General features: G+C 33.0%; 3 protein-coding genes and 1 long non-coding RNA gene across 4 annotated transcripts; all 4 read right to left on the reverse strand.

Annotated features, from left to right (window-relative positions):
* Window positions 1-5,196: 5,196 nt before the first annotated feature.
* On the reverse strand, window positions 5,197-17,296 carry LOC123659520. Its single transcript, XR_006744027.1, has 2 exons — window positions 17,253-17,296; window positions 5,197-5,580 (listed from the first exon to the last, which is right to left on the reverse strand). It is a non-coding gene; the product is annotated as an uncharacterized LOC123659520 (long non-coding RNA).
* A 297-nt stretch (window positions 17,297-17,593) lies between these two features.
* Window positions 17,594-19,630, reverse strand: LOC123659410 (ubiquitin carboxyl-terminal hydrolase 10-like). Its single transcript, XM_045594626.1, has 5 exons — window positions 19,495-19,630; window positions 18,956-19,154; window positions 18,600-18,813; window positions 17,993-18,205; window positions 17,594-17,872 (listed from the first exon to the last, which is right to left on the reverse strand). The coding sequence occupies exons 1-5, from the start codon at window positions 19,628-19,630 to the stop codon at window positions 17,594-17,596; spliced, it is 1,041 nt and encodes a 346-aa protein (XP_045450582.1).
* A 15,574-nt stretch (window positions 19,631-35,204) lies between these two features.
* LOC123659736 (ubiquitin carboxyl-terminal hydrolase 10-A-like) lies at window positions 35,205-35,616 on the reverse strand. The gene is made up of 2 exons (XM_045594917.1): window positions 35,486-35,616; window positions 35,205-35,331 (listed from the first exon to the last, which is right to left on the reverse strand). Exons 1-2 carry the CDS (start codon window positions 35,614-35,616, stop codon window positions 35,205-35,207), a joined length of 258 nt encoding a protein of 85 aa, XP_045450873.1.
* Window positions 35,617-38,199: 2,583 nt separating this feature from the next.
* On the reverse strand, window positions 38,200-41,299 carry LOC123659412 (ubiquitin carboxyl-terminal hydrolase 10-like). The gene is made up of 7 exons (XM_045594627.1): window positions 41,104-41,299; window positions 40,634-40,832; window positions 40,278-40,491; window positions 39,659-39,871; window positions 39,331-39,538; window positions 38,822-38,954; window positions 38,200-38,573 (listed from the first exon to the last, which is right to left on the reverse strand). The coding sequence occupies exons 1-7, from the start codon at window positions 41,297-41,299 to the stop codon at window positions 38,447-38,449; spliced, it is 1,290 nt and encodes a 429-aa protein (XP_045450583.1). The 3' UTR covers window positions 38,200-38,446.
* Window positions 41,300-63,142: the final 21,843 nt, after the last annotated feature.

The raw sequence follows: 63,142 nt of genomic DNA on the forward strand, positions 1-63,142 counted from the left end.
CGATTGGTTTTGAAACTTGAAGAGAAAGCTAAAGAGAAGGTTTTAAGGATTTCGAAGGAATAATTCTTCTGCCGTGTGATCCTATGCCATCTGAATCTTTTCCTTAATAAATGTAAGCATAATCATATTTTAGCATCGTAAGACAACAATAACTTTTATTATACATTGTAATTTTTCGTGTCTAAATATTTGTGCCTGCTGGGAATCGAATCAAGGATCCTTCAGTTGTAAGCAGGTATTCTACTTCGATGCCGAATGATTAGTTAATGTACAAAAATGAGATTTATATGCATTTTGATCTCGAAATATCATTAGATGTATAGATAAATGAGGTGATGTCTAATGGACACTAAGCCATATAGATGGTTTGATGTGCTGAGGTTGCGTACCACAGACACCACGGAATTAATACGGTCTTGTTGATACAGTATTTTTTACTATACTTCCGTCTCTGCGCCAACCATATCTCGTAACACCAGATATAAGGTGTAAGCTAAATCATACTGCTTCTTAGTAGTGTTGTGTTCCTGGTGTTCTGTCGGGGGGATTTGTGTCTTACGAATTAATACTCAAAAACATAGGTACACCGTTTTACCTTAGACACATTTGATATTGCTACTGTCCTGTATACTGTTCGTTTCCATGAAATTTGTTTGTATTAAGCGATAAAAATTGCAGTAAAACGACTTGTTCTTTGTTGTCGCATTTATCTTTAACTATTCTACTTTTAACAATCATTTTTATTATTGTTATTTTTTGTTTTGTAATTCGGTACTACAAACTAAACTTTCTTGATACGATGACAGGCTTCGTTGAAAAGTAAGAAGCTTTTAATACATTTAGCTACGCATGATTAACGTGAAGAGATGAGGCTTTCGATTTAGTCAAAATGTCGTAGTCGTAAAATTGTAATCTTCTGTTGAGACTAAGATAATTGTGTTTGCTTGCAAACGAAAAAATTGACAAGTAAATACGCATTATCAAAGATTACTCCAAAAGTTGTAATCAAATCTCGATGAAATTTGAATGTGACCACATGATAAACATCGGCATTCGACTAAATTAAAAATTATCAAAATCGGTAGAGTCAGTAAAAAGTTATGTGGATTTTCGAGTTTCCTTCAATTTCTCTGGGATTCCATCATCAGATCCTGGTTTCCTTATCATGGTACCACACTAGAGATATCTCCTGTCCAACAAAAAAAGAATTATCAAAATCGGTTCATGAACGACGAAGTTATGTCCGAACATACATGAAAAAAATATATACATACGGTCGAATTGAGTAACCTCCTCCTTTTTTGAAGTTGGTTGAAAAGAACGATTTTTTTATTATTATTTAGATTGTATCTACTGATCATCGACTCAACAGCCCAGTCAAATAAACGAAAAAATAAAACATCTTTGAGAATGCTTATTCAACTAAACTAACCAATTTTTACATTTATTGAGTATTGTAAAATGTAAAATATTTGGAAATCGACACTGCAACATCAGTAAAATAACAATATGCTCTTCAATTTGTCGGTTTCGTGACTGCGTCACCTGAGTTTTACAGTTAGGTTGGCTATTTATATCTTATTTACCATTGACTTTACAACATTTTTTTTTTAAATGAATTGTCCCTTTTTGTTTCACTTTCTTATATTATTGTTTTATTTTTTGTACCAGAATGTATTGCAAAGTGAAATTTTTCAAGTTATTGTTGCTACAAGAACCGGTTCCGATAACAATCAATGAAGTCTTAAGAGCCATTTCACAATTTTACGCTCTGCAAGTTTAGGTAAATTTGGTCGCATCGCGCGAATCGTACGAGCCGCGCGATCTTTGTGCTAGTAAGTCATAGATCAAGTAAAAAAAAGTAGATAATGCGCGGCCTTTGTTGTTACTGAAGCCACAAAACTCGGCTCCTTCAATTCGGCTCATTTTCGTTAGTATCTCACGGGGCCTCGTACAGTAACTTTGCCTTCAAAATGCCGTTCTTATGTAATTAAATGGTGCAAAAACAATACCAAAGTGAATAAAAAGTCTGAAGAAATATCGTTTCACACGTAAGTACATACAAAACTTTATATTTCTTATTATTCCAAAATAATATTGAGGTTATTCGGAACTTATAATTTCGATGTCCCGAAATGACGTACCGAGGGAGTGTTACCAGTAATTTTTATTTTCATTAGCCCAAAATGCGGGTAAGTAAATTTTAGGCAATCATAGAAAAATAATTAAGTAGAAAGTGGACAACATTATTGTTTTTTTTTTATCGTGTGATTTTTATGTTTTTCGTAAATTGAAGTCAAGTTAAAAAGGAATTTTTAACTCGTTTGTTTCTGTTTAAATTTGTGAATTAACTACTCATATTTTACTACTAAATATCATGGTTTTAGCTTTCCAACGAATATTTTAATAGGAGATGAATGGGTAGCTGCTTTACGACTGAGCCGAAATGAACTACAACGACAGCCATCCTCAATGGTTTGTTCAAACCATTTTGATAAAGCTGACATGTACGGTACAAAACGTGGACTTCGCAGAGTACCATCAAGTACTGAGATACTGCTACTTACTACTACGTATTTTAATGTTATATTTTTTGTTCTAGGGCCTACCGGATGAGTCTAAATCAGTCCTTAACCAAGATTCAATCTTTGATACACTTAGAAAACATAAACTAAGAGAGATGTTAAAAAAACAGGAACATAGTTTAAAAAAAAATGTAAAAATAAAATCAATTTATTACAGCAAAGAGTTAGACGTCTTTAAAGCAGGAACTTGCCCCTCAGAGGAATCATCAATTACTTAAAAACGCAAGTTTTCATTGACACAGATTTATATAATTAAATAAATCAAAACACGGCTACAATAGATTTATGTAATAATTTGAATCGAAAAAAGGAGTAAATATATTTAAAACTATAAACAGGTTTTTATTTCCACATACCCATTTTACCTATATTAAATTAATTGTTGAATAAAAATTTTAGGGACTTTTTTAAAAAGTGTCAACACTTCACTCACTCACACATCTTTAAAAAAGTGGCTTCACTTTTCTATTCTAGGTGCGTTATCTATTTTTTTTTTACTTTATCTATGTAGTAAGTATAGTGTGACAACCAAAAGACCATCTTGATCATTTTCTAATGTACAATAAAAATTAATAACTATGGTATAAAATGTTTTTTACATAATTAATTTGTTAAAAATTTCAAGTATGTTATATAACAACAGTCAATAAATTTAAAATAAAAATAAAAAATCAATTTTATGAAACAATTTTTCTTTAAATTGATTTAGTTTTTGCAGTTTACGAATGAATCTAATATTTACGATATGAATAAAATAGTATTTTATGACATTGACACCGACAAAAATATTAATTAACAAATAACAAGACAAACAGATTGAAATGCCTATTTGTATTGATAGTGTGAGAAAAGAAAATTAGATTATACATTTGTTTACAGAAATTATCATTATATTATTTTACAGTCATTTTCGTAATATGTTTATTTTATTTATATTTTATTATGAAAGTATCAAATGCGTTTTATCCGCTATAACAACAGGCGCTTGGCGCGTGTGAGCAAAAGAGACGGCTGCGCAGAATTTGGCGTGGACCTTACCTCTAAGAGTGTTATCGCTCGACTGATTTACTGGGCTTGATGCGTGGTAATATATACTATCTTTTTATTATTTAATATAAAATGTATTAAAAATAATTACATCTTTTAATTATTTTTTTTGTATTCCTTAATGATGTAAGTTTACTTTGATGAAGATAGTTCGTTAAAATTTCTTAGTTTACTAAGAGAAATATTGTTTTTAAAATTGTACTTATTTGGAAAATATTGGTAACTTTAAATTTTTTTTATCGTTTAATAGAGATGCAAATGGAATAAAAATCTATGATAGTGCGCAACAAAATTATATTCCACATGTTATGATGTTTTTTAAAAATGGTTTCAACGTAGAGGTTATTGAAAAGTAGGACTTCAAAGTATACATTGCGACCGTTTACCCAGGAAGGAGGCTGATGAAAAGGTTAATAATTTTATACACATAATATAAATCAAAATTCTGATCCGACTATGGACTACAACAAAGGTTGCTTTATTATATTTCAAGAATATAAATTACATTATTGCATCCAACACTGAGATTAACGACGTCTTAATATTACAATTTCGCGGATTATTACCGATTTTTGTGAAATGGCTCTTAATACCTGGGTATTAGCGAGGTTTATGAGATAGTCTTAACAAAGTAAATTTTCACTTTTAAAATTGACGATAATTCTGTTTACTCTGTTCTGTTACTTGAATCCTTTTAGGAATTATACCAGACAACAAGCTCTTGTTTCACATTCAGATCATATGTCTATATATACGTGAAGCACAAACTGTATACCCTTTTTACGAAAATTGCGTGAACTGAAGAGTATGAAATTTCGCACACTTAATGTCCTCTCAAACGTCTCATGTCGATAGCGTGTAGGCAGTGTCCTCATACACTTCTTCTTTTATAGCTCCTTTGTATTTGATCAAACATAAAAATATTATTTTCTCTACTAATTTTCAACGACTTAATGAAGCAAGGTGGTGAATTTGTCGCGTGGTCCCATTCAAAACTGATCGAGACGTGACGTAAAGTACTCGTGTTTACGGATACGGATACGGATAATACGTATTTCGTTGTCTATTTTTTCGACTACCGCCGTGGTATTACTGGTAGATATAAATTGAAGTCGATTTTATTCGGCTGTGAGTAACCAAAACTATGCAGCTTAAGAGACTACCTACTGTGTAAGTAGTGTCGGTTTCGATGCTCAATTTGGTCACGGGTTTTTCTAAAATAGTTTCTGTATATTTTTAAAATAGAAACAAAATGGAAAATTCAGATAACGTCAAAATTTTATTATTAAATCAGAGTTCATCAATATCAGAGGGTAGTGTGAAATTAACTATCCATATATGTAGAAATAATGTCCTTCTTTTACTTCAATAGCGGGCGTTCCGGCCTATCAAATTGGCGCACATAAAGTACGTATCTAGTACTTAAGTAAAGTAGTAGTTACGTATATAAAGTTACCTAACTTAGGAGTAGATGACCGTGTGTACACGTTACAGACTATTTATCAAATATATTAATATTGTTTATTAAAAATAATGAAAAATATGTGACAATAAAAGATATTGTTATTTATAAAACATTTATCTTAAATTTACAATATTTATTTACACTAAATTTACACAACAATTTCATCAATAAAAAACAGAAATAATCTTACATGACTAAACAGATATGGTAAAAGGTACTTAATATTAGATAAAATTTTAGTAAATTTGTTGTTATAACAAGTCTTTGACACACAGCACAGTCAACTTTATACACTACTATTTACACTCACTTTCAAGGTCACTACAGTTAGTTTCTCTCGGACACACGTACACCGGTTAGCCGGGAGGCCGATGTGGTAGAAGTGTATCATGCCGGCGATACATTAAAATATACGGCATTCGTGGTGCCGTCGCCTTCAATACCTTTGCAAGAGTCACTTGCGTCACTATTGCATCATCGAACCTGAAATTGTAATTAACTAGCTGTGCCCGCGGCTTCGCCCGCGTTGAAATTAGTGTGTCACAAAGTTTTCCCGGCAAACTTCCAGTGAAACTCTCATCAAAATCGGCTTACCCGTTCCGTAAACCTTCTTTTTGCCAATGGTAGACCCCTTTCTCCAATGGTGAAACTGCGTGAAAATCTGTTCAGTAAGTTTTGAGCGAATCAATCGCATACACTTTTGGGGACTTTGTTTTATAATACACTAACTGTTGCCCGCGACTACGTCCGCGTGGTTATGAAGATATGCATTACTATTAACATGTTTAACGCAAATTATTTTTTTATTTCAGTCACTTGAAATGCTTATCAAACTGAGTAACTTTTTAAAAGGCACAATTTAGTATAATTTAATAGTTATTTTTATAAAACCTCTGTATACACCACATTTTTAGTTTTATTTTCAGGCTGTATATGTTTCATACAAACTATCAACCCCAATTAAACCCCCTTAGAGGTGGAATATCGTAAAATCCGTTCTTAGCGGACTTCTGCTAACTATAATCTACCTCCCTGCCAAATTTTATCTTTGTCCAACCTGGATAGATATACCATCCAGCGGTTTTTGAGTTCTCGTGATGAGTGAGTTAGTGACCTTTCTCTTTTATATATATATACATTACGATGCATTTTTCGGACACCTCCTCACCATCTATAGAGCATATATTTTAAATTTCAAGTCTCTTACTTCAAAAATATAAGACTTTCATACAAACTTCCGACCCCCGCTTTATACCCTTACGGGTCGATTTTCGTAAAATCAGTTCTTAGCGGATGTCTAAGCCCTATAAAGAACCAACCTACTAAATTTTAAGTTTGTAGCTGTTATAGTTTCGGAGGTTTCGTGATGAGTGAGTCAACCTACCATCCCCCGTTTTAACTCCAAAAGAGAGTTGATTTCTAAAGATACATTATTTGGTCACCTTTCTACAATCTATAGAGCATACATTTTAAATTTCAAGTCTCTTACTTCAAAAACATAGGACTTTCATACAAACTTCCAACCCCCGTTTTACCCCCTTAGGGGTCGAGTTTTGTAAAACCCGTTCTTATCGAATGTCTATGCCCTATAAGGAGCCTATCTGTGAATTTCAAGTTTGTAGGTTTTATAGTTTCGGATATTCGGGATGAGTGAGTAAACCTACCATCCCCCGTTTTAACCCCAAAAGGGAGTTGATTTCTAAAGATTCATTATTTGGACACCTTCTCATCATCTATAAGGTATACATTTTAAATTTCAAGTCTCTTACTTCAAAAACATGGGACTTTCACACAAACTTCCAACCCCCGTTTTACCCCTTTAAGGATCGAATTTTGTAAAATTCGTTCTTAGCGGATGTCTACGCCCTATAAGAAGCTTTTCTGCCAAATTTCAAGTTTATAGCTGTTATAGTTTCGGAGATTTCGTGATCAATGAGCCAACCTACTATCCCCCGTTTTAACCCCAAAAAGGGGTTGATTTCTAAAGATACATAATTTGGACACCTTTTCACCATCTATAGAGCATACATTTTAAATTTCAAGTCTCAACTTCAAAAACATAGGACTTTCATACAAACTTGCAACCCCCGTTTTACACCCTTAGGGGTCGAGTTTCGTAAAATCCGTTCTTAGCGGATGCCTACGCTCTATAAGGAATCTACCTGCCAAATTTCAAGTTTCTAGGTGTTATAGTTTCGGAGATTTCGTGATGAATGACCTTTCGCGTTTATATATATTATAGACTAGCTGTGCCCGCGGCTTCGCCCGCGTTGAAATCAGAGTGTCACAAAGTTTTCCCGGCAAACTTCCAGTGAAACTCTTATCAAATCGGCTTAGCCGTTACGTAAACCTTCCTCTTAAACCGAATGAAAATCCGTTCAGTAGATTTTGAGGGAATCTATCACATACACTTTTGGAGACTTTGTTTTATAATAACCTAACTGTTGCCCGCGACTACATCCGCATGGTTATAAAGATATGCATTAAGATGTTTAACGCAAATTATTGTTTTATTTCAGTTACTTGAAATGCTTATCACACTGAGTAACTTTTCAAAAGGCACAATTTAGTATAATATAATAGTTGTTTTTATAAAACCTCTCTATACACCACATTCTTAATTTTATTTTCAGGCAGCAGTATAAATAACCTATCAGGTGAACTTATATGTTTCATACAAACTATCAACCCCAATTAAGCCCCTTAGCGGTGGAATATCGCAAAATTCGTTCTTAGCGGACGTTTACTAACTGTAATCTACCTCCCTGCCAAATTTCATCTTTGTCCATCCTGGATGGATGAACCCTCCAGCGGTTTTTGAGTTCTCGTGATGAGTGAGTCAGTGACCTTTCTCTTTTATATATATAGATTACGATGCATTATTTGGACACCATCTCATCATCTATAGAGCACACATTTTACATTTCAAGTCTCTTACTTCAAAAATATAGAACTTTCATACAAACTTCCAACCCCCGTTTTACCCCTTTAAGGGTTGAATTTCATAAAACCAGTTCTTAGCAGATGTCTACACCCCATAAGGAAACTACCTGCCAAATTTCAAGTATGTATCTGTTATAGTTTTGGAGATTTCGTTATGAGGGAGCCAACCTACCATCCCCTGGTTTAACCCCAAAAAGGAGTTGATCTCTAAAAATACATTATTTGGACACCTTTTCACCATCTATAGAGTTTACATTTTAAATTTCAAGTCTCTTACTTCAAAAACATAGGACTTTCATTCAAACTACCAACCCCCGTTTCACCCCCTTAGGGGTCGAGTTTCGTAAAATCGGTTCTTAGCAAATGTCTACGTCTTATAAGAAACCTACCTGTCAAATTTCAAGTTTGTATCTGTTATAGTTTCGGAGATTTCGTAATGAGTGAGTCAACCTACCATCCTCCATTTTAACCCCAAAAGGGTGTTGATTTCTTAAGATACATTATTTGGATACCTTTTCACTACCTATAGAGCATACATTTTAAATTTCAAGTCTCTTACTTCAAAAACGTAGGACTTTCATACAAACTTCCAACCCCCGTTTTACCCCCTGAGGGATCGAGTTTCGTAAAATTCATTCTTAGCGGTAGTTTACGCTGTATAAGGAACCTCCTTGCTAAATTTCAAGTTTGTAGGTGTTATAGTTTCGGAGATTTCGTGATCAGTGAGTCAACCTAAGATCCCCCGTTTTAACCCCAAAAAGGGGTTGATTTCTAAATATTCATTATTTGGTCACCTTTTCACCATCTATAGAGCTTACATTTTAAATTTTAAGTCTCTTACTTCAAAAACATAGGACTTTCATACAAACTTCCAACCCCCGTTTCACCCCCTTAGGGGTCGAGTTTCGTAAAATCCGTTCTTAGCGGATGCCTATGTCTTATAAGGAGCCTACCTGCCAAATTTCAAGTTTGTAGGTGTTATAGTTTCGGAGATTTCGTGATGAGTGAGTGACCTTTCGCTTTTATATATATTATAGACTAGCTGTGCCCGCGGCTTCGCCCGCGTTGAAATCAGTGTGACACAAAGTATTTCCGGCAAACTTCCAGTGAAACTCTCATCATAATCGGCTTAGCCGTTCCATAAGCCTTCCTCTTGAAGCCCTCTCTCCATTGATGAAACCGCATGAAAATCCGTTCCGTAGATTTTGAGGGAATCGATCACATACACTTTTGGGGACTTTGTTTTATAATACACTAACTGTTGCCCGCGACTACGTGCGCGTGAAGCGCGCGTCGCGTTTAACAAAATGGTTCGTTGAATTCGTCCGAATTGTGGTATGAAATAATGTAGTAATAATGTAGTATTGTAGTGTAAATATGTTTAACTATACTGCATGCAATTCAGTTTTTAATATGGTTCTACGTAACTATATGTCACAGAGTAGCGTAACGCACGCTCCTCCGTGACTCCGTGAAGACAGGGGTAAATAAAAAGTATTCTAGTAACGTAAAGGTTGGATATTGTAAAAAATATATTTTTTTGTACTACTTATAAGTGATCAATATAAATGTTTCTTGAACCCATAGGGTTGCAACGCGGTTATTTTGCTTTAAACCGACCCTGCTGTATAAGTTTCATACAAACTATCAATCCCAATTAAACCCCCTTAGTGGTGGAATTTCGCAAAATCCGTTCTTAGCGGACGTCTATTAATTATAATCTACCTCCCTGCCCAATTTCATCTTTGTCTATCCTGGATGAATGGACCATCCAGCAGTTTATGAGTTCTCGTGATGAGTGAGTCAGTGATCTTTCTCTTTTATATATATAGATTACAATGCATTATTTGAACACCTTCTCACCATGTATAGAGCATACATTTTAAATTTCAAGTCTCTTACTTCAAAAACATAGGACTTTTATATAAACTTCCAAGCCCCGTTTTACCCTTTTAAGGGTCGAGTTTCGTAAAATTAGTTCTTAGCAGATGTCTACGCCTTATAAGAAACCTACCTGACAAATTTTAAGTTTATAACTGTTATAGTTTCGGAGATTTCGTGATGAGTGAGTCAACCTACCATCCCCCGTTTTAACCCCAAAAAGGAGTTGATTTCTAAAGATACATTATTTGGATACCTTTTTACTATCTATACATACATTTTAAATTTCAAATCTCTTACTTCAAAAACATAGGACTTTCATACAAAGTTCCAACCCCCGTTTTACCCCTTTAAGGGTCGAGTTACGTTAAATCAGTTCTTAGAATATGACTACGCTTTATATGGAACCTACCTGCCAAATGCCAAATTTGTAGCTGTTATAGTTTCGGAGATTTCGTGATGAGTGGGTCAACGTAACATCCCCCGTTTTAACCCCAAAAGGGAGTTGATTTCTAAGAAACATTATTTGGGCACCTTGTTACCATCTATAGAGCATACATTTTAAATTTCAAGTCTCTTACTTCAAAAACATGGGACTTTCATACAAACTTCCAACCCCCATTTTACCCCCTTAGGGGTTGAGTTTCGTAAAATCCGTTCTTAGCGGATGTCTACTTCCTATAAGGAGCCTACCTGCCAAATTTCAAGTTTGTGGGTGTTATAGTTTCGGAGATTTCGTGATGAATGACCTTTCGCGTTTATATATATTACTAGCTGTGCCCGCGGCTTCGCCCGCGTTGAAATCGGTGTGACACAAAGTTTTCCCGGCAAACTTCCAGTGAAACTCTCATCATAATCGGCTTAGCCGTTCTATAAGCCTTCCTCTTGAAGCCCTCTCTCCATTGATGAAACCGCATAAAAATCCGTTCCGTAGATTTTGAGGGAATCGATCACATACATTTTTGGCGACTTTGTTTTATAATACACTAACTGTTGCCCACGACTACGTCCGCGTGGTTATGAAGATATGCATTACTATTAAGATGCTTAACGCAAATTATTTTTTTATTTCAGTCACTTGAAATGCTTATCACTCTGAGTAATTTTTTCACAGGCACAATTTAGTATAATTTAATAGTTATTTTTATAAAAACTCTCTATACACCACATTTTTAGTTTTATTTTCAGGCTGCAGTATGAATAACCTATCAGGCGAACTTGTTGCTACTGTATATGTTTCATACAAACTATTAACCCCAATTAAACCCCCTTAGCGATGGAATATCGCAAAATCCGTTCTTAGCGGACGTCTACTAACTATAATCTACCTCCCTGCCAAATTTCATCTTTGTCCATCTTGGATGGATGGACCATCCAGCGGTTTTTGAGTTCTCGTGATGTCAATCACCTTTCTCTTTTATATATATATAGATTACGATATATTATTTGGACACTTCCTCGCCATCTATAGAGCATACATTTTAAATTTCAAGTCTCTTACCTTAATAACATATGACTTTCATATAAACTTCCAACCCCCGTTTTATCCCCTTATGGATCGAGTTTCGTAAAATCCGTTCTCAGCGGATGTTTACGCCCTATAAGGAACCTATCTGCAAAATTTCAAGTTTGTAGCTGTTATAGTTTCAGAGATTTCGTGATGAGTGAGTCAACCTACCATTACCCCATTTTAACCCCAAAAGGGAGTTGATTTCTAAAGATACATTATTTGAACACCTTCTCAACATCTATAGAGCATACATTTTAAATTTCAAGTCTCTTACTTCAAAAACATAGGACTTTCATACAAACTTCCAACCCCCGTTTTATCACCTTAGGGGTCGAGTTTCATAAAATCCGTTCTTAGCAAATGTATATGCCCTATAAGGAACCTACTTGCCAATTTTCAAATTTGTAGCTGTTATAGTTTCGGAGATTTCGTGATGAGTGAGTCAACCTACCATCCCCCGTTTTAACCCCAAAAAGGGGTTGATTTCTAAAGATACATTGTTTGTACACCTCCTCACCATCTATGGAGCATACATTTTAAATTTCAAGTCGTTTACTTCAAAAACATAGGACTTTCATACAAACTTCCAACCCCCGTTTTACCCCCTTAGGGGTCGATTTTCGTAAAATTCGTTCTTAGCGGATGTTTACGCTCTATAAGGAGCTTTCCTGCCAAATTTCAAGTTTGTAGGTGTTATAGTTTCGTAGATTTCGTGATCAGTGAGTCAACGTACCATCCCCCGTTTCAACCCCAAAAAGGGGTTGATTTCTAAAGATACATTATTTGGACACTTTCTCACCATCTATAGAGCATACATTTTAAATTTCAGGTCTCTTACTTCAAAAACATAGGACTTTCATACAAACTTCCAACCCCCGTTTTACCCCCTTAGGGGTCGAGTTTCGTAAAATCCGTTCTTAGCGGATGTCTACGTCCTATAAGGAGCCTACCTGCCAAATTTCAAGTTTGTAGGTGTTATAGTTTCGGAGATTTCGTGATGAGTGAGTGACCTTTCGCTTTTATATATATTACTAGCTGTGCCCGCGGCTTCGCCCGCGTAGGAATCAGTGTGTCACAAAGTTTTCCCGGCAAACTTCCAGTGAAACTATTATCGAAATCGGCTTAGCCGTTCCGTAAACCTTTTTCTCCAAGCCCTCTCTCCATTGGTGAAATCGCATGAAAATCCGTTCAGTAGATTTTGAAGGAATCTTTCACATATACTTTTTGGGACTTTATTTTATAATACACTAACTGTCACCTGCGACTACGTCCGCGTAGTTATGAAGATATGCATTACTATTAAGATGTTTAACGCAAATTATTTTTTTATTTCAGTCACTTGAAATGCTTATCAAACTGAGTAACTTTTCAAAAGGCACAATTTAGTATAATTTAATAGTTATTTTTATAAAACCTCTCTATACACCACATTTTTAGTTTTATTTTCAGGCTGTATATGTTTCATACAAACTATCAACCCTAATTAAACCCTCTTAGCGGAGGAATATCGCAAAATCCGTTCTTAGCGGACGTCAACTAACTATAATCTACCTCCCTGCTAAATTTCATCTTTATCCATCCTGGATGGATGGACCACCATCCAACGGTTTTGAGTTCTCGTGATGAGTGAGTCAGTGACCTTTCTCTTTTATATATATAGATTACGATGCATTATTTGGACACCTTCTCGCTATCTATAGAGCATACATTTTAAATTTCTTTTACTCCTAAAACATAGGACTTTCATACAAACTTCCAACCCCCCGTTTTACCCCCTTAGGGGTCGAGTTTCGTAAAATCCGTTCTTAGCGGATCTCTACGCCCTATAAGGAGCTTTCCTGCCAAATTTCAAGTTTGTAGGTGTTATAGTTTCGGAGATTTCGTGATCAGTGAGTCAACGTACCATCCCCCGTTTTAACCCCAAAAAGGGGTTGATTTCTAAAGATACATTATTTGAACACTTTCTCACCATGTATAGAGCATACATTTTAAATTTCAAATCTTTTACTTCAAAAACATAGGACTTTCATACAAACTTCCAACCCCCGTTTTACCCCCTTAGGGGTCGAGTTTCGTAAAATCCGTTCTTAGCGGATGTCTACGTTCTATAAGGAGCCTACCTGCCAAATTTCAAGTTTGTAGGTGTTATAGTTTCGGAGATTTCCTGATCATTGAGTCAACCTACCATCCCCGTTTTAACCCCAAAAAGGGGTTGATTTCTAAAGATACATTATTTGGACGCCTTCTCATTATCTATAGAGCATACATTTTAAATTTCAAGTCTTTTACTTCTAAAACATAGGACTTTCATACAAACTTCCAACCCCCCGTTTTACCCCTTTAGGGATCGAGTTTCGTAAAATCCGTTCTTAACGGATGTTTACGCCTTATAAAGAGCCTTTCTGCCAAATTTCAAGTTTGTAGGTGTTATAGTTTCAGAGATTTCGTGATCAGTGAGTCAACTTACCATCCCCCATTTTACCCCAAAAAGGGGTTGATTTCTAAAGATACATTATTTGGACGCCTTTTCATCTTCTATAGAGCATACATTTTAAATTTCAGGTCTCTTACTTCAAAAACATAGGACTTTCATACAAACTTCCAACCCCGGTTTTACCCCCTTAGGGGTCGATTTTCGTTAAATTCGTTCTTAGCGGATGTTTACGTCTTATAAGGAGCTTTCCTGACAAATTTCAAGTTTGTAGGTGTTATAGTTTCGGAGATTTCGTGATCAGTGAGTCAACCTACCATCCCCCGTTTCAACCCCAAAAAGGGGTTGATTTCTAAAGATACATTATTTGGACGCCTTTTCATCTTCTATAGAGCATACATTTTAAATTTCAGGTCTCTTACTTCAAAAACATAGGACTTTCATACAAACTTTCAACCCCAGTTTTACCCCCTTAGGGGTCGAGTTTCGTAAAATCCGTTCTTAACGGATCTCTACGCCCTATAAGGAGCTTTCCTGCCAAATTTCAAGTTTGTAGGTGTTATAGTTTCGGAGATTTCGTGATCAGTGAGTCAACGTACCATCCCCCGTTTTAACCCCAAAAAGGGGTTGATTTCTAAAGATACATTATTTGAACACTTTCTCACCATGTATAGAGCATACATTTTAAATTTCAAATCTCTTACTTCAAAAACATAGGACTTTCATACAAACTTCCAACCCCCGTTTTACCCCCTTAGGGGTCGATTTTCGTAAAATTCGTTCTTAACGGATGTTTACGTCTTATAAGGAGCTTTCCTGACAAATTTCAAGTTTGTAGGTGTTATAGTTTCGGAGATTTCGTGATCAGTGAGTCAACCTACCATCCCCCGTTTCAACCCCAAAAAGGGGTTGATTTCTAAAGATTCATTATTTGGACGCCTTTTCATCTTCTATAGAGCATACATTTTAAATTTCAGGTCTCTTACTTCAAAAACATAGGACTTTCATACAAACTTCCAACCCCCGTTTTACCCCCTTAGGGGTTGAGTTTCGTAAAATCCGTTCTTAACGGATCTTTACGCCCTATAAGGAGCTTTCCTGCCAAATTTCAAGTTTGTAGGTGTTATAGTTTCGGAGATTTCGTGATCAGTGAGTCAACGTACCATCCCCCGTTTTAACCCCAAAAAGGGGTTGATTTCTAAAGATACATTATTTGGACGCCTTCTCATTATCTATAGAGCATACATTTTAAATTTCAAGTCTTTTACTTCTAAAACATAGGACTTTCATACAAACTTCCAACCCCCCGTTTTACCCCCTTAGGGATCGAGTTTCGTAAAATCCGTTCTTAACGGATGTTTACGCCTTATAAAGAGCCTTTCTGCCAAATTTCAAGTTTGTAGGTGTTATAGTTTCAGAGATTTCGTGATCAGTGAGTCAACCTACCATCCCCCGTTTCAACCCCAAAAAGGGGTTGATTTCTAAAGATACATTATTTGGACGCCTTTTCATCTTCTATAGAGCATACATTTTAAATTTCAGGTCTCTTACTTCAAAAACATAGGACTTTCATACAAACTTCCAACCCCCGTTTTACCCCCTTAGGGGTCGATTTTCGTAAAATTCGTTCTTAGCGGATGTTTACGTCTTATAAGGAGCTTTCCTGACAAATTTCAAGTTTGTAGGTGTTATAGTTTCGGAGATTTCGTGATCAGTGAGTCAACCTACCATCCCCCGTTTCAACCCCAAAAAGGGGTTGATTTCTAAAGATTCATTATTTGGACGCCTTTTCATCTTCTATAGAGCATACATTTTAAATTTCAGGTCTCTTACTTCAAAAACATAGGACTTTCATACAAACTTCCAACCCCCGTTTTACCCCTTTAGGGGTCGAGTTTCGTAAAATCCGTTCTTAGCGGATGTCTACGTTGTATAAGGAGCCTACTTGCCAAATTTCAAGTTTGTAGGTGTTACAGTTTCGGAGATTTCGCGATCATTGAGTCAAACTACCATCCCCGTTTTAACCCCAAAAAGGGGTTGATTTCTAAAGATACATTATTTGGACGCCTTCTCATTATCTATAGAGCATACATTTTAAATTTTAAGTCTTTTACTTCTAAAACATAGGACTTTCATACAAACTTCCAACCCCCCGTTTTAACCTCTTAGGGATCGAGTTTCGTAAAATCCGTTCTTAACGGATGTTTACGCCTTATAAAGAGCCTTTCTGCCAAATTTCAAGTTTGTAGGTGTTATAGTTTCAGAGATTTCGTGATCAGTGAGTCAACCTACCATCCCCCATTTTAACCCCAAAAAGGGGTTGATTTCTAAAGGTACATTATTTGGACGCCTTTTCATCTTCTATAGAGCATACATTTTAAATTTCAGGTCTCTTACTTCAAAAACATAGGACTTTCATACAAACTTCCAACCCCCGTTTTACCCCCTTAGGGGTCGATTTTCGTAAAATTCGTTCTTAGCGGATGTTTACGTCTTATAAGGAGCTTTTCTGACAAATTTCAAGTTTGTAGGTGTTATAGTTTCGGAGATTTCGTGATCAGTGAGTCAACCTACCATCCCCCGTTTCAACCCCAAAAAGGGGTTGATTTCTAAAGATACATTATTTGGACGTCTTTTCATCTTCTATAGAGCATACATTTTAAATTTCAGGTCTCTTACTTCAAAAACATAGGACTTTCATACAAACTTCCAACCCCCGTTTTACCCCGTTAGGGGTCGAGTTTCGTAAAATCCGTTCTTAGCGGATGTTTACGTCTTATAAGGAGCCTACCTGCCAAATTTCAAGTTTGTAGGTGTTATAGTTTCGGAGATTTCGTGATCAGTGAGTCAACGTACCATCCCCCGTTTCAACCCCAAGAAGGGGTTGATTTCTAAAGATACATTATTTGGACATCTTTTCACCATCTATAGAGCATACATTTTAAATTTCAAGTCCCTTACTTCAAAAACATAGGACTTTCATACAAACTTCCAACCCCCGTTTTACCCCCTTAGGGGTCGAGTTTCGTAAAATCCGTTCTTAGCGGATGCCTACGTCTTATAAGGAGCCTACCTGCCAAATTTCAAGTTTGTAGGTGTTATAGTTTCGGAGATTTCGTGATGAGTGAGTGACCTTTCGCTTTTATATATATTATAGATTAACAATAACATTAGTAATTTCTTGTACAGCAAAAATACTCACATAAACACTTGTGTTTCTTACTCAGTATAGATTGTTCACATAGTATTTATTATACATAACGACGATAAATTTGTATCGACATTGTAATTTTTTTAAAGCGTTATATGAATCTTATAAGCGGTATGCGTAACTTCTTTAAATATGTTAACTTTACTTGGAGTTGATCAAAAAGTATATATTTATCTTACCTAATCCAACCGGCGCCACTGTGGAACGTATCCGTAATGTAGTGAGTGACCTTTGTGCTCCTTCATGATAGACCACGGCAAAAAGTTTGTACGTGCGCTGCTTGTACGTGTGCTTCGATGACATCATTTCTGTAATAGTAAAATATCATTTTAGCTTTTCTATAAGTAAATCTAATATATCATAATTACAACATTATCGAAATACACTACAATTTTATTCTCAGAATCGATTACTTTAGATTTATGTTGATTTGAAATTTATATGCCATTTAGAGCCTTTCACATCGAGGTTTTAGTTCAGTTTATTAACTAAGTTTTTGGACCTAAAACTATAAATCGAACTATTTATTAACAGGGTCAATATTATTTTCACTAGTGGTTGATTTGTAGATGACCGAGAGGTAATACGTACTTGGATGAATATTGAGGTCGACGGGAAAATCAAAATTCTTGATGATCTTCTTGGCGTGACCGTTCCCGTCAACCTGGTAGCACTTGAGATGCAGCAGCAGTACTAAAGGCAGCCGTGCAAATGAGAGCTGTTGCCAAGCACCAGGAACGCTTTCTATGGCATCCTTGGCTGCCAAGAGTTCCAAGGCGTCCTGAACTGTGTTGGAACGCTGTTGAAAGAAAAGACATTTTAATTTCACTAGTACTATTGCTACTGTGGTTCGCGGAGCGGGTCGCTAGTAATGTGTAATATGTCAAGACTAGAGATGTAGACGGGTAACGCGACTCACCTCAATGTCGAGCTGCAGGGTGAAGAAAGGCTGCACGTTATCCGTGACGTTGTGGTTCGGGGCGCGGTGCAGGCGGGTCCGCGTTAGGCCGCGAAAGATATCCGCCACCGGTGTGCGACGCACCGTACAGACAGACTGGTCTTGTGCGACGACACTATTCGATTTTTTAATGGCGTCCCGTGTAGGCTCTTCGGGCTCATTTGCTTTTATGACCTAAAAGGAAAAATTTAACGCTATGGATGGAACTCTTAAAGAAAGAAACAAATAGAAATAAATTTAATGTAACTCGTTACTGTCTTTTAATTTTATACTATTAAACGAGCAATTCTTGTATATATGTATATAGAATCTGAATCTCGGAATCGGCTAAAACGATTTTCTTATTATTATTTATATTTCACCATTATTATTTTTTAATTATTTTTTTATTTTTAATTTTTTATATTTATTTATATTTGTTATCATTGTCGGTAAAAAATACTATTCATATTTTAAAAATATGTAATTCGTATTTAAATATGATTTCCAAAAAACATGATTTACTCAAAATACAGAGCTAAGCACGGTCAGCCAGGTACTATACATTTAAACGTCTATAACTTCTTACCTCGAGCATTTCGTCATTGAGCGTATTAAGGATACAGCTCAGAAATTCTTCTGCGTCTTCCTGTCTGTTTCCCTGTGCGCCAGAAAATTGCCTCAGAGCCCTCAGCACCCGGACGCTCGCAAAGCCGTCCAGCGGCGGCCCCGTGACTGCCGTCCGCCTGTGCCCAGAACGCGAGGAACTCGCTACCATGCTATACTCCGAGCACAGTACTTTTCTGAAAATTATTGTCGTAAATTTATTATTGTTGACGCAGTCTATTCTTGCTGACAATAAAGTTGTCAGGCTATGAATCAGTTTGAAATGTTTATAAATTACTGACCAGACTGGACATGGGAGATCATAAAAATAATACTTACAGCGAATCGATTGAAGGTGTGCTCGAATTGCCGCTACGCGCTTGCGACGACGGGAGCGCTGTCAGCATGTTGTTGAAAGGCGAACAAGCGAACAGGGCTTGCAGGATAGCATTCACGTAGCAATAGTTTGAGCGATTAGTGAGGCTGCGAGGTAAGAGAGAAATAGGACGATTCTCTGACTGATAATTTGAGGGAAATTCTGAAAAATAAAATGAAGGTATGCAATTTAGTTTTGTCCGGGGTATCAAGAAAAACGTAAAAAATACTATTTTAGAACAACTACAAAATGATCAATGCTCCTGTAAAAACTGGCCCATGTCATTATAGAATAACGGAAGTTTAGAAAGTGTAAAATATCTTTCTATAATAATTTATAGTAACAGAATTTACGCGCCTATTTGTAATGTCGATATTGAATACTATAAAATATTTACAATAATTAACTCCCATTCTGTGTGAGTTGGCTTCGTCACTGTACGTAGGCAACGTGCGCTCCTGGGCTGCTGTTGGGTGACTTAAATTTGTAGAAGTGGAAGTACGATTGATAGGAGTTTTATTGCCCGTTTTAGCCTCGAACAGGCTCGCCCAGGTTTTCGTTGGTGGCGGTTGGAGGATTTCGCGTGCATTATTGCCCACCATCGTCGACCCGGTCGTAGTTGCGTAATAAATCGACATTCCTATTAACATTTAATTATTTATGATATGTTCATACGATAATAGATTTTCATAAATTAAAAATTAATTGAAATAGGAAAATGTAGAAAACAGAAAACTAGGCTCTATACCGTTTAAGTACTTTACCTCAATCGAAGCAACTATACGTTTAATTATTATTTGTTTCATTATTTGACTCTATTGGCCTATATAGCTAACCAACTTCTTAGCCTTTTATTTTAGTTAGTAAGCGTATTACTCTAGAATCATACCAGTTTTTCAAGTAAATACATTCTAATCACCACTAAATTGTAATAGGTTACGATGAAGTTGATTTTTTAACCGACTTCAAAAAATGGAGGAGGTTACTGAATTCGACCGTATATATAATGTATGTTCGGATGCTCCATAGTTTCGCAATATGTTCCAATAAAAACTTTAAAAGGAGATAAAAGGTATCCTTTTTGGTATACTAATTGTCTAATTAACATAATATGTGATAAGTTGCGTTGTCATAGGCGATGGAAAATTTATGGTCGAGTATCTACTCGACGAGTCGACTACAACATGTTCAGCTATCTGAGAAACCGTCAAAAACAACTCCAAATTGAGTGTTATGATAAATATATATTAGGTATAATCAGAATCAATCAGAATTAAAAATTAATAGGAATAGTAAATTTTTTTTGGGCTTTCATTAGGTCTAAAAGGGCTGCAGTAAATATACCTAAAGATATTTTTTTTTCAAGAATGAGTGCAGCTCCGATGCAGGCAAAATATGTCAATTTTTTAACGAACACTTTAAATCTGTCTATTCAGCGCCGCCTAACATTGCTAGTTCTTATGGGTCCCAAGGTCATAATGTGTCTTCCAAAAGTAATTTGTCGCTAGGACGTATTGAGCTTACCGTTAATATTGATATGAAATATCTCAGGCAGTTGAATATTAATAAGGGTTCAGGACCGGATGGCTTGCCACCTATTTTTTTGCAATTGTGCCACAAATCTTTAGCTTATCCGCTTCTGCTTTTGTTTTCTTTATCTTTACGATCGGGTATCATGTCTGATATTTGGAAACGATCTTACGTTGTTCCTGTGTACAAGTCTGGTAATAGGCATAATGTTGAAAATTACAGACCGATTTCAAAATTGTCTACTGTTGATAAATTGTCTGAGAAAATTGTGTATGACAATATTAATCCGAGTCTTAGGCCTTTCTTAATGAGTCAGCAGCATGGATTTGTGGACGGGAGATCAACGGAGAGTAATTTGTGCGAGTTTGTCCATCGCGTTTTTATTGCCATGGATCTGGGTTACCAGGTGGATGTCGTGTATACCGACTATTCTAAGGCATTTGATAGAGAGAGAGAGAGAGTCGGTATATATGGCGATCTACTTCGATGGCTTTCTTCCTACCTATATAACCGGAGCCAAGCAGTGACAGTGAAAGGGTGTTTCCTCTTTTGTGCCCATTTTTTCTGGTGTGCCCCAGGGCTCGCACCTTGGTTCTCTACTTTTCAATAAATGATATACATACATTTTTCGAGAATTCAGATATACTTCTTTATGCTGATGACATGAAAATTTTTAGGTGTGTATCTAATAATTCTGACTGCATACTACTTCAGAGTGACTTAAACAAATTGTGTGATTACTGCTAAGTGAATTCTATGTATCTGAACATAAAAAAAAATGCTACGTGATATCCTTTACTCGTAAGACTAACACAATTAACTTTAATTATCAACTTAATCGGGAGACAATAACACGAGTTACCGAGGTGCGAGATTTGGGTGTTTACATCGATAGCAAATTGACTTTTAAGTCACATATTAATTCTGTTACTGCTAAAGCATTCCGAATGCTTGGCTTTGTGTTAAGAGTGGGACGTGATTTTAAAAATGTCGGCACAATTATTCTCCTTTATAACTCTTTTGTAAGATCTTTCTTGGAATACTGCTCAACTGTATGGAATCCATTTTACAAATGTCATGTTGCTCAATAAAAAAATTAATTATAAATTTATAAAATTTTTAAGTTACAAAGCTTCTCCGCATATTCAAGATATCAAGTTACGTCGTAATTTTATTGATTCGCCTTATCTACTAAGTAATATATTATTTAGGTGTCCCAAAATAAATACCCGTAGTCAGTCCCTATTTTATGTGCCTAGAACTAGGACCAAATATACGCAGAATAATTTTACTTTTAGATCATGTAAAATGTACAACCAATGTTTTCATCACATTGATTTTGCTACCTGTTCAGTGCAATCTTTAAGGAGTGAATTACGATATGCAATAAATTCAAAATTTTTAATTTATCATTAATTATTTACATAATTCATATATTGCCAGTAGGTTAGTTTGATTTTGTTATAAATTAAGTTAATTATAATTGCATTATAGTTGGTATGATTAATTTTTAATGTTGTATATATCTGAATTTGTTAACTTTTAAATTATCTTTTAATTATTTATTATTTAATTGATAATTGTATGAAATGTTTCTATTCGTATATGTTTACCTAATTATTCAATTTACTACTGTTTGAATTATTTATATTTCTGTGTGTATCGATTATTTCTTATTAATGTGTGCTTTTTAGCTTATTAATGAATTGTTTACTATTGGAAACTTTATTGGTTTATGTATCAGTTTTATGAGATTTTTTTCTTTGTATAATTGGGTCAAACACAAAAACGTTAAAAAAAGTGTTCAGGCTACATAAACTATAGATATTAATTATTTTATCGTGCAGGCATTTTTTAAATTCAAGGCAAAACTTTGGACGATTTGATTTCTAAAGTTTTTCAGATCTAATGACTAAAATATTAATTTAAGGATCTCTTTAGAGCGAAAATGTCCCCTTCTGTGGACTGTTCGGATAAGACGTCCTTCAGTTTGACAGTGATTTAAAAATATTTAAGGATCGATTAGTATTATTTGAATTAAAGAAACATTTGGAAACTAAGCAATAATTTAAATATGTGTTCTTTAAAAAATCATCGTTCCTAAATTACGAATAAAAACATATAAACATGTTGTTCTGATATTCATAGTCTTCTTCTGTAGACACGTAAAATAGACAATGTTTGAAAAATTTGGAACCCATCCAATGTTTATTTTTTTATCGTATTGGCATTACTGTCTTCTCCAGTATTCATTTCTTCGTAACTCTGATAAACGATTTTGGTATCGATGAAGAATATTTATTTAAGGAGTTACACAGGATTTTGGTCATGTTTGGTGAGTCTTTCCTGTACTGCGTGTATGTTAGTAAGTAGACTCTTTAAAAATAAACTAGACCTAAGCGTCTATGCATATTAAGTAACTGATTGCAAAATCTAAATTGTTTTTATTCTAACTTCAATATGTAACACGCCATCTTTAATATATTTACAATTGTCTTTCCTGTAGACATATTTCCTGTAGATAAATTTTGCACATTTTAAGCGATGGTCCCTTAACTCCGCAACAAGTCTATGTTTTTTTTTAACTTGCTACATTATTAAGTAAAGAGTTTTCCGTTACAACTATTAATTGGCATTTTACTAAGCGAGGTCATGGAAAAGGTGCACCTGATGGTGTTGGTAGGTGTATCAAGCGCATTTGTGACAGTCGTGTTGCAAAGAGAAATGACGTATCAAATTTAGATGATTTGATGGCATGTTTAAGCTTAAATTGTAGAGGTATAGAAACTTATAACATCGCGGAGTCGAAGTTTCCTAAAATCGATTAGGCAAAGCTTGATGTATTTCGAGCGTTCCTTTTAAAGGAACGCTCGAAATACATCAAGCTTTGTGCAGCAGAACTCAAATATTATCCGTGCTAGATGACTAATCTGTTTAAACTGCACAGCCCATGAATAATGTTCGCGTTACGAACTAGGATAAATTCAAATACTGTTTAAAGTCCCAAATTCCCTTACTAATTCTGTGTTATCTGAGCCTCATTTGGCCAATTTTTCGCCTGTTTCTTCTCAAGCAGGACCTTCTAATCATCACGATAGTCCTGCTGGAGCTTACTCTATTCAGTATTCTGGTAGCCCAGGAACTAGTGAAGCTACTACTGAGTCAATAACACCCGGTTACTTTGAAAGATTGACACCTGATAACTTAATTCAAAACTTAAATTTACCAAGCCAAAGACCCCTAAATAGAGTACGTCGCTTCGTTTCAAAGACTTCCGATTCTTCCGTAGAAATAAAACCAAAGAAACGACGCCAGCCCAATAAATCAGACGATTCTGACGATAAAAATATAGAAAGAAAGAAAGAAAGAAAGAAAGACATTTATTTGAGACACATACACTGCTTACAGACATACAACAAACACAATGAGAGCATAAATACATTAAAAAAGTAAAAAAGAAAAAAAAAGTCAAAATTAAGTAAAAATGTAACTAAAAATTTAAATATTTGATTTAAAATAAGAAAAGTAAAATTTTATCAAATAAAAAAAGAATTAAAATAAAAAATAAAGCGAAAAGAGTAATAATAAAAAAAAAGCAACAAATTCATCTACCAAAGTTATTTACACCTGTACAGCAGTGCACCGTCACAAAAAGGATGGCCACTCAGCACTTGTGGAAATACGGGGACCATAGTAAGATCCCTAAATTTCACACGCTGATTTTCAGTAGCCACCTCGGGTACCATGCGAACGACAGCGGCAGCAACCAATAAATAGCATCCAATAATTCAGCAAGACCATACGTAGTAACCAAACAATACCAAATATTATAAAGTACACATATAATAAATATACATCCATACACAGATACACATATAGATACATCATGTACACCCACATACACATTACACATCACACACTAAACATCCCTTCCAGTCATTCTTTTATTTTATTAAAAATAAGTAGGTACCGGTGGTACAGTCGTTTATCATTAATCGGCTCTTACAAGTTCTGTACTTGTTCCTTAATTAGGTATTTTTTGTATATTGTTTTAAAATTGACAATCGATGCCAGCTCCCTTAGTGGCGGTGGGATATCATTCCAGATTTTGGCCGCAGAGTATTTAAAGCATCCCCGGTAAGCGGCGGAGTGATGTCGGGGTATCAGCATCAAATAGGGGGTCGCTCTAGTATTATACTTCTTATTACAATCTTTTGCCCAGTTTAGTTTCGAAAAAAGATATTTAGGAACTTTACTTTTAACTATACCAAACAGCAATGTAGCGAAATGCAGTTGCCTTCGACCTTCCATTCTCAATAGACCCTTTTCATTGAGATATGGTGTTACATGTGTGCGCGGGGGAATGTCAAAACAAAACCGAGCACATGCATTCTGGACACGTTGTACCATGTTTTTCGTGCGTTTTAATAATCTAGGGCCTATCACAATGTCAGCATAATTCAACTTTGACAAAACTAGCGCCTCGCATAGCCTTACTCGGATTTCAGCCGATACAAAAGGTCTGATCTGATATAAAACCTTCAATCTGTAAAAGCAGTTTCGTACAGTTTTAAGGATTTGCTCTTCGAATCTAAGATGTTGATCCATTATAACGCCCAAATTCCTAGCCTCACTAACCCGTTCTATGTCTACTTTGTTTATTTTAATTATAGGTGCTTTACATGTTATCTCTTTAATCTGTTTGGAGGTTCCCAAAATTAAATACTTCGTTTTGTTTGGGTTAAGTACCAAACCGTTACTTTCTGACCATGCATATATATTTCCTAGATCATAATTAAGCTTGTCTACTGCACTTAAAGTGTCGTCTGCTTTAAAAGAAATGTAAACTTGTATGTCGTCGGCATAGGTATGGATACTTGCTGCACTCACATGCTTCTCCAGGTCGGCACAATAAAGTATAAATAATAAAGGACCCAAAATTGATCCTTGCGGAACACCCCTGTTTATAAATCTAGGTCTCGAGTGAACTACAGTTCCATCTTCATCCATTGTCTCCACTACTTGTGTTCTATTCTTTAAGTAATTAGAAAACCACTCGACAGCATCTGAAGAGAGACCATAGTAGTGCAATTTAGAAAGCAGAAGCGGTATATTTATGGTGTCAAATGCACGTGAGTAGTCTAGTAGCACTAGAATGGTTCCCTCCCCTTTATCTTGCGCATTCAATATGTCATCTACTACATCTATAAGCGTTGTAACGGTGCTATGATTTTTACGGAAACCTGATTGTTTTTCTGGGAGAATATTGTTGGCTTCAAGAAATTGTGAAAGCTGTTCATGTACAATTTTTTCCAGAATTTTCGACATACATGGTAGGATGCTTATAGGTCGCAGATCTTTTAACTTTAAGGGGTTATCGGTTTTAGGGATGGGACGAATAATCGCTTTTTTCCATATGGATGGAAATGAATTCGTTTCGATTGATTTATTTATTATATTCGTTATCACGTTTAACGTACAGGGGAGGGACATGATCAACATGTCAAAAGAAATTCCATCGCATCCGATAGCATTTGACTTCAGACTCTTTATCGTTCTCAAAACAGTGTCACTATCAACGACAGAAATGCTAAATGTATTTGTAAAATTACAATGTGACTGAAAATACGTAATATCAAAAATAGAAGCCACTTGCCTGCCTGGTACATCCAAAAAGTAGCTGTTGAGTTTTTCGGCGTCTCTAAGACTTGATGGCAAAATATGGCTTTTTTTAGTCTTAAATGCTACATAGCGCTTTAGATTTTTCCATAAATATGCGGAATTTTTCAAGTTATTGTTTATAAAAGTTTTGTAGTATACACATTTCTCTCTGTAAATCGCACTTTGAACCGTATGTTTGAGATTTTTATAAAAAACAATATGATTCTCAGATTTAGTCGCCCGCGCCCTCTTGTGAGCCTCGTCTCGTTTCTTCATCATTAACTTTATGTTGTATGTAATCCAAGGATAACCAACGTCTTTAAAATGGCGTAGTTTTAATGGTGATAATATATCAAATACCTTTAGCATTCTGTCATTAAGATCTGATGTCATGTAATCAACACCTTCTGTCGGTTGCGCCTCAGGCCACCCTATGATATTCATTAATTCAGAAAATTCATTATCGTTTATACCTTTTAGTTGCCTAAAGTAAATGCAATTGCTATGTTTTGTATCTTTACGGACACCAACTTCACAGGATAGTATAGCATGATCACTAAGTGAGCACACATAATCCACTCGTACTCCTATTGGCTGTGTATTAGAACATATGAGGTCGATCAGGGTCTCACTATGACTGGTAAAATGTGTAGGGGAATCTACATATTGTTGCATGTTAGTAACTTTCAAAAATTCATATAACATTCGAGTCAGCGAACTGCTTTTACACAAAATATTTATGTTAAAATCACCAAGCAGGAATATGTGGTCGTAACTTGTCAGCGAAGCAAAAGTATCTGTGAGTGCGTCCAAGAAGATACGTGCATTCAACCAAGGTGGCCGATAGGCGGTGCCGACGATGATACGTTTACCTTTAACTCTGGTACTTACCCACATCTGTTCGACGATCGGGTTTTCTGGATGCGATATTACCTCCACAGACATGCCTTTTTTAATATAGTATCCGACCCCACCCCCACGACTTCGGGATGCTGCGACGGGCCGAGGCTTGTGACGTAGACGGTAACCAGGAACTATAGGCGCTCGTCCCTCCTCGCCCTCTTTAAGCCAAGTTTCATTTAATGCCAGTATATCGAGTCGATGACGATCTATTGCCACCACGAGCTCATCATGGCCCGTCCCAAGCGACCCAACATTTAAAAAACCAATCCTAAAATTTTGTGATTGCATCATCACTATTCAAATGAACAAAACTTCCTGTGTTGTAAAAAGCAAGCTTTAAATATATTTAAAAATGTGTAGCTAGGCAATATGCAAATAATACTATACCCATAGCACGTATTTAGTATAATTTTAAATATCTCATTTAATTTATATAATAATTCAAAAAATATTTTGTATAAAAGATACATACTACATAGTATTGTTTCAGTATATGGAATATATAATATGGCTATAACGTAAACAAAATTTACCATAATACGTTTTTAGATTAAATGTAGAAAAACAAAAAATATAAATAATAATATATATTTTATACAACAGATACATATCCAATAGTATTGTCCTATTTTTAATATATGAGTTATGTAAGGTGGGTATAATGTAAACAATATTGTACTCACAGTATTTATTTAGGTTAAACGTTAGCATAACTTTAAGTATAAAAAATATTCTATACAATAGATGCATATTTATTGGTATTATTTTAATTTTAATATACTGGTTATATAATGTGGGTATAATGTTAATAAATTTGTTTTCATATGTAATTAGTTTAATTAGCATAACTTTAAGTATAAAAAATATTTTACACAATAGATGCATATTTATTGGCATTGTTTTAATTTTAATATACTGGTTATATAATGTGGGTATAATGTTAATAAATTTGTTCTCATATGTAATTAGATTAAAAGTGAGCATAACTTTAATAATATATATTTTTTCTTTAATTTTTACCGGAATTTGTCTTTTGTTATGACATGACATGTGATGATTATTCATTATTTTCTAATTATAACCAATTTTATAATATTATTTTCTTTACTATAGGCAATGACTTTATTTTGAACACGTTTTCAAGCGCATGATAACATTATTATTATGTAACGTTTATGACTTAATAATTCTGTAGAAAATTAGATTTTTCTGTATAATTTCGACAGGAAAGGTGTCCTCTTCTGTGGTTAACTTTTGATTATTTTTTAATATCTAAAATACACGTATTATCAAATGTTAACTATTTAGTGATGATAGCGAATATTGTTTTGAGCACATTTAATTAGACTTTTCAAATGAATCGTAATAATGTAAGTGCTTAAATAAGGTTTATGTTATCAACTGTAAGGTCTGTTTTTTTGGAATTGTCCTAATTGGTAAACAAATATGGCGTACTTATGACCACAGACAATTAGAGTATAGTGTAGCTTAGTGAAGTGACACAAAGAGCAAATGAATGAACAATATCAATAAGCCATAGACAAAGTAAAATTAATTTTACATCGAAATATTTAATGATACCATATTGCTGAAATTATTTCAAAAACTAATAATATATTAAATAATTTTGCTAAGAATTAGTAGAGGTACAGAATTACGAAAAAAAATATTAATCGAACATCGAGCATAAAAGGCAACAAAGGGGACTGTCCATTTTGGCCCAAGGTGAACAGAATTCATACAAAAAAACAAATATACCAATAATTTTCATAAATTAAATCATGTTTATTCGTGAATTGCAGTTTTATCAATATAAACTGATGAAAAGTTTATTTAATAAGTATTTTAATTCATTTATTATATACTTCTAGTTTATTTTCGGTTGGTGATTTGATTACAACACGTTGCCAGTCTTAAACAAACAATTATTATTAACGAACAATCGATTTTAAAATATTTTTAAATCAATTATTTGTTAAAATCGATTAAAAGTATTGTTAAATCGAATTAATAAGAAAAAAGTCTAAAAAAAGTCTATAAAAGTGTATTTAGTAAAAAAACATTTAACTTTGGTGAAAAATAAACTATTTTAGAAACATTGTTATTGACTAAATAAAAAGCAAGCAATTAATTATATTAAATTCGATTATCGATTTAATCGATTTATTTGTTTATTGAAAATATTATTTATTATGGCAACCCTAAACTACAGACTTTTGCTTCATACATTCATTTGACTTCGATGTTGCTTTCATGGTGATATAGCAACCTACTGTAAGGTTTTCCGTCAACCGAGAATTCATCACTACTGCGACGTAAAATACACAGTAGGCATATTCATAAGTAGGAAAATATATTTTGTATTTATTTTATATGTAAACAATAAAGGTCAGGCAGAGAAGCCATAAAAAAATATTATTGCAACTGCATGGTTGGTCGACGGACAGTAGGTTGTTGTGGCCATGTCATGAAATTATTTGGTTTTTGGGCTGAAAAAGGTTTCAAGATTTTATAAATCTACCTGCCTAGTTTTTAGATAACATTCTGTTAACGTACGAATCCGATTAGTAAAACAAAAATAACAAAACAATGATTTTTTATTTCAGAAACCTTCTTGTAATTATCCACAAAAAAACAAAAAATGAAACACCTGGATACAAAACTATATCATTTTTCTAATTCATACTTGTTAGTACTACTAACTTAATATATAATTATTATTCTCAGTGACTGTCCACTCAAGGCCGAAACCCCCATACAAAGTGGACAGTCCCCTATATATTTCGTTTATGTGATATGGTCGGTAAAAAAAAAGCCAAAAATAAAATTTACAACAAAATAAAGGGGCCGCCTGTGTCTAAAAAAAGTCGACCCTATTAATATTATTGTCACATTATTTGTATTTACTATGAATAAAAAACCTTGCGCCGGCGGCACACTCTCTCTAACATCTAAAAAAAGGACTAATAACATTGTACTCCACGAAGCTCTCATTGGGTAATCTTAAGTCTCATCCTAAAGTCTCAAAAATTTTTCCTGTGAACTACAGTAAACGTTTATGCCGTTGCTATGTGGTATACTTTAATATTATATGGGATAGCATTAAAAATGTTCAGGATGAAATTGATATTCAGAAATATTCATAATATAAAATAAAACCTTTACAATGAACACTTTACCATAAATGATTGACATTTGCAATATTTTGTAAGCATTTTTTTGTGCGCTCAACATAAAAAAAAGAAGAAAAAAAAAACAATTAATAACAAAATACAAAATAAATAACAAATCGCTTTACTGTAATATTATTTAACAAGTTATAATTTGTGATAATTTAAAATATAAGTAAAAAACACGGCCCATTTTATCGCTCATGCCGTTCATTCTCTCATACTCATTCATCTCTAAAAATATTATGACCACATCCCTATTTGCGTCACAAAAAAAGATATTAAAATGTCATTTTCGAAAATATTAATTATCTGTACGCTCGAAATCCGTATTTTAATAATTTTTATGTGTTTAAAATGATAAATTGATATTTGTTTTTAGTGAAATAAATAGTAAATGGAGTTTTACAAGTGTCCGTTAGCTAATATGTTGTGAAAGTGAGTGATAAATGCGGAAAAAACGTGAATTACGATTGACAGCGGTTTGTTTACCAATTAGGACTCTTCCAAAAAAACAAGATATAGACAAGTAAGTCTTTTCTGTGGACAGATAAAAATAAAACTGTGATTCTTAGCGAAAGTGTGTAAGACTGATCTGTATCCATATTATTAACAATGATCAAAGAGTACAATGTAAATAAGGGCTGATTTTCAAAACGAAATTCGATGTTTTAATTTTAGGAAATTATGGATTACGCAATTTGTGTTTGACCCAATTGTATACTGTTTGTTTCCTAAATAAAATAAAAAATAAAATAAATAAATAACTACGTCGTTTATGAATCGATTTTGATAATTATGTTTTCGTTGGAAAGGAGATATGCCTAGTTTGGTACCATGATAAGGAAACCAGGATCTGATGACGGGATCCCAGAGAAATCGAGGAAAACTCTCGAAAATCGCATAACTTTTTATTGGGTGTACCGATTTTAATTATTTTTAATTTAATCGGAAGCTGATGTTTATTTGTCTTGTGGTTACATTTAAATTTCATCGAGATCTGATTACAACTTTTGGAGTAATCTTCGATAATGCATATTTACTTGACTATTTTTTCGTCTACCTAAGTTGTATTACTTGTCGAAATAATTGAAGTCGGTTTTTCTTCGTATGCCTGCAAACACAATTATCAAATAACAAATGTTCTATGTTCGAATGTGTTTATTAAAGAGGGCTTCATTGCTTTATATTGATAGTTATTTTTTTGTATTATATTCATGTACTACAAAATTTTATCGCTACAGGGACCTGTTTCGATAGCAAAATAATGAAGTTTTATTACCTATAACACCAAAAGTCAGCTTGTGAGAAAGCCTTAGCAAAAAATAGATTAAAAAAGAAAAACATTTTAAAAGTTAGTAAAAACCCTTTGAGAAACTCTTCAAATGGCATTGTCAATTCTGGTTAGTATAAACAGTGATGTATTATTTATTATATATTTTTTCTCTTTTGAACACGAGTAAAATACATAGCAATAAGCAGAACTCATATTTTTGGCTTTGTGAAAAATTGGTGTTGCACATGGATCACATTTAGGCCGTTTTCTTTCTTTTTCAATTTATTGTTGAATTCCAATTTACATTAAAACTATTTTAGTGAAAAATACAACTTTTCTTTTTCTACGCCCTGTCCTATGTCCACATGTTCTCTGGAAGAAATCGCTCTTAGCGATAAGACCGCCTTTGTACATCTTTCTTTGAATGTATCACTTTTTTAATGAAAAACACCGATGATGGTATGCGAATACGGGACTGATTCAAAACAACTAACTTGGTTTTAAACACCAATAAACCGAATATGTTCGCATTGAATGTTACTACATGTCATAATAATAATCTGACACTAAACAACGAAAGCGTCACTGTTAGTGACACCGAAATTTTCTTAGGAATAAATTTAAAAATGACTGGAACACTCGGATTCGCAATACCTACGGTTAGAAAAGTTCATCAAGTGACCGACATCATTACTGCTCGATTAGTACCTACCTACCTATATTTAGCTATTTGCACAGTGTAATGACTAACAATTTATGGACATTTAATATTTTTTATTCATTTTTCTGAGAATATAAAGTAACAGTTTTCTTTTTAGACAGTGCTATTCGCATATATAATACAAGCGTATACATCCCAGAAACGATTCAACTATTGCCAGAAAATAATTTTAAAATAATAATTGTGTTTGCAGGTAAGCGAAAAAAAAACCGACTTCAATTATATCGACAAGTAATATAACGTAGGTAGACGAAAAATTAGTCAAGTAAATACGCATTATCAAAGATTACTCCAAAAGTTGTTATCAAATCTCGATGAAATTTGAATATGACCACATGATAAACATCGGCATTCGACTAAATTAAAAATTATCAAAATCGGTAAACTCAGTAAAAAGTTATGTGGATTTTCGAGTTTCCTTCAATTTCTCTGGGATTCCATCATCAGATTCTGGTTTCCTTATCATGGTACCACTATAGAGATATCGCCTGTCCAACAAAAAAAGAATTATCAAAATCGGTTCATAAACGACGAAGTTATGTCCGAACCTGTAACCGAATTGAGTAACTTCCTCCTTTTTTGAAGTTGGTTAAAAAGAACGATTTTTTTTTATTATTTAGACTGTATCTACTGATTATCGACTCAACAGCCCAGTCAAATAAACGAAAAAATAAAACATCTTTGAGAATGCTTATTCAACTAAACTAACCAATTTTTTCATTTATTGAGTATAGTAAAATGTAAAATATTTGGAAATCGACACTGCAACATCACTAAAATAACAATATGATCTTCAATTTGTCGGTTTCTTTGTGTGTCATGACTGCGTCACCTGAGTTTTACATAGATATAAATAGCCAACCTAACTAGGTTGGCTATTTATATCTTATTTACCATTGACTTTACAACATTTTTTTTAAAATGAATTGTCCCTTTTTGTTTCACTTTCTTATATTATTGTTTTATTTTTTTTGTACCAGAATGTACTGCAAATTGAAATTTTCAAGTTATTGTTGCTAGAAGAACCGGTTTCGATAACAATCAATGAAGTCATAATACCTGGGTATTAGGGAGGTTTATGACATAGTCTTAACAAAGTAAAATTTCACTTTTAAAACTGACGATAATTCTGTTTACTCGGAAACGAAAAAAGACAGATTTATGATAAAGATATTTTAAACAAATAATACCCCGTTGTACGTAGTTGAATTAATATTCCATCATTACAGCCTATACAGTCCACTGCTGGACATAGGCCTCCACAAGTTTACGCCAAAAATAACGTGAACTCATGTGTTTTGCCCATAGTCGCCACGCTGGGCAGACGGGTTGGTGACCGCAGTACTGGCTTTGTCGCACCGAAGACGCTGCTGCCCGTCTTCGGCCTGTGTATTTCAAAGCCAGCAGTTGGATGGTTATCCCGCCATCGGTCGGCTTCTTAAGTTCCAAAGTGGTTGTGGAATATTCCATATATACAAATAAATAAAATTGAATTGTCTGTTTGTAATATTAAAATAACCGCTTTTACTTAATGCATATGGATGTATACACGGTACATATACCAAAATAACAATAGCTTTTTTGTAATGTTCCACGCGGGCGAAATCGCGGACGCAGCTAGTGTAAAATAAAAATACTCACTAATACGCTCATGAAATAGGCCTAGGGGCGGATAAAAGTATATGATTTATTATTATTTTTCGACGTCGAATTCCACTATATTGATAGCATATAAGTTCTGTTGTTGTAGTTTTTTGATGGAGACGAAACGGATCCTATTTTATATAAAACTTTATCTGGAACCGATCCAATAGGAATCCTTTTAGGAATTATACCAGACAACAAGCTCTTGTTTCACATTCAGATGATATGTCTATATATACGTGAAGCAAAAACTGTATAACCCTTTTTACGAAAATTGCGCGAACGGAAGAGTATGAAATTTCGCACACTTAATGTCATCTCAAACGTCTCATGACGAGAGCGTGTAAGCAGTGTCCTCAGACACTGCTTCTTTTATAGCTCCTTTGTATTTGATCAAACATAAAAATATTATTTTCTCTACGAATTTTCAACTGACTTAATGAAGCAAGGTGGTGAATTTGTCGCGTGGTCCCATTCAAAACTGATCGCGACGTGACGTAAAGTACTCGTGTTTACGGATACGGATACGGATAATACGTATTTCGCTGTCTATTTTTTCGATTACCGCCGTGGTATTACTGGTAGATATAAATTGAAGTCGATTTTATTCGGCTGTGAGTAACCAAAACTATGCAGCTTAAGAGACTACCTATTGTGTAAGTAGTGTCGGTTTCGATGCTCAATTTGGTCACGGGTTTTTCTAAAATAGTTTCTGTATATTTTTAAAATAGAAACAAAATGGAAAATTCAGATAACGTCAAATTTTTATTATTAAATCAGAGTTCATCAATATCAGAGGGTAGTGTGAAATTAACTATCCATATATGTAGAAATAATGTCCTTCTTTTACTTCAATAGCGGGCGTTCCGGCCTATCAAATTGGCGCACATAAAGTACGTAGTACGTAAGTAAAGTAAGTAGTAGTTATGTATACAAAGTTACTTAACTTAGGAGTAGATAATCGTGTGTACACGTTACAGACTATTCATCAAATATATTAATATTGTTTATTAAAAATAATGAAAAATATGTGATAATAAAAGATATTGTTATTTATAAAACATTTATTTAAAATTTACAATATTTATTTACACTAAATTTACACAACAATTTTATTAATAAAAAACAGAAATAATCTTACATGACTAAACAGATATGGTAAAAGGTACTTAATATTAGATAAAATTTTAGTAAATTTGTTGTTATAACAAGTCTTTGACACACAGCACAGTCAGCTTATTATACTACTATTTACACTCACTTTCAAGGTCACTACAGTTAGTTTCTCTCGTACACGCGTACACCGGTTAGCCGGGAGGCCGATGTGGTAGAAGTGTATCATGCCGGCGATACATTAAAATATACGGCATTCGTGGTGCCGTCGCCTTCAATACCTTTGCAAGAGTCACTTGCGTCACTGTTGCATCATCGAACCTGAAATTGTAATATGTGTACATAACGACGATAAATTTGTATCGACATTGTAATTTTTTTAAAGCGTTATATGAATCTTATAAGCGGTATGCGTAAGTTCTTTAAATATGTTAACTTTACTTGGAGTTGATCAAAAAGTATATATTTATCTTACCTAATCCAACCGGCGCCACTGTGGAACGTATCCGTAATGTAGTGACCTTTGCCCGCTTGTGCTCCTTCATGATAGACCACGGCAAAAAGTTTGTACGTGCGCTGCTTGTACGTGTGCTTCGATGACATCATTTCTGTAATAGTAAAATATCATTTTAGCTTTTAGCTAGCCCCCTCTCTGCGCCAACCATATCTCGTAACACCAGATATAATGTGTAAGCTAAATCATACTGCTTCTTAGTAGTGTTGTGTTCCTGCTGTTCTTTCGGGGGGATACGTGTATTACAAATTAATACTCAAAAACATAGGTACATCGTTTTACCTTAGACACATTTGATATTGCTACTGTCCTGTATACTGTTCGATTCTATAAAATTTGTCTGTAATATAGCGATATAAATTGCAGTAAAAGGACTTGTTCTTTTTTGTTGCATTTATCTTCAACTATTTTACTTTTAACAATCATTTTTATTATTGTTATTTTTTGTTTTCTAATTACGTACTACAAACTAAACTTTCTTGATACAATGACAGGGTTCGTTGAAAAGTAAGAAGCTTTTAATACATTTAGCTACGCATGACTAACGTGAAGAGATGAGGCTTTCGATTTAGTCAAAATGTCGTAGCCGTAAAATTGTAATCTTCTGTTGAGACAAAGAAAAAACGTTTTTTATTTATTTTTTATTATTTAGACTGTATTTACTGATTATCAACTCAACAGCCGAATCAAATAAACAATGAAATATAACATCTTTAAGAATGCTTATTCAACTAAAAATATTTGGAATTCGACACTACAACATCACTAAAATGACAATATGATCTTTAGTTTCTCGGTTTCTTTGTGTGTCCTTTTTGTTTCACTTTCTTATATTATTGTTTTATTTTTTTGTACTAGAATGTACTGCAAAGTGAAATTTTCAAGTTATTGTTGCTACAAGAACCGGTTCCGATAACAAACAATGAAGTCATAATACCTGGGTGTTAGCGAAGTTTATGAGATAGTCTTAACACAGTAAACTTTCACTTTTAAAACTGACGATATTTCTGTTTACTCGGAAACGAAAAAAGACAGATTTATGATAAAGATATTTTGAACAAGTAATACCCCGTCGTACGTAGTTGAATTAATATTCCATATATACAAATAAATAAAATTGAATTGTCTGTTTGTAATATTAAAATAACCGCTTTTACTTAATGCATATGGGTGTATACACGGTACATACGAGTATACCAAAATAACAATAGCTTTTTTGTAAAGTTCCACGCGGGCGAAGTCGCGGGCGCAGCTAGTGTAAAATAAAAATACTCACTAATAAGCTGATGAAATAGGCCTAGGGGCGGATAAAAGTATATGATTTATTATTATTTTTCGACGTCGAACTCCATAATATTGATAGCCTATAAGTTCTGTTGTTGTAGTTTTTTGATGGAGACGAAACGGATCCTATTTTATATAAAACTTTATCTGGAACCGGTCCAATAGGAATCCTTTTCGGAATTATACCAGACAACAAGCTCTTGTTTCACATTCAGATGATATGTCTATATATACGTGAAGCAAAAACTGTATAACCCTTTTTACGAAAATTGCGCGAACGGAAGAGTATGAAATTTCGCACACTTAATGTCATCTCAAACGTCTCATGACGATAGCGTGTAAGCAGTGTCCTCAGACACTTCTTCTTTTATAGCTCCTTTGTATTTGATCAAACATAAAAATATTATTTTCTCTACAAATTTTCAACGACTTCATGAAGCAAAGGTGGTGAATTTTTCGCGTGATCCCATTCAAAACTGATCGAGATGTGACGAAAAGTACTCGTGTTTATGGATACGGATACGGATAATACGTATTTCGCTGTCTATTTTTTCGATTACCGCCGTGGTATTACTGGTAGATATAAATTGAAGTCGATTTTATTCGGCTGTGAGTAACCAAAACTATGCAGTTTAAGAGACTACCTACTGTGTAAGTAGTGTCGGTTTCGATGCCCAATTTGGTCACCGTTTTTTTTTAAAATAGTTTCTGTATATTTTTAAAATAGAAACAAAATGGAAAATTCAGATAACGTCAAATTTTTATTATTAAATCAGAGATCATCAATATCAGAGGGTAGTGTGAAATTAACTATCCATAGATGTAGAAACGTGCTGTGTGGCTACGGCACTAAAGAATTTAGCCACCCCCTCTCTTCTCGTGGGTGTCGTAAGAGGCGACTAAGGGATAACAAGGTTCCACAACCATCTTGGAACTTAAGAAGCCGACCGATGGCGGGATAACCATCCAACTGCTGGCTTTGAAATACACAGGCCGAAGACGGGCAGCAGCGTCTTCGGTGCGACAAAGCCAGTAACTGCGGTCACCAACCCGCCTGCCCAGCGTGGTGACAAAACACATGAGTTCACGTTATTTTTGGCGTAAACTTGTGGAGGCCTATGTCCAGCAGTGGACTGTATAGGCTGTTATGATGATATGTAGAAATAATGTCCTTCTTTTACTTCAATAGCGGGCGTTCCGGCCTATCAAATTGACGCACATAAAGTAGGTACGTAGTACGTAAGTAAAGTAGTAGTTACGTATATAAAGTTACCTAACTTAGGAGTAGATGACCGTGTGTACACGTTACAGACTATTTATCAAATATATTAATATTGTTTATTAAAAATAATGAAAAATATGTGACAATAAAAGATATTGTTATTTATAAAACATTTATTTAAAATTTACAATATTTATTTACACTAAATTTACACAACAATTTTATTAATAAAAAACAGAAATAATCTTACATGACTAAACAGATATGGTAAAAGGTACTTAATATTAGATAAAATTTTAGTAAATTTGTTGTTATAACAAGTCTTTGACACACAGCACAGTCAGCTTATTATACTACTATTTACACTCACTTTCAAGGTCACTACAGTTAGTTTCTCTCGGACACGCGTACACCGGTTAGCCGGGAGGCCGATGTGGTAGAAGTGTATCATGCCGGCGATACATTAAAATATACGGCATTCGTGGTGCCGTCGCCTTCAATACCTTTGCAAGAGTCACTTGCGTCACTATTGCATCATCGAACCTGAAATTGTAATTAATTAACAATAACATTAGTAATTTCTTGTACAGCAAAAATACTCACATAAACACTTGTGTTTCTTACTCAGTATATATTGTTCACATATTATTTATTATACATAACGACGATAAATTTGTATCGACATTGTAATTTTTTTAAAGCGTTATATGAATCTTATAAGCGGTATGCGTAACTTCTTTAAATATGTTAACTTTACTTGGAGTTGATCAAAAAGTATATATTTATCTTACCTAATCCAACCAGCGCCACTGTGGAACGTATCCGTAATGTAGTGACCTTTGCCCGCTTGTGCTCCTTCATGATAGACCACGGCAAAAAGTTTGTACGTGCGCTGCTTGTACGTGTGCTTCGATGACATCATTTCTGTAATATTAAAATATCATTTTAGCTTTTCTATAAGCAAATGTAATATATCATAATTATTCCGTTTTATTAATCTTCAGTGAGATGATCTGTTTGTCATTTCTGAGTCGTTGTGAAATTTCATTAATGTCCTAAATTTATAACACATTTAATGATATCTTAATGTATGAAATTACAGTACAATTTTATTCTCAGAATCGATTACTTTAGATTTATGTTGATTTTAAATTTATATGCCATTTAGAGCCTTTCACATCGAGGTTTTAGTTCAGTTTATTAACTAAGACCTAAAACTATAAATCGAACTATTTATTAACAGGGTCAATATTATTTTCACTAGTGGTTGATTTGTAGATGACCGAGAGGTAATGCGTACTTGGATGAATATTGAGGTCGACGGGAAAATCAAAATTCTTGATGATCTTCTTGGCGTGACCGTTCCCGTCAACCTGGAAGCATTTGAGATGCAGCAGCAGTACTAAAGGCAGCCGTGCAAATGAGAGCTGTTGCCAAGCACCAGGAACGCCTTCTATGGCATCCTTGGCTGCCAAGAGTTCCAAGGCGTCCTGAACTGTGTTGGAACGCTGTTGAAAGAAAAGACATTTTAATTTCACTAGTACTATTGCTACGGTGGTTCCCGGAGCGGGTCGCTAGTAATGTGTAATATGTCAAGACTAGAGATGTAGACGGGTAACGCGACTCACCTCAATGTCGAGCTGCAGGGTGAAGAAAGGTTGCACGTTGTCCGTGACGTTGCGGTTTGGGGCGCGGTGCAGGCGGGTCCGCGTTAGGCCGCGGAAGATGTCCGCCACCGGTGTGCGACGCACCGTACAGACAGACTGGTGTTGTGCGACGACACTATTCGATTTTTCAATGGCGTCCCGTTTAGGTTCTTCGGGCTCATTCGCTTTTATGACCTAAAAGGAAAAATTTAACGCTATGGATGGAACTCTTAAAGAAAGAAACAAATTGAAATAAATTTAATGTAACTCGTTACTGTCTTTTAATCTTATACTATTAAACGAGCAATTCTTGTATATATGTATATAGAATCTGAATCTCGGAATCGGCTAAAACGATTTTCTTATTATTATTCGATATTATTTATATTTCACCATTATTATTTTTTAATTATTTTTTAATTTTTAATTGTTTATATTTATTTATATTTGTTATCATTGTCGGTAAAAAAAATACTATTCATATTTTAAAAATATGTAATTCGTATTTAAATATGATTTCCAAAAAACATGATTTACTAAAAATGCAGAGCTAAGCTCGGTCAGCCAGGTATTATACATTTAAACGTCTATAACTTCTTACCTCGAGCATTTCGTCATTGAGCGTATTAAGGATACAGCTCAGAAATTCTTCTGCGTCTTCCTGTCTGTTTCCCTGTGCGCCAGAAAATTGCCTCAGAGCCCTCAGCACCCGGACGCTCGCAAAGCCGTCCAGCGGCGGCCCTATGACTGCCGTCCGCCTGTGCCCGGAACGCGAGGAACTCGCTACCATGCTATACTCCGAGCACAGTACTTTTCTGAAAATTATTGTCGTAAATTTATTATTATTGACGCAGTCTATTTTTGCTGACAATAAAGTTGTCAGGCTATGAATCAGTTTGAAATTTTTATAAATTACTGACCAGACTGGACATGGGAGATCATAAAAATAATACTTACAGCGAATCGATTGCAGGTGTGCTCGAATTGCCGCTACGCGCTTGCGACGACGGGAGCGCTTTCAGCATGTTGTTGAAAGGCGAACAAGCGATCAGGGCTTGCAGGATAGCATTCACGTAGCAATAGTTTGAGCGATTAGTGAGGCCGCGAGGTAAGAGAGAAACAGGACGATTCTCTAACCGATAATTTGAGAGAAATTCTGAAAAATAAAATGAAGGTATACAATTTAGTTTTGTCGGGGTATGAAGGAAAACGTAAAAAAAGTGTCATTATTAAAATCTCCAAATTACTAACTATTTTAAAACAACTAAAAAATGTTAATGCTCCTATGAAAACGGATCCATGTCATTACAGAATAACGGAAGTTTGGAAAGTGTAAAGTATCTTTCTATAATAATCTGTAGTAACAGAATTTACGCGTTTATTTGTAATGTCGATATTGAATACTATAAAATATTTACAATAATTACCTCCCAATCGGTGTGAGTTGGCTTCGTCACTGTACGTAGGCAACGTGCGCTCCTGGGCTGCTGTTGGTTGACTTAAATTTGTAGAAGTGGACGTACGATTGATAGGAGTTTTGATGCCCGTTTTAGCCTCGAACAGACTCGCCCAGGTTTTCGTTGGTGGCGGTTGGAGGATTTCGGGTGCATTATTGCCCACCATCGTCGACCCGGTTGTAGTTGCGAACACTCGGATTCGCAATACCTACGGTTAGAAAAGTTCATCAAGTGATCGACATCGTTTCTGCTCGATTAGTACCTACCTATATTTAGCTATTTGCACAGTGTAATGACTTATGGTTTATGGACATGTAATATTTTGTATTTATTTTTCTGAGTGTATAAAGTAACAGTTTTCTTTTTGGACAGTGCTATTCGCATATATAATACAAGCTCCATCCCAGAAACGATTCTACTATTGCCAGCAAATAATTTTAAAGTAAACATATACCAACAAACAACTAGAACATATTATTCGGTTCAAGATAATAATTATTAATAACAAAGATGCGTGAGTTTAGTAGCGCTGTTTTTTCTGTCATATTTGATAAAATTTATACTGGCAGGCTTTTTTTAGATGAACTGTGGAGTTTTTGTATTTGGCGAATCATCTTTGCATAATCTATAGGTATACTGAATTGATAGTAGATTCTCCATAGCCCCAATTTAGTATAGAATGATATATTACCTAATAATATTACGATTTTTTTTGATCTGTCTATATTGTCAGGAATAAAATGAAACCTTACCTTCAAGTAAGTGTAGAGACAAACAACACTATCACGCTGCAAAGGAGATACTTGAGATCTACTACCCTGGGCACAACACAACTAAAAGGACACTCGGTGAACGCCACTGTCAAATCACGACTGAGAAACGAATAAGGTACACAAGTAAACCCGAAAGAATATTTCGACTAGGGGTGGGGGTAAGAAGTTAACAATTATTGGTTGCAACGAATTTAACAATACCTCCTATTTCAATTTTTTTTCATATTGATACCTTTTTCTTATCTCCAAGCAATAAACTATGTTTTATAAGGCATTTACAATAAAGGTATTTTTTTTTTTAATATTTTTATATACCTTTTTAAAAAAAGGATACGTATCATTTCTTGATATCTTTGTTTTTTTTTTATTTCTCAAAGCAATAAACTATGTTTTATAAGGCCTTCACAATAAAGTCTGGAGGTATTTTTTTTAAATATATTTTCATATCCGTTTATAAAAAAAGGATAAGTATCTGCATCAGTCATATTGTAACTCAGTGGAAGCATTTGAGAATTTTGTATTTTAAATTCGTTCTATCATGCAGGATGAACTAAGGCCCAGGTCAATGACAGAAGGAATTCATTTCCTTAGACGGTCAGATATCTGGACAGCTCTGATGTAAAACAAAGTAATTCACTTCAGAAAGATCTGACGTACGACCCTGTAAAAAATTTCATTGGTCAATGACGGGTCTTGCAACTGCACGAGTACTAGGCGCACTTTTGGTAGAGCTTTAAGAGATTAACGCCGCACTTGGAATTGGTAATTTGGTATACAACAATAATTCAGCTTCGTCGATGGTTGCAACATGGTTTGATGATGCATTTAATATAACCGCTTTATTTTTTTAGGGACATGATATGGTATCTATCGTATTATCTTTGCTTAAGACCGCACAAGGAGCCCCCTGGTCGTCGAGCTTCATTAAGCTGTAATTTCGACTTATTATCTCGCTTTCTTTTTAGTGTTCCCAAGAAGTATAGATTTTTGACCTTTAGAGATTACTGCAATTACAAGGAATCAAACCAAATAATTATAGGCAGTTCTCCATATGTTACTGCTTTCGATTGGTTTTGAAACTTGAAGAGAAAGCTAAAGAGAAATAAGGTGTAAGCTAAATCATACTGCTTCTTAGTAGTGTTGTGTTCCTGCTGTTCTTTCGGGGGGATACGTGTCTTACAAATTAATACTCAAAAATATAGGTTCATCGTTTTACCTTAAACACATTTGATACTGTCCTGTATACTGTTCGTTTCTATAAAATTTGTTTGTAATATAGCGATATAAATTGCAGTAAAACGACTTGTTCTTTGTTGTCGCATTTATCTTTAACTATTCTACTTTTAACAATCATTTTTATTATTGTTATTTTTTGTTTTGTAATCACGTACTACAAACTAAACTTTCTAATTATTTATTGTTACGGTACAGGCTTCGTTGAAAAGTAAGAAGCTTTTAATACATTTAGCTACGCATGACTAACGTGAAGAGATGAGGCTTTCGATTTATTCAAAATGTCGTAGCCGTAAAATTGTAATCTTCTGTTGAGACTAAGAAAAAAACGTTTTTATTTATTTATTATTATTTAGACTGTATTTACTAATTATCAACTAAACAGCCGAACCAAATAAAATGAAATATAACATCTTTAAGAATGCTTATTCAACTAAAAATATTTGGAATTCGACACTACAACATCACTAAAATGACAATATGATCTTTAGTTTCTCGGTTTCTTTGTGTGTCCTTTTTGTTTCACTTTCTTATATTATTGTTTTATTTTTTTTTTGTACCATAATGTACTGCAAAGTGAAATTTTCAAGTTATTGTTGCTACAAGAACCGGTTCCGATAACAAACAATGAAGTCATAATACCTGGGTATTAGCGAGGTTTATGAGATAGTCTTAACAAAGTAAAATTTCACTTTTAAAACTGACGATAATTCTGTTTACTCGGAAACAAAAAAAAAAAGACAGATTTAATATTTGAACAAAAATTTCGCACACTTAATGTCATCTCAAACGTCTCATGACGATAGCGTGTTAGCAGTGTCCACAGACACTTCTTCTTTTATAGCTCCTTTGTATTTGATCAAACATAAAAATATTATTTTCTCTACGAATTTTCAACGACTTAATGAAGCAAGGTGGTGAATTTGTCGCTTGGTCCCATTCAAAAGTGATCGAGACGTGACGTAAAGTACTCGTGTTTACAGATACGGATACGGATAATACGTATTTCGCTGTCTATTTTTTCGATTACCGCCGTGGTATTACTGGTAGATATAAATTGAAGTCGATTTTATTCGGCTGTGAGCAAACAAAACTATGCAGCTTAAGAGACTGTACCTACTGTGTAAGTAGCGTCGGTTTCGATGCCTAATTACGTGACAGTGCACTCCTACGAAAGTTACATAGGTAATCCTTAATCTATATTTCTTTATATTACATACTATCTTTACATTACTGTCTTTCTATTCTAACTAAGCCTATACAATAGTCTATTTATTCTTTTACGTACATTTGGCATTAAGTTGTAAGGAGTAGAGCACCAGTGATTGCATTCTTATGAAATGAAGTATAGTAATATTCCTAGCATTGTATTCAATAAGTGCGAAAGAGACAGGCCGACGCGTGAAATAATAAATTTCGTATGAGAAATTAGCCTAATTAGGAGCACCGCTTACACGCGACGTTAGCAACGTCCGGAGGTTCGGCCGTGCGGCGTGCGGCGCGAAGATGAAGTGATGAATACGAGTATATCATCGCTTTAGCCTATTAAATTATAGTCCTATGTCTGCAGTCCACTGCTGGACATATGAATCTCAAAGTTCAGTGTTAATTAACAATAACATTAGTAATTTCTTGTACAGCAAAAATACTCACATAAACACTTGTGTTTCTTACTCAGTATAGATTGTTCACATATTATTTATTATACCTAACGACGATAAATTTGTACGATAATGTTTGTGCGCTGCTTGTACGTGTGCTTCGATGGCATCATTTCTGTAATAGTAAAATATCATTTTAGCTTTTTTATAAGCAAATCTAATATATCATAATTATTCCGTTTTATTAATCTTCAATGAGATGATCTGTTTGTCATTTCTGAGTCGTTGTGAAATTTCATTAATGTCCTAAATTTATAACACATTTAATGATATCTTAATGTATGAAATTACACTACAATTTTATCCTCAGAATCGATTAGATTTATGTTGATTTTAAATTTATATGCCATTTAGAGCCTTTCACATCGAGGTTTTAGTTCAGTTTATTAACTAAGACCTAAAACTATAAATCGAACTATTAGTTAATATTATTTTCACTAGTGGTTGATTTGTAGATGACCGAGAGGTAATGCGTACTTGGATGAATATTGAGGTCGACGGGAAAATTAAAATTCTTGATGATCTTCTTGGCGTGACCGTTCCCGTCAACCTGGAAGCACTTGAGATGCAGCAGCAGTACTAAAGGCAGCTGTGCAAATGTGAGCTGTTGCCAAGCACTAGAAACTCCTTCTATGGTATCCTTGGTTGCGAAGAGTTCCAAGGCAACCTGAACTGTGCTGGAACGCTGTTGAAAATAAAAGACATTTGAATTCACTAGTACTATTGGTACGGTGGTTCGCATAGCGGGTCGCTAGCAAAATGTAGTGTGTCAAGGTGAGATGTGCAGACGTTGTGGTGCGGCGCGCGGTGCAGGCGCGCCCGTGTTAGGCCACGGAAGATGTCCGCCACCGGTGTGCGGTCCGCCGCCCAGGCACATTGGTTTTTGGCAACGACACCGTTTTTCGATAGCATCTTATTTAGGATCTTCGGGCTTATTCGCTTTTATGACCTAAAAGGAAAATAGAATATATGTATTTAATTTTTTAAACGCTACAGATGAAGCACTTAAAGAAAGAATTAAATGTGTGCAACGCTTCTTGCCCCGAGCATTTCGACATTGAGCGTATTAAGGACACAACTCAGAAATTCTTCTGCGTGTTCCTGCCTGCTTCCCTATGCACTAGAGAATTGGCTTAGAGCCCTCAGCATCCGGACGCCCGCAAAATACGATGATAGGCTTGCGTTTGACCCCTATTTCACCTGATGATAAGTGAAAATGCGGTCTAAAATGGAGCACGCTTACCTAGAAGTAAACTTTTTACTCTTGACTTAAAGATCCCCAGGTTATAATTTTCCGGAAACACAGACGCTGGTAGAGAGTTACATTCTTTGGCCGTACGCATCAAGAATGTACTAGCGAATCGCTTAGTGCGTATAGGGATTACACATTATTACAGAAGATCACAGCTAAATAATACTGTTTTCAAGCAGTGTTGTGTTCCTGTTGATGAGTAAGATGACCAGAGCTCGGGGGTGGGGGGATTGAAGATAGGGTCGGCAATGCTCTTGCGACTCCTCTGTTGTTGCAGACGTCTATAAGCTACGGTAATCGCTTACCATCAGGTGAGCCGTACGCTTGTTTGTCAAAATAGTTATATAAAAAGAATTGTAACAATTTTTATTTTTGCTTTTAATGAGGAGTCATCTGAGATATTAACAATGCAACTATCGCCATCTAACATTGTATATTTTATTAACTCATATATTCAGTGTTTTTTCATTTGCTCTTCTATGCTAATCAAAGCAAAATAGTAATACATCACTTTTTGGCAACGTTTCAAAATAAATGTCAATTTTATAAAAGTTATTCATATTTTTTCGACGTCGCGTCGGTCGTCATCAAGTCGGCCTAAATGTACGTGTGTCACCCTCACCTGCCCACGATCTCAAAGATTCTATTAGAGGCTCTTATCTTGACAAATATTGTCTTGTTTGTATAAGGCGCCTAATTCAGTTGCTACGTGATGCGTGGCCAATCATTTTTCATATGAAGCATTCGTCTGTTTATTTAATCGATTCTAGTCACATTTTGTATTTATCTTAATGAAATTTGTACAAATGCCTTCATTATCTGAAATCTATGTGCATAAAGTAAATGAAAAAGGTTATTAAGAATTTTTAACCACGTTCTAAGTACGGTTTGGATTATCATTGATTCGTTAATTTTAATGAATTAATATTAAACATCAACGTCAATAAATTTAATGATTACCTAGATAGATCTATTACCCTATTACAATCTTGTCACCAACTCAGTTACAGTGTTTTTTCGTCAGTTTTAAGTTTTGTACTTACTATACAAATTGTATAGCAGTTGTGGCATTAAAAGAATATTTGATGAAAGCTTATAAAGTAATGTAAAAAACAAAATGATGAGTCATATTCTGTTTTGTTATAACAAAGCAAAATGTAATAATTATTATTTGTTGTTAATTTCCTATCTAATAGCTATATAATATATGTGTGTATGTATGTATAAAATGTCTGTTTTGGAAATTGTATTCATATCAATTAAGTACTATCTTAATTAAATGTTGGTCTATTATTCAAACTTATAAATAATATGTTATATCGCTACATATATCCAAGAACATAAATTATTAACTCTGAAACCGTGTATCAGAACTTAAATATGCAATCTTGATCTTCATATGAACATTGTGTTTGCAAAGTAAACAATAAAACGTGAATACTTGGCGGGTAGTCAAGAATTATTGCAACTTTTATTTTTGAGAAATGTTCATTATTTCATATCGTTTCTCGGCCTTTTGGCTAAGATCAAAGTGTAGTAATTATTTCGTAACAATACTTTACGTTTTATATAAAAAATTATATAATTATAAAAATGACGACTAAAAAGTGCTTTTGAAGCTTAGTGACACAAAGAGATTTTCGTTTTTGATTTTTGACCAATCTTCATTACAATTAGTTCAATAGTTCATGCGTAGAAGAGAACCAAAAATCTATCTACCCTCACAAACTTTTGCATTTATAAAATTAGTAGAATGAACAAAATTGGTGTTATAGTTTTATTAAAACCTTAGACTGTTTGACACAAAACATGATGTACAAATTTGAGACTTGAACGAGAAAAAAAAACTTTGGTAGTTTATAAAATTATCGTAAAAGTACATACATATATAATTGCGTTATATTGCGTCTCGATCGCCTTCCCTGCGTACGCATTTACACCTAATTAAAAGATACCTACTTACTTTAATTTGTAGAACTACCCACCTTATTTTTAATTGCCTAAATAAACTGGATTCAAACTTAACACTCCGGACAAATCTCAGCGATTTTTGGAATGTATTACTGTAATTTTTTTTAATGTAAAATGAGTTTAAATAAATAAATAAAAATTGAATTTTTCGATTATATATAGATTTAATAGTCACCAATCCTTAAATAATTATTTCTTGCTTACATTTTATACTAAGATTGTTATATGTATGTATCTTATATTTAATGGAATAAATCTGTGGCAACCGAAGCTCACCTTTAATAGAAAGAATGAATGAAGTACTTCGGCTCTGTAATGACTTAGTTATCGGAAAAATAATAATCCCTGTAATATGTACTTTCGTTTAAGCCAAGCTTAATAATATAGAGATATTACTCGTCCTATGTTTACTTACTAAGTAAACTTTAGTACCTATTTTTTTCGTTATATTGTGTTTTCTCAAGCGACTCCGGTTTACATTGAGTGCATACATGAGAAGGAATATATGCAAATTTTACTACCATTTGAAAGTTGAAAGCAATGTAGATGGAAAATGTATCGAAACAAATTTACTGAGAGCTTCTAAGCTATCATTTTGAATTTTAGACGAATACGTTTTGTGTTTCAGATTACTCTATCGAGTACTTTGAAAGAAATAAAGTTCATGTAAGTAATTGATTGAATATAGTACATACTGCGGTGTTATCTAGGAACTAAATATTATGATTATTTGTTAGACATATAAGAAATTATAGAAGTTGAAATTTAATTATATTCTTAATAGTGCCATATTTATTTATTTCATAGGAAGCCAACGTACCATGTTACAATTTTTTTAATAGAAATGAAGTGTATAATTGTCATATACTGCAATGACAATCAATATAAAGGATTAATCCTCTGCCAAAGTATTAAAAATTTAATCAAATTGCAGTAAAAAATATTTTCTGTTCTCAACATTCTTTTATATTATTCTATAATAGAGATTTTTTAAGATAAGTTATAAAATATTACTTACTGCTACAAAGATTAGAAGAGTACTAGTTTCAATAGATTTGAAAGACTTGATGATTGGCTGCAATTATCCTCTAAAAAAATAAAATATTATTGTTATTACTAGGTAGCGTACATGAAATTCAGACACTTTCTTAAAACTGAAATTCTAATATCAGTCCACATTATTATTAAAAGCTGAAATCAATATTGTTTTGACCTGAAAACAAAATGTCTCTGAAAGGCGTACTGGCTTACGTTTCTCGATCGCACAGAAATAATAATAATAATTATGTTTCTACAAGTTTAAGTAAGTTTTTAATTGTTATCTACGATCAGATGAACTGAGACGTTTGCGGGGTATTAAATTTTCCTTTCAATACCTTTCGTCAAACAATTTCACACTGAGATATCTCTTTGAAGATGATATTGCGATTAAATATTTTACTTAATTCCTATAAGATATAGCACACCAGACAGTTGCTAATTAAAAAGTTTGAGTGCTATTTTACTCTTAATATAAAAATGCTAAGAAACAATAATCAGTGAAGTAAAAGAAGGAAAATTATTAAAAAGTAATTGAGCAGTATCAATAAGACAAATAGCCAATAGTTTAACAACTTGTCTAATAGTAAATGCTGTGGTGCTAAGTTTTCCAATCAGGGGTGATAAATGAGAATTCCACTAAAATTCCGTGTCTTAACTTTTTACTAAAAAATCTGTAGGGCCAACAACGAGATATATTATCAATTAAATAATTATAAACCTGGTTCACGTCTATATAATTATTTATTTTTCATATAACAGACATATTAAATATTTGTTCAGACAAAAAAAATGATTGCTCTTTAGTAGGAATTCTTTTTTGTTGTTTTAGTTAACAACTGAATGCTATACATTGTTAATATTTTGATGTTTTTATTAATAATATAACTTGAATAATATGCATCATATTTTGGTAACAAGTGTTCAAATTTTAACTCATATCTTGGCGCTGTTTAAGTGGAAGTGGGCGTTAAGATTATAAAAGACCTTTTACTGAAAGAGCTTACTTGCATCAGGCGGTAATGTTTTTATCTACTTTAATTCTTTGAAAAACATTTAGTAAAGATTATATATGATAGTTATACACTTAAATTGAACAAAAAAAAAAAATACAAAAAGCAAAAGCCAAAAATTCTATAATAATTTTTAGTTTATGCACATATAATTATATAGAAAGTGATAACATTCTAACGTAATACTACTATCTACTATCCGTATCCTACGGAATCACATTGCTACTACGGATACTCTACGAACCACGACTGTACTACGCATTATGCTACGAACAGTCGCTATTCGTAGGTGACGTGTAGTACGTAATAGTACTAGTAAGTGTATGTATACCGTGAACCGATTAATGGTTTTTAAAAAGTATTTGATGTACAAAACTGCTACTTTTTTAGGATAATAGTTTATTTTAATTATGTATATTATAATTTTTGTACGAAGCTATTACAGTTCTTTATATTTTCTATATTTTACCATTTTTTATTAAAATAAAGTATTATTTTACACCACAAATACATTACAAACAAAGCATAAAGATAGCTATAGAATGTGAAGTACCATAGTCAGTCTTATGACTAATTAGCCATTTCTTTCATCCATTCATCTATCCATTCTTCCATTGCAGTTAAATTATTATTGTAACATAAATTGAATTAATATGTTGAGACAAAGTTATGTAACAATAAATTCAACTAAATATGAAATAAATGTCATGTAATGTAAAATAAAGTTATGATATATCGCAAATCATTATGTAATATAATTCAATACATACAAATGTAATAAAATCTTTCATAAACTTATTTCTGAATTTCAATGTTCGCAAAAAACTTTACAACATCGTTTAGCAATTATCTCCTAAATCATTCTTAAGCCCTATCCCACTTAAGCTACGCTACTTAATGTTTTAAAATTAACACGTTAAATACCCGCGTCGTTTTACAGCTTATTATTCTGTCATTATGCTGAAAATTATAATTTATACAGTTCTCAGTATTCTATAGGTACAGCTAATCCAAATTTTTGCTTATATTAATAAATTAAAATAAAGTAAAGAAATGTTCCATTTTCATTTATTTGTGATTGATGAACCGTATAGCTACACTTTTTTTCAAACTGTAATTCTTCATTAGTAATAATAATTGCTTCCGACTGCAATACTATAATCAAAAGAAACAGTAGTTGCCACATCTCAGAGATCTTTACAATTAATTTTGTACGTGGCTTTATAAACTTTTTTCTATAGCAATTATAACATAATTCATCAACTGATATAGTTTGTATACACACCAATTTATAATTAAAAAAATAGTGTGTACTTTAAAACTTCAAGAATCATCTTTATGTGATTCCTACCAAATTTATTACAAAGAGAAACTGATATGAAATACTTTTTCGCTTTATCAGACTTTTTGTTGAAATTGACGAGTGGCCATAATTTGATAAAACGATAGCTTTTGCAAACGAGTGGATATTTTGTACCAACATTAAAATACCAGTGAAAAAAAATTTAAAGCGATGTTCGGTAGCAGGAAATAGGCAGTTTTGAAAAGCATTCACTTAAATTTTTACAGTAACTAACACTTTTATTTATATACGCGAAAAAACATGCAATAGAACTTAAATTTTGTATATAAAACACAATTTCACATACGCATTACGCTTACGTAATGTTGCCAAATTAAAATCATAACTACGATATCATAATAAATTAATAATACAAAGCTGTGTGGAACTTACAAAAAATTAGAAGCTGTTCTCTTGTACCTAACTATTAAAATACCAATATGATAAAACTACGTAGCTACAAACATCAAATTTTCTTTGATATATTCGATTTACACCCTTTTTATTAGATTTGCCATCAATTTTTAACCACTAACTGGATTGGTTCAGATGATAAAATTGCAAAGATTATAAGTCAACTTTGAAGGAAAGGAAATTCATAAAATACGTAAACATTTCTAGTTATATATTTAGTTTTTGCTGTTTAAAAAGAAAAACAATGTTTGAAAGATTCTCGTTTAATGTAATATGTTACTTATGTTACTTATATTTAAGAGAAGAACAAAAATAAATTTAAAAAAGCGCTTCTCCCTATTTCACTATTAATGTTTTAAAACGCAGCAACTTTCGTAACAAATAAATATATACATATATACTACATAAACAAAATACAACATAATATTTTATTGAGATGCTAATGTTATTTATGAGGTATTGTGTGACAAAAAATGCGCCTTTAGATATTTTTTAAAACAAGATAGAGACTGAGCTTTTCCTATAGAAAGAGGAAGATAGTTCCAAAGTTGTAGGGCTTTAACAGAAAAGGAGTTTGAATAAAATGAAGTAGTATGGGAAGGAGTTTTGAGTGTTAGGTTGAAGATGACCTGAGGGAACGTTCATGAGTGTCAAAGAGAAACTCAAAGCAATTTTTTAGATAAAGGGGAGTATCTGGATGGAAAAGTACACAATAAAGTAAAAAAAAGGATGTGAGTATTCCTGCGGAAGCGGAGCCACTTGGGTTGATTACGAAAATCGGAGATATGGTCATATTTGCGAAGACCAAATATGAACCGTATGCAGATATTCTGGAGGCGCTCAAGCTTATTTAACTGCCCCTCTTTAAGATTTAGGTAACAAATATCAGCATAGTCAAGTCTTATATTTATTCTGATAATTATGTAAATACACTAGCTGTGCCTAAGTAAGAAAAAAGCTTTCTCGGTAATCCAACACAAAACAAAATTTCAATTGAAACTTGTAGTTTATAAGATTAGCGCGTTAAAAAAAATAAACAAACAAACTTTTCGGGTTTATAACATTATTATGGTTTATTCCAGAAATTCCATAAAACCCAAACAACTAATATTCTACCTCGTCAAAATAAGAGCAATTATGGTTAGTACGAAGGATTTTTGAATATCAAATCTTACAGCTTACATCTAGTTGACGTTAATATATTTTTTTAATTCACAAATGTTATTTTAACAATGATAAGAATAAGTACATAAAGTTGAATCGAAATTATTCAAAAACATATAAGGAAAATTTTCGTTCAAGTTATTTATATTTTCAGCAATACATAATACAAACAATAAATATAATAATTATTCCTAGAGGCTCCTTATGAAAATATTGGCGATGTAAAAAAGGAAAAACAAGTTTGACCGCTTGTGTACTCGTACATGATCAACTACGTCTTGGAAAAATATACACAACGGAAAAATACGTTTTATTTTTATTAATATTATCTCAGCATAACATCGTATAATATAAATATTTATATTATATCTTTTTATTATATTTTTTTATTATATTGAAATTAAAATTAAAGTAAATCTTATAAAAACAGTTTCTATTTTTTTAATTACTATAGTCTAATAGTATTTCCATCTCAATTGTAAATTAATACCTATCTGGGGGCACGGTAGTGCCCCCGCCAAGACGAGCCAAAAAAAAAAAAAAAACGAAAAGCACTACCTATCTTTTCTCGAAGTGCTTCGTCGTTTTTTTTATATATTTACTCTATTATATATTTACTTATTCTTCTGGTGCCATTTTTCTCCGAGATACGTATTAATAAGATAAAATCACAATAAATGAAGCTCGTTAAACGACCTTTTCAGTGACAAGAAACATTCGTAGTCGGAATGCTATTCTGGAGTCCGTCAAGATTCGTGATAGCCTTTTCAATTTGGTAACAATTATGTTCACTGTTGTATTTTATTCTTATTATTTTTCTTTTCATTTACAATATTACCTTATTAATAAAAATGCGCACAAAATGTAAAAAATATATTGTGTGATATACGCTTTGATGGGTTTTGTTTATTGATAACAGTGCTCCTTTTAATAAGCACTGTATAGACAATGTATAGATATCTATTATTTTGCAGCAAAAGAATAAATGTAATTGACTTCCTCTTTCCTAGACATATTATACAGCACTTAGTGCTCTGGACAATCACTTAATTATTTATTGAAGAAAAAATGGATGATAAGGAAAATTTGAAATTAACACTCCAGTTACATTTTTTTAAACTTAACTTTGAATAGAATGTTACTTTAGTTAAATTTTTATTTATGTTTAAAAAGGAAGTTTTTTAAAAGTCTCTGAAATTTGAAAATGGGGGCATTCATCCGCTGTACACGCTCGAATGATTTTGTTTGCTTCTTAAAAGTCTTGGTTTTTGATTATTTCCACTTTACGTTTTACCAGTTCTACTCATGGCTTTAATACTTAAGAAACACTGACTACGAAACAAATGGGTATAGAAATATATTAGTAGACTATAGATATAATATTTTCTACTGGATGTCTGCGTAGAATAGTTCGATATCTATTTATTTATTTATTTAATAAAAGCATACCAACTAAGTACATAAAAAAGTTTTCTACATTAAAACAATATCACTAACTGATAGAATATGCACTTAAATTAAAGGTTTGCACAACATTCTTAGAACGCTACTGTAATCAGACATTAATCATATTTGTGTAATTTATTAAAAAAATAACATTTGTTTCACTAAAAAATTATTCTACAAAATGACAGAATTATACGCATATACAACAACACTCCGATATCATTCCCTACCGCTTCCCTACCGCTTCTCATTTTATACGCCCTGCCCTATACTCTAAGGGTGTCTGGAAGAAATTGCTCTTAGCGATAAGACCGCCTTTGTACATCTTTCTTCGTATGTATCCCTTTTTGTAACGGTTCTTTATAGTGTACAATAAAGACTATTTATTATTATTATTATTAATTAGCATTTTTAGAGAGAGAGTGAAAGAGACAGAGAGATAGAGAGAAAAGGAGGGAGGGAGAAATAAACACTTAACACTCGAACTTACAACACATAACTAACCACACAACGAAATTAACACTTTTTCTGCTCAAAATATAGATTCATACCACATGACTTTGTTTTAGTGTATTGAGTTCATGGAAGTAGTAAATGCAAATGATTTACTGGACATCATAAAATTCACGTAATCTTGGTACAACGTTTTTTATGTAGACCGTGTACGTGATACGAGGTGTAAGTAGGAACATAAATATTTATTTGGATAGTAATGTTTTTAGAATTGCGTTTTTTTTAGAGTTTTTTTTTGTGGTATTTATAAACTGCAAACTATTTTATAAAATTTTACTAATTGTTTAGTATATTTATTTTATTTATAGTTAATTGCTTAAAAAGAGGTGTATTAAAAGCTTGACGTGAATGTTTGTCTGCTTATGTCTGTTTTATAAAAATAATAAAAAACACGTCCTATTCACGAAAAAAGCATTGTGGTACAAAGTGCGCCGCGTTAGCTAGTCATAGTGAGATATATAAGAAGAGTTACATTATATTTCCTCCAAAATAATATACATAATAATCATGAAATAAACATTTTACTGTAAAAAAGGTTTTCAATAATTATTCATTGTCGTCGGTCCTTCAACCTACATCACTAACCCTCTTAAGTCACAGGTGTTGACGGCATACGTATGTTGTATTCTATGATTATTAGGCTTTTATAGAGTGTGAAATTGGTGTAAGCTCCTTAACTACCAACTTATACATTTTGATATGATGAACTAGATTTAAAAGAAACACAAAATTGGTAATGTCAGATGAATTTGTGATTTTCAGATATGTAATTTTTAAGGAATGCAAGTATTAAATTTGATTTTAAGAAAATGTTTCTAAATTAAAAACAATCATTAAAAACTACCCATGTTACCTATTATGTTACCTTTTAAAGTTTTTAGTGACCTAATTACGACATACACAGGACTAGTACCTACTCGTCGACACATATTATTTAAAATACAAAAAAAAAATCTAGACTATAGTCCGCCTTAAATATGTTAAGCACCATCATTATTCAAGTAAAAAACATTTTTTTTAAATAAATTACTCTAAATGTTATTAGAAATAACAATTATTTTTTCATGTCATATTTACATATTATTTTAAATATCTTAAACATAAACAATTTAATTAATAACTGATGCAGTTATTGGTAAATAAGACAACGAGTACACGGTATGCCGTTTATGCGAATGCATAAAGTAATATAAATAGAAACATACCAATATAATTATAAGCTTGACAAATAAATAAAATTGGAGTGTCTGTTTGTAATAATAAAATAACTGCTTTTTACTAAATGCATATAGATGTATACACACTACATATACCAAAATAACATTTTTTACCATTTTTGTCTGTCTGTCTGTCTGTTTGTTCCGGCTAATCTTTGAAACGGTTGGAGGGATTTTGACGGGACTTTCACTGGTAGCTGATGTAATAAAGAGCAAGTTAGGCTACTTTTTAACCAACTTCCAAAAAAGGGGGAGGTTTCAATTCGACTATTTTTTTTTAATGTATGTACTTCAGAACTTTTGACTGGGTGGACCGATTTTAACAAAAAAAAATTTTAATCGAAAGATGGTGTGTGTCATTTGGTCCCACATAAATTTATTTGAGATCTAACAACTCTACTTTTCGAGTTATATTTAATAATGCGTTTTTACTTGAATATTTTTTCGTCGACCTACTTTGTATTATACAGCATAACTTTTTAATGGGTGTACCGATTTTGATGATTTTTAATTTAATCAAAAGCTGATGTTTATCACGTGGTCATATTTAAATTTCATCGAGATCTGATAACAACTTTTTGAGTAATCTTTGATACGCGTATTTACTTGACTATTTTTTCGTTTACCTACGTTGTATTAATTGTCGATATAATTGAAGTCGGTGTTTTTTATTTGCGAGCAAATACAATTGTATTTTTTTTTATATTTTAGAAATTTATTTATTTTATACCTCTGCAAACTGAAAAATAACTTTTTTGTTAAATTCCACGCGGACGAAGTCGCGGACACTACTAATAATTATAAACATATCTTAAAATGTTATTCTATTCTTAAAATGAAGTATAGTAAACACCGACATAAAGGGAATGTTTTATTCAAGACGAAGTTTAAGATCTGAAAAATACCATATCATAATTGCTAACACGTTGTATAATACGTAGCAGCGTGCTTCATTCACAACAAATAATAAAACCATTTACATAAGGAAATATAAATGCCGTATCAAATATCTTCCCTTTCTTTAATTGAAAGGTGCAAAATGTCAAGCGTTTACACTTACAAAATAACATAAAATATCCTTTTCAGTTAATGAGGAGATATAACACAACCTTCATTGCATTTTTATTCATTTTCAATGAGTAAGTCATTTTGTTTTAAGTACATAGATTTTTGTATCATCCATATTGATAATTTTATTTTATAATTGTAAATGTGAACATGATTACACACGTATGCAAGGACAAGTTACTTTTTATACGTTACATTAATGAAATCGGTTAGATTTTAGATTAATAAGCAAATGAAAATTCGAACTCTACTCGACTAGTCGACTACAACAGCTTGTTACTGCTTATTGCTTCGAAGTTTCCGTTTGTGAGAAAGAGAATGCAAGGAATTTAATCCACGCTGTTTCAATGCGAAATGACGAATATAAATATCATAGAATTTCTAAAATAGCACATGAACCACCCACAATCATCTCTTTATAAAATAATTAATAGCGAAAGAAATTTCTTTTGTTTGGTATTTTGCGTTATTGTATTGAAATGTATTTCAGTAAAGTATATAATCTATTTTAGAGATATACACATTCGTAATTCTTAAGACCGCGATTCTAAGTAATTCTTAGAAGCAATTAGTTTTTAAAATTAAAAAAAGTCAGTATTCATTCATTCTTTCAACGAATATTTACTTGTCTTCTTGTTTCACCCTGAACGACTTTTTCATTTCGACTGTCATTTTTCCATTTTTTAATTAAGCTGAATTTATTCTTAGTCTGGCATTCCATAGCTTGTCTTTTAGTCAAAATTGTTATAGCTGTTGAACCGTCAGTCTAGGCTTATTAATAAGTAAGTGTATTAAAATTGAATCCGAAAAATTATGACGAACTTACAATTAAAGATTTTAAGAAAGAATTTAAGAACAAAAAGGCCCGAGATTTTTTTTCTTTAAATTAATAGAGTGATTTTTATAAATACAAGTGTTTATAAAGAATCTATATATTTAACATTAATAAATCCCTTTTTCATTTACAAAAAAAAAAAAATGTTTTTCGACAACAATGATTTTTACGATGTGAAATGTTTTGATTATGTAAAAAATAATTTCAAACGAGTACATACGTGCATTAGTTTTATTTTCGCAATCAATTTTTCAAAAAAATTAAAAAAAAAACATAATTTAAAAAAGAGATAATAATAAATGTATATAAAGACTTTATGACATAAATAAGACATATATAGAGGCGTACAATCATACAGAATAAGTTAGAATTAAAACACAATTATAGCCTAAAGAAATACCGAACACACACACACACACACACACACACACACACATATATATATATATATATATATATATATATAATAGTTAGGTTAGTCTCATCACGAAATCTAAAAAGCCGCTGGACACGTAAAGATGAAATTTGGCAGGTAGGTAGTTTATAGTTAGTAGACGTCCGCTGAGAACGGATTCTTCGATAGGGCCGAATTAAAGGGGGTCTAAGGGCTCTTATTATACACACTAGGTGTATGAATTCTTTCATTTTTGGTGCTACACACACTACAAGAATATAGTTTGAAAAATTATACCTCTAAAGGGTAATTAGGCGTAGGATGAGTAATAGTTTTCAAACTAAAATCACGAATTTTAAGCTGATTAAAAATGAATAAATATGTATTTCACCATTTGTGGACAATCTACCCTTCAAAGGATGAAATAAGGTTTAAGTGTAAATTGAAAGTTTGTTATTTTGAAGCTGGATGCATCAAAATATTAATTCTGGATTACTAATTAGAAATGAGTAAACGCACGTAATGAACACAAATGGGCAAAACACACGAGTTCACTCTATTTTTGGCGTGAACTTTTGGAGGCCTATGTCCAGCAGTGGACTGTGATAGTCTGAAATGATGATGATGATGATGAAACGCACGTTCCAACTTTTATTTTTCTTTTGTTTCTAAATGGGTAAAAATGGGATGAAATTTGTTTAGAATTACAACATTTCTAGAATTAAAAGCTTGAAACTTTTTCTGTAGGCTTTTGATTACAAATACATAAATATTTCAGAATGACTGAAATTCAGGGTAAATTACTTACATCAAAATCATTGATATTTTGTACGACACTTTTTGTAAATCTCATCAATTTCTACGCGAACGAAGCCGTGGGAAAGTGTAAAAATATATTAAGTATAAGGTACAATACATATAATAAATAAATAAAATAAAACGGTAAAGAAGTTGAAATTACTCTATAAACCAAATTTTTTATTTAACCAAAAGTCGTAGGTACATTTCATATTTGAAGAGGCTTTCTTTTGTAGGATATTTTATAATTTCATAATTACGAGACATTTTTAATTATTCAGTTTTTACTTCTATGAAAATTTAAAGTCATAAAAGTGAAACAAATTATAAAATAATGAAGAATTTTATATTTTAATTATAGCGTCATTTATTTAAACATGGTATCTTTTCACTATTATCTATATATTTACATTCAAAATGTTATTTTAAGTATCCATTTTATTGTAATATATAGATTTGATTTATTTATTTATTTTTATTTATTTTATATCTTAACTGTTGATTTGCGGGTCTCTATCGTATCGTAGGATTGAGACCGCGTGTTGGCAAACGATCCACGATCGCCGGTTGGAGCTTGATGAAGACTGCGGAGAACCGTGATGTTTGTCGCAAACTTGGGATGGCCTGTGTCAAGATGTGGACTGAGCGGAGCTTCAGCCTATCGCAGTTAGTCAATATTTATATTTATAGCTGTGTAATGAATACATATATTTATTAAAAAAAAAGAAACACAAAGATATTAGTTTGCCTACCTTAGGAATAGTCGATCGTATCTGTATATTAAAGTATATTTATTTGCTTATTTAGTTATTGCCTTCTCATATCGTTATAGAATTCTGTAGAAATAAATTTTAACTGCATCTAATGATTTCTGTAGGATAGCCTTTTATATTTTTTTATATAAAAGAATTTTGCTCCTACCTTTGTGCTCAATGTATACATATTGTAATTTTGCTCAATGACCTTTTAAAAGTATAATTAAAAAATGAAACTAAGCTAACACACAAAACAAAACACTCCTGGGGGGATTGGGGATTGAGTCGGTAACGCGCTTGCAATGCTTCTGGTGTTGCAGGCGTCTATAAGTTACGGTAATCGCTTACCATCAGGTGAGCCGTACGCTTGTTTGCCGACCTAGTGATATAAAAAAAAAAAAAAATGCTAAAAGAAGTATTATTTTAGTAATAAGTAATCAATGAACATATAAAGAAGTAAAATGAAAAATTATTTTATTTAAGTTCCTACACATACATTTATTTGTCTCTTCAAGACTGAAGTGTATGACAAAATAGTAGCATTTTAAGAATAATTTTAAGAGATAATGTGTATTATATTAAGTACCTCTGTACTGTATCTACATAGCTATTACGTGAATCTAGCTACGGTTTGGGTTCACGTGTTTTAATCTAGATTACGCCAATAATTTTATAATAGAAAAACGTAAAATGTATAATATAATAAAACTAGTACATCTTCAAAGACCACTTGCTTCTAGGCAAATAGTGGGTTTGATTAAATATTCCTTTTATAATAAAAGTAAGGAACCTACTGTCTATTTTTATAAAATAAGAATACCCGTTTTAAATATAATTTAATAACCAGTACTTTACTAGGACGAACTACTGAGATTGAAAAGATATTCTAGTGTTATAAAGGAATTTGTAATTAGGAATAAAGAATATTACTTAAAAAAAATTTTACGGTAAAAGGTTTACGTAAATACTATCACATCACCCAATTTCGCACTCAACTTAAGTGGCTCCCAATCCAATTTCGCGGTGATATGCATATCCTTTCTTTTCTCTATAACATACTCCATGACCAAAATGCTCTCTCCTACCTTCGGTCCCGTTTCCTTCTTTCTCCTACCCCAACACGATCTAGAAGGTCTTGCGTCACATCGATGCTCGAAGTCCCCAGACATAACACCAACTTCCTCCTCAATTCATTCACAATACGCGCTGCAAAACTTTGGAATCATTTACCGAGAGTGATCCAAGACAGCACTTCAATTTATGCTTTCAAGGACAGGCTAAGGATACATCTTCTCTCCGAAGCTATGAACCTCTCATAATTGTTGTACTCTCAATATATGTATGTATGTATGTATGTATGTGTATGTATGTATATGTGTATGTATGTGTGCATGTATGTATTTATGTATGTATATGTGTATGTATGTATGTGTGTATGTATGTATTTATGTATATATTTATGTATGTATTTATGTATGTGTATATGTGGGTATGTATGTGGGTATGTATGCATATATATGTGCATGTAACTATGTATGTATTTAAGTATATATGTATTTTATATCACTAATCTTGAATGTATATATAGCAAAATAAGTATATGGCTTTTTTTTATTATTTTTAACTTTTTGTTCAGTTTTTTTTTTTTCACTTTATCACAAATGCACTTATGAGTCCCGCGATAACATCTTCTCTCACCACCATGGGTAGACTGGTAGAGATCTCTTACAGAGATAAGTTCGTTTGCCTACATTTTTTTGTAAAAATGACTTGTAATTGTGATTTTTTAAAAGTACAATAAAGAATATATATATATATATATATATATATATATATATATATATATAAAAAATGCACCTTCCCATACATTTATAGCTTGTTATCAATTCAAAGGTTATCTGGATGAGATCGCCGTGTGCAAATTGATTATTTTAAATTTTATTTTATTTTTTTGTTTATATTTCTTGTTATTTTTATATTAATAAAAATATTGACAAAAATAGAGTAATAATAACATAATACAATTTAGAACCGATTCTTCCCTTGGTGTTATATTCACTGCTGTCCATAAATAACAGGAAAATATAACATATATTGATCATGCGGAATTAGTTGTTATACTTTAAAATTGTTTTGATTTTATTTACCGACGTCAAAAAAGGAGGAGGTTACTCAATTCGACCGTATATATAAATATATATAACTTCGTCGTTTATGAACCGATTTTGATAATTCCTTTTTTGTTGGAAAGGAGATATCCCAAGTATAGCACCATGATAAGGAAACTAGGATCTGATGATGCCCCAGAGATGATCCCAGAGAAATCGAGGGAAGCCCTCGAAAATAGTGACGACTAGTGCGTTTGCTAATTTTTTTCGTCTACTTGCGTTGTATTACTTGTCGATGTAATTGAAGTCGGTTTTTTTTTCATTTGCGAGCAAACACAATTATTATTTTTTTATTTTCATAATAACGCAATTTAATTATTTTCTCTTTGAGCGTATCATGTTCAGTTTACATCGACATATTTTTTAAATCTTTTTTTATTTCACATATTCACACAGTCACGTGTCATTTTAACAGGTTAGATAATAAACATTTTAAGCAAATAACATTGCTTGACATATATATTTAAAGGTGTTGAATAGAAAACCTATCATATCTCACACGTGAGAGCGTATGAATCGTCACAAAAGAAATCAAGATTCTCGATATTGATTTAACTTTTTATTTTTATTTTGAATGAACCATGGGTTTTTTAGGTAGTTGTAAATAACGTATTTGAATTTTAATAATTTTATATTAAATATTTACCTTTCAATTCATATTTACAAACATTTATATATCAACTATTTTATGCCTAAATTTATAATAAAAGAATATAAGCGTATTTCTGTAAATATAAAACGAACTTGGAATTCTAAAAAAATACTAAACATTAGTTTAATATATCCAAAAACACAATAATAATCATATTCATAACTAATATTTGTGTTTCAAGTAATTTGCTCTAATAAGTTATTTCAAAAATACCTTTTCGTGATTATACGTTCACTAACTCTGACTGTGACTGTAATAGGACAATAACAAATAAAATACAAGAAAATTTCGAAAAAATTAAC

Source organism: Melitaea cinxia, chromosome 14 (genome assembly GCF_905220565.1).
Source record: "Melitaea cinxia chromosome 14, ilMelCinx1.1, whole genome shotgun sequence".
NCBI lineage: Eukaryota > Metazoa > Arthropoda > Insecta > Lepidoptera > Nymphalidae > Melitaea > Melitaea cinxia.

Coding starts and splice junctions, on each gene's coding strand:
- LOC123659410 (XM_045594626.1), bottom strand. CDS start 19,630: ATGTCGATTTATTACGCAACTACGACCGGGTCGACGATGGTGGGCAAT. Junction 19,155..19,494: donor CAATAAAACTCCTATCAATC/GTACTTCCACTT, acceptor TTTATTTTTCAG/AATTTCCCTCAAATTATCAG. Junction 18,206..18,599: donor TCAATGACGAAATGCTCGAG/GTAAGAAGTTAT, acceptor TTTTCCTTTTAG/GTCATAAAAGCAAATGAGCC.
- LOC123659736 (XM_045594917.1), bottom strand. CDS start 35,616: ATGATGTCATCGAAGCACACGTACAAGCAGCGCACGTACAAACTTTTT. Junction 35,332..35,485: donor AGTGGCGCCGGTTGGATTAG/GTAAGATAAATA, acceptor TTACAATTTCAG/GTTCGATGATGCAACAGTGA.
- LOC123659412 (XM_045594627.1), bottom strand. CDS start 41,299: ATGGTGGGCAATAATGCACCCGAAATCCTCCAACCGCCACCAACGAAA. Junction 39,539..39,658: donor CCCTGCAGCTCGACATTGAG/GTGAGTCGCGTT, acceptor TTCTTTCAACAG/CGTTCCAACACAGTTCAGGA. Junction 38,955..39,330: donor CGACCTCAATATTCATCCAA/GTACGCATTACC, acceptor TTAATATTACAG/AAATGATGTCATCGAAGCAC.